Source organism: Dermochelys coriacea, chromosome 2 (genome assembly GCF_009764565.3).
Source record: "Dermochelys coriacea isolate rDerCor1 chromosome 2, rDerCor1.pri.v4, whole genome shotgun sequence".
In the NCBI taxonomy this organism is placed as follows: Eukaryota; Metazoa; Chordata; order Testudines; family Dermochelyidae; genus Dermochelys; species Dermochelys coriacea.
Window position 1 is genome coordinate 62844939 of NC_050069.1, and position 72089 is coordinate 62917027.

Sequence of the window (72089 nt, forward strand, 5' to 3'; positions counted from 1 at the left end):
GGAAATTCATGTCAAAGGTTAGAAATGTATTGATTGAAACTCACAAAAGGAGAGGAATCAAAATGAGGCAAAGAGCACTGAAGCTGAAATTGAGTGATTATACAAAACGATCAATCAATCCCTAACAAAGTCTCTTTTTGGAGATGGTGAATATTCGTTATAGTCTCTTATTCAGTCAAACAGTCCTTGGTGAGGAAAAAAGGGTGAGTTCTGTTGTTCAATTCTGAGTCATTTTCCTGACTGGAACAAATTGATAAATTAAACAGTAATAAGTCATCAGGACCAGATGGTATTCACCCAAGAGTTCTGAAGAAACTCAGATGTGAAATTGCAAAACTACTAACTGTAGTCTGTAACCTATCATTCAAATCAGCTTCGGTACCAGATGACTGGAGAATAGCTAATGTGACGCCAATTTTTTTAAAAGGCTCCAGAGATAATCCTGGCAATTACAGGCCGGTAAGCCTGCCTTCAGTATCAGGCAAATTGGTTGAAACTATAGTAAAGAACAGAATTATTAGACACCTGGATGAACATGATTTGTTGGGGAAAAGTCAACAGGTTTTTTGTAATGGAAAATCATGCCTCACCAATCTACTAGAATTCTTTGAGAGGGTCAACAAGCATGTGGATATAATATACTTAGATTTTCAGAAAGCCTGTGACAAGGTCCCTCACCAAAGGCTCTTAAGTATAAGGGATAAGAGGTAAGGTCTTCTCATGGCTCAGTAACTGGTTAAAAGATAGGAAACAAAGGGTAGGAATAAATGGTCAGTTTTCAAAATGGAGAGAGAGAGGTAAACAGTGGTGTCCCACAGGGGTCAGCACTAGGACCAGTACTATTTAAGATAGAATCATAGAAATGGAAGGGACCTTGAGAGGTCATCTAGTCCAGTCCCCTGCACTCATGGCAGGACTATGTATAATCTAGACCATTCCTGACAGGTGTTTGTCTAACCTGCTCTTAAAAATCTCCAATAATGGAGATTTCACAACTTCCTTAGGCAATTTATTGCAGTGCTTAACTACCCTGACAGGAAATTTTTCCTAATGTCCAACTGAAACCTCCCTTGCTGAAATTTAAGCCCATGCTTTGCATATTCATAAATGATCTGGAAAATGGGGTAAATAGTGAGGTGGCAAAATATGCAGATGATACAAAATTACTCAAGATAGTTAACTCCAAAGCAGACTGCAATGAGTTACAAAGGGATTTCACAAAACTGGGTGACTCGGCAACAAAATGGCAGATGAAATTCAATGTTGATAAATGCAAAGTAATGCAAATTGAAAACATAATCCCAACTATACATATACAATAATGGGGTTTAAATTAGCTGTTACCCCTCAAGAAAGAGAACTTGGAGTCATGTGGATAGTTCTCTGAAAACATTCACTCAATGTGCAGTGACAGACAAAAAAGTGAACAGAATGTTGGAAATCATTAGGAAAGGGATAGATAATAAGACAAAAAATATGATATTGCCTCTATATAAATCCATGGTACACCCACATCTTGAACACTGCATGCAGATCTGGTCACCCCATCTGAAAAAAGATATATTGGAATTGAAAAAGGTACAGAAAAGGGCAACAAAACTGATTAGGAGTATGGAACAGCTTCCATATGAGGAGAGATTAAAAAGACAGACTTTTCAGCTTGGAAAAGAGACAACTAAGTGGGGATATGATAGAGTTCTATAAAATCATGACTGGCATGGAGAAAATAAATAATGAAATGTTATTTACTCCTCATAACACAAGAATGAGGAGTTACCAAATAAAATTAATAGCAGGTTTAAAACAAACAAAAGGAAGTATTTCTTCACATAACACACAGTCAACCTGTGGAACTCCTTGCCAGAGGATGTTGTGAAGGCCAAGACTGTGACAGGGTTCAAAAAGGAACTAGATAAGTTCATGGAGGATAGGTTCATTGATGACTATTAGCTAGGATGGGCAGGGATGGTGTCCCTAGTCTCTGTTTGCCAGAAGCTGGGAATGGGTGACAGGGGATGGATCACTTGATGATTACCTGTTCTGTTCATTCCCTCTGAAGCACTGGGCATTGGCCACTGTTGGAAGACAGGATACTTGGCTAGATGGACCTCTGGTCTGATGCAGTATGGCCGTTCTTATGTTCTGATGTTCCTGCTTTAGATAAAACAGACAGAGAGATGGGAGATAAGAGATATGATAGTAAAGATGGAGGAAATCCAGCTTTTGCTGGGGTGGCTGGTCAGTCACAGACAGATGTTTTAGGCTGGGAGAAGAGCCATGAGAGCCATGTTTCTCTGGTTGGTTTGGTCAGGTCCTTCTTCTTCACTAGTCCTTCTCAGGCTGAGCAGAGCGGGATGGGCAGTCTCATCTCATCATGCTGGTGCTGTGCAGCACAAAAGCCAAGAGAGAGAGAGATTGGACAGGAGGAATTTAGTGGGGGAATGGAAAAGAGCATACCAGGGAGGGGAAGACAGAGCAGGATCCCTTATGTATCTGGCTGGCATTCTTGCTGGTGCAGTAATGATGTCCAAGCATCCCCATTAGAGTAGCAAGGTCTGGTGTCACTATAACAATCCTTCCTGCAGTGATGGTAAAAAGGTTTTTTGGTCTTTCCCAAAGTCTCTTCCATCAGGGTCCCCAAAAAGGGCAGTGTGTGGAATGGTCCATCATCTCATTATTTTGCTCATCAATTAGGCCTAATTTCTGAAGCACCAATTTTGTTCCATTAATTTCTGGTCCTCTACTCCTCTGGTTTACCAGTCATAGTCTCAATACGATCCTTGAGTGGTATTAATAAACCCTTTAAATGAGGTCAGTCTTCTTACATCTTTTCTTTACACAATTTTATAACGCAGTTCACTGCGACCATTCATAAACCTTTACCTACCTTTCATGGGTTAGGCTAATAATTAAAGTTGCCCTCCTAGGCTCCATTTATTGCAACAGACTACCTCAGAGGGAGAGTGACCCTGTTTCCATTGAAGTCAATGGCATAATTCCATTGGTTTTAATGGTGTAGAAGGAAGAAAGTTCAGTCTCTGTACCCATTTATTCCTTGATCTCTCTCCTAGACTACCCATAAGGGCACCAAATGTGGAGACCGCGTTTATTATACAGAGACCTGTCTGCTGGGAACTGGACTAAGATCACCAACCCACTGCACATAGGCTACTCAGAAGCCATGGTGGTCGTTGGAGACCTAGATAGGATCTGTGCTAGTGACCATGGGGTGAAAAGCAGCTTTGTTTGTCATTCCTCGTGGCATCCAGTCCCAGGGTAGGATTTCTAATCTAAACAACCATTAATCTTTATGGTGAAAAAGATCAGAAAAGCAAAATTTGCTATATGTTGTAATTTTGTTTTTATGGAAGAAAAACCAGCTTTTTGCCCAATATCTATTTAAAACATGCATCCATATTTTCAGTGATGATTTATTCTTTGTCCAACTGTCATCTGAGAAGAGATAATAAAGTCTACACAAAGAGTAAACCCCCTACAGCTGTGTCCACAGCAACATTAACAATGCCACACAATGGCATCTTTTAATTGCATAGAAGCAAGTGACACCACCACATAATGGTGCAGCAATGTATTGGGGCCTTTGACAATCAATCTTTTAAATGTGTTATCCATTTGATTGCAGATGTAAATCAGCATCTCACTGTTAAATAGCTGCAGTAATTTAAAGCTTTATGGTCAAACATTTACATAAAGCATCCTACTAAAAGCACAAAACTACAACTGATACATCATGGAGGTGGCTAAATTAAAATTACCAAAGATCAGAGTGTAAAAGTTAAGGTTTCAATCTGTACTGCATATTCTGTTTATATTCCGATATATATTTTATGACTCAAAAACATTGTATTAAGCTAAACCTTTAACCAGAAAACAGGAACAGAACTATGACATAGGCCTGATACTCTGGTGTAACTCTATTGATTTCAATGGAAATTAATACAAGGTGTTAATACATTTGCACCAGTGTAACTGAGAGCAGAATCAGGCGCTATGTCTTTACAATGTACCCACATTAACCCTGCTCTTGGAACTTTAACTTTTACACTTTCTGATTTTTTTTCAATTTATTTTTAACTTTGCAAGCTTAATGTTGCATAAACAGTTTTTGCCTTTAATTTCCACATTTAGAAAAAAAAGGGGAAAAAACCTGCAGCTATATAATATTACATTTAGAGCTGGTCAGCAGATAAATATATTTTGAGATTCTTAAATAAAAAATTCCAATTTTTTGAGAAAACAAAACCAATTTTTTCAGCTTCCATTTTTTGAAAACAATCTTTTTTTCATTTTTACCGTCCAAAAAGATAGAAAATTTTGACACTGCCCCTCAGATTTCTATGAAAATTGAAAAAGGTAATTTTTCCTCAAAAAATTTTGAACAATATTTTTTGACTTTCTCTCCTATTAGCCTGAAAATGATTCCATTTAGACTTTGAAATTAACACTACATTGAGATGAATGGGATTATGGACGATTGGGTCTTAGCTTTTTTATTGTTATAATTTGGCTGTAAAAGTTTTTTTTTACCAGTTTATATTGTGATGGCCATTATAACAGGATTTTTTTTTTAAATGGAAGTTTAGAACATACAGAATACAGAAAATTGTCAGGAAATGTTCGTTTCTAGCCAACTGCAGTTTTTCTCCTGTTATTGCAGTTTTAAAAAAACTGTCTTGTGTTTCATTGGGACATTTAGGATAAAGTTTTCAAAAAGGGGCTTCTGCTTGGTCACATGCACAACTGTGTGAGAGGATCCACTGCATACCCTGGCACATAAGTGATAAAATAGGCACACGCAAACTTTTCTGTGAGCAATGTGAGTCTAAATGAATCACTGTACAACATATGCATTCTTAGGAAATAGTCTGCAAAAATTGCATGTGCAATTTGAGGCCAGATTGACTGAATATTTGGCTCCAGACAATCTCATTCTCACTAAGCGTCCCTGCTGCAGCAGACTCTGTTCCTGCCAGAAAGGAGTTAGTTTCTTTCAAGAGCATGTGCAGTGACATGGCAAAGGGGCAGAGTGTCATCTGGCTATCCTAAAAATCACAAAAGCTCATAAGGGAATTTTCAGTTCATAATTTTTTTCATTTTATTTTTAAAACCTTTTTACCAAAATCGAGTGACTGGACTAGCCCTGAGCAAGGCCTATGTCGTTGCTTAATTTAATCTTTCAGAAGTTTTTGCTATAGCTCTATTTTTAAAATAGTGTGGTTAATATTACCTAATAATATGTCTCTTATGGGACAACTGCATTTGTTCTCTGCCCCATGATTCAAAAATTGTAGAATGGATTTTGCTCAAACTTAATTTAAAAAAAAGCATCTCTGCCAGCAACTTCACTTTGAAAGCGTCCAGCCTCAGTCAGGGTGATTTTGGAAAATGAAGAGCGGGGGATGAGGAAAGGGGAGGTGTGATAATGGAAACTATTGAGTTCTCCCCGATTCAGGTTTGATAGTTTTAGTTTAATAGAATCTTCTTAAAAATGTACAGTCCTGAGTCAGGAAAGCCTCTGGGCATTTTCTTAAGTACATCCCTATTCAGGACAGCATTTCTTTGCTTAACTGTAAGCACATGCTTAAGTGCAGCCCTAAACAGGTCCTGACTTGGGGCCTACTATTGGACAGTGTTACCTCAGGCACAATTCATTTGCAAGTCCAACGTTAGGATTTTTAACTAGTATTGCTTTGTACTGAATGGGGCTTAGATGATTAGAGAGCGGCACCATACAAATAGGTTAACTAAATACATCATAAAAACAGAAGATGGCTTAGCAAATGTCAGCTTCAATAAAAGCTCTGTTTCACAGACAGGATAGTCACCTGCAGACCAGAGCCAACATTAGTTATAATCACATTTTACAAAGTTAAAAAGAGTGATCAGATTGCAAAATCAAGCATTCGAGCAGGTATATAGTGCTATGAAGTATACAATATCTATTTGCACCAACCGTATTTTATGGGTTGTATTAAGGGATGCTTCAAATGCATCTGTCCTGTACAAGAATCTGGGCATGCAGCAGAAAGGGTAGGACATATACTGCTCACTCTGCACGCGGTCAGCGCACGTCATGGCAGAAAGGGACCCATCTCCTCTTGAATCGCTGCCAGAGCCTGTCAGTGTTTGAGGAGATAAGGAGTACTTGTGGCACCTTAGAGACTAAAATTTATTTGAGCATAAACTTTCGTGAGCTACAGCTCACTTCATCGGTAGCTCACGAAAGCTTATGCTCAAATAAATTTGTTAGTCTCTAAGGTGCCACAAGTACTCCTTTTCTTTTTGCGAATACAGACTAACACGGTTGCTACTCTGAAACCTGAGGAGATAAGGAGTTCGATTTGATTTTCTTTTATTCATTTAATGTTTTTGCCATTTGTTTTCTGCCTTTGTTTGATAGCTGACCTAAGCTCTAGGAGCCAGGAATGGGCTGAGCCCATTAGGAAGCCATACCTTTTGGTTCTTCAGTATCCTGCAGCAAGTTGTTCCTGCCTCCTGCCCCATCTAACATAGCAAGGCCCCAGGGGTTTTATTGCTCATTGGGCAGGAGAAACGAGGGGGATGGGGGTGATATACATGAGTGCTGGAGCACCATGGGGATGTACATAGATTTAATTGGGGGAGTGGTTACTTAGCCTTGCTATGTCTTTTAATTAACATCTCTCCCTTCCTTTGTTTTTCAGATCTGCAGAATGTGAGAAATGTTGCTGACTCAGCACCAGGCCAGATGCTCACTGATGGCAGCCCTCATTAAAGTAAATATGCTGTGGTGACTACGTGCAGGTCTACACTACTGCTTACGTCAATTTAACTTACCTCACTCAGAGGTGTGAAAAAGCCCCCTCCCCCAAGTGATGCAAGTTTTGCACTGACTACACCAGCATTATGTCAGTGGGAGACGCCCTCCCATCAACATAGCTTATGCTTCTCACCCAGGATGAGTAATTATGTCGACAGGCAAGTACTCCCTTGTCATCGGCATAGCATGTCTTCACCAGACACACCATAGCTGTACAGCTGCGCCAATGAAGCACTGTAGTGTAGACTTGCCCTCAGTGCATTTGCTAACTGACCTTAGATTTTGCCCTGTGTTTTCCAGAGCTACCCACATAAGACAAAAAAGTTGCTAAAGATTAATCTGTGTTAAGTATTTTAAATAAAATATTTTTCAATCTATTTTAGACTCCTTTGCTGCTTTGGGTATTGGACTTGTTTTTAAACTAAAGATCCTCAACATACTCTGATTTAAATGTAAACTATCCATAAGAAAGTCATTGAATCCATGTAAACATCAATCAAGCTCTACTGCTAACACTATGACATTCAAAATATGCTGATTTTGTAACCATTTATAATAGGACTTAAGCTCTATATATTGAATATTCAATGAGATTTTTTTAAATATTCAGACAGACAGTGCAGTAGATAGGATGCTCTTTATTTCTGTAAATTTGACATTCTTTTCAATTATTCACAATGCAATGGTTTGTCAACATACTGTCAGCTCACTGACTAAGCATCTAATCAGGAATAACCATACTGCCCAGTGAAGCGAATGAACGCTTATTTCTTTTGAATGGTTTGGATTTACAGTTACATTTCAAGATTCAAGTTAACATGACAGTTAAAACACAGTTCTTAAACATTTTCACAAGCTTATATTTGTAGGAAATACATCATTACTTGTTTGTATTGCAATAGCTCCCAAAGGCACTATCCAAACTATATAAGATACATTATGGAAGGCTTTAGCGTTTGAGGCGTTAACATTTTTATAAATCAGAAGAACAAGTGGCTCAGATTTTCTACACATGCCCAACCAATGGGTGTTCACGAGTTGTAACCATACAGGCACAAGTCCCATATTCAGGAGTACAAACTGGACCTGCACAAAGATACGTGCACATGTTTGAAAATGTAGACCTTCAGGTATGGAATAGTGTATTTTATTACATTAAAAACCTCTATCTCAGTGGCAGATAAAACTGCCAATAAACTATACTTGTACCCCAGATCCCATTCTGGATTTAAACACCATTATTTAAACACAAACTATTACTATTTGAATGGGATGGATTCATCTCTCTTGATTCTTCACATAGTTTTCAGCAATGGCTAATAATTAGTAGTAGAAGGATGGTCTTATAGATAATGTGTAAGACTAGGTGTCGGGAGACTTGGGTTCTATTTCTGATTCTGCCACAAGCTTCCTGTGTGACCTTAGACAAGTCACTTAATTGCTCTGTTCCTCAGTCTCCTCACCTATACAATAGGGGTAATAATAATAGCTCACCTCACGGGGTGTTGTGAGGCTTAATTCATGAATGTTAGTAAATTGCTTTGAGTTCCTTTAATGCAAGGGGTTATATGCAAGTGTAAAGTACTATTAGTAGTGAAGCCATTCTACTATTTACTTGTGTACCAATATAAATGGTAAATAAGAACCATGCTAGAGTGAAAGACCCACTTTCCTTTTTACCCATCAAAGCACTCATGAGAAACAACATACCTAATAAACTCATCCGCTGTTCAATTGGAAGAAGCTACATCCCCTCCAAACGCAAAATGTCTGGCTAGAAAATAGATTCCCACAAAAATTGTCTCCTCAGTACACCACACCATTGCTATTGCACAAAGATGAAACTTCACTGAGAGGGAGAACAGAAAAAGATATAAAAGATGCAACACAAGATTAAGGGCAGGGTGAGTCTTTGTTGAGATAACTTAGTGTAATATAGAAAATAAAACCCACAAATTGTGAAACCAGCTTTCAATATTGAGGCTCTTGTTGGCATTTGCACTAGAATGAAGGAGGTAATGGATATGGAATGACAGGGAAAATGAATTAGCTTCTCAGAACAGGCTGAGGGCTATTGGCAGATCTGTCTGTATAACCACTGCCCATGCTGTATCTATTCAGTGGAAATACAGAGGACCTTCAGTCTCCCATCGCTATCCATCAGAGCGCAAAAGGGACCTAAAAACCTCACAGCCAATATACTTCCATCATAAGGTCCTAACATGTGGTTGGAAGGCACCAGTCTTATTGAGCCAAGATTAATAGTCATAAATGTACAAGACATCCTTCCTCTATTTCAGTGGAAGAGTTGCATGTGGAGTGGCTGCAGAACGGAATCATAATGAGGCAAAGAGTAAAAGTAACTGAGTAAAGGAACTAACTAGCATGTTATGCTTTTCCTACACTGAACTTGTGCTATGGCAACTGCATGAAATTGGTGCCGGAACAGAATTTAAAAGACATCAGAATTTGTTTTTAAATGAATACAATATGAGTATTGTGTATACTGCTGCTGGTGTTGCAGTACAATGCCAATGAAATCTGTGCCTAATAGAATAATTTTCAATTAAAAAACTTCCTGCTCTCTCTCTTGTTCTGTGATACAGACATGCCATCTTCCAGAATTTGCTGCAACAAACTCTGAATATGATATTAAAGCCCTGTCTAGTACAGAGAAACATTTTAGACTGGTTGATATTTTTTGTTTAAGAAATTTTTGAAAATTAACCTTTTTTGGAAAACTTTCTGCGAAATGTCACCAGTACCAAAATTTTCTATTTTGTGAGAAAAATTTTTTGGCAACATTTTTAATTACTATTTTTATCAAAATTGTTTTCAAAATTATTGATATTTTTCTGTTTTCTGTAAGAAAACATGGCTTTCAATAAAAATTTGATAAAATATTGATTAAAATAGCAATACTAAAGTCAGAGTTTTTGTGAAAACCAGTAAATGGATTCATTTAAAACGCCACAAAGCAGTAACAACTTAAAAATCTCAGCGAAAACAGGAACATTATTTTCAATATTCTCTGTATAAGACCGCTGTGTGAAGCGGCAAATGCTATGCTATGCTATGCAGGCAGCAAAACTCACTACCCCAAAGGGGCTCAAGAGAGGGTGAAAAATCCAGGAAAGATTTTAATACTGACATTTGAATTTTATCCCCCTTCTGCCTGTTCGCTTTCTCAGTTGACAGGTAACCAGTTAGCTACCCTGTTGGAACAAGCGAACTTATTCTCATGCATAACTTCTGAATGAAAAGACAAAAATGCCTGGCAAACCACTTTAAAACTAAATACTGTGAAACAAAAAAAAACTTTTGGGAAGGCTTTTCTAGACTTGTTAAAAAAGTTATATATTTTTTTACCCATGATCTTTACATCAGGCCCCAAATTAAATGAGAAGGTAAAAAAAATCGTAAGGTGAACCCTCTGAATTGAGCAGGTTCAAATTTTGGGTTTGAGAATATTGCCTGAGGAAGAGTGGCCTATTTTTCCTACACAGTTTATAGTTTTAGGGTTTTTTAGACAAAAATAGTCATAGAAAATTAAAATACAAGATAAATTCATCCCCTGAACATTTTCAAAACAACTTCCATGACAAATTATCTCCATTTTTGTCCAGCTCTCAAGAGAAAGTCCTCTGCAAAGCTTAAGATCTGAGCCAACAACCTTTACAAGAGTATCCCTTTGATTACACAATCAGCCCCATAATCACAAAAATAGTGTTGAACTGAACATGAATTATCTGACCTTTTGGCAGTGGATAGTAAAACACAAGCATAAGAGGTACATGTTCCTTCATAATCTGAACTGGTTTAGACCATGTCTGTGGGAAATTACCTTCATGTTAGTTTTTAATCATTAAAGAACATGCAAAATATTTAAACTAGTAAAGTTTCATGGATGCCTCAAACAGGGCAGATAGCTCTTCTTCCGTCTGGGGACGAGGTGATAGTTTAGTCACTCTTTCCTGAAAGATTAAAGTAAAATTGGATTACATAAGGCTTTTTGCAAAATAAACAGTGTTGAATATACAGTGGAATGTCACACATTACTCAGCATTAATGATTGAAACCCACACTATAGATTGCACAGAATTTGCAAAACAGTAAAGCAAGTATTTAATCAAAGAAACAAGGCTGATGAATCACCAACTGTACTTTAATCAGTTATTTTAACAAGTTATTTCAATTTACATTTATAAACGCACACTCAGAGGCCAGTGGGAAAAACAAAGTTTCTGTCATTACGATAGGTGGTTAAAAATCAATATTTCTACCCTCACACATTCAACAGCTTCATGAGATTTCCTCCCAGGTTATGCAGAGAACAGCTACAGTACAGAGAAAAAGATAGCCTGCCTCACGCAGTGTTTAAAAAAAGGCTTCACATTACTTAGGACAAAAACTCAGGTTTAACACTAACTACATAGGTTTAACACAAGTTTAACACTAAAAAAAAAAAAAGTTTTTTTAAGGTCCTCAACGGTGTCATCAGACCAATTTTCCTGCCAGTCAGTGGAGCGCACAGATGGGCTAAGAACACCATCCAAGCAAACGACCGGAGACATGACAACTGTGAAGGGCCACAATGTTCCCAGTGGCTTTGGATAGAGTGCAATGAATAGAAGTTTTTACTATACCTTTAAATAGATGCAGCTTGCATTCCCTTAACACAGCCTTGGTGATATTGCCAGTACACAGAAAATGGAACTGTGGGTCTGCCTCTCTGAGTTGGTAAATTTTGGTGCCAGGGATAGTCATCCACACCCCTTGTGCTCATCAATGGCTGCAGCCAAATTATGGCTGCCTCTTGTATGTTTACATTGAGGAGAGGTGGGGTTAGGGAATTAGGTCCTTTCTAATCCACCCTTCCTACCCCCCAAACCAGAACACCCATACAGGACCAGCCGTTATTTGGCCCATGGAACATAAACTTCTCCAGATTTCCTTGCTGTGTTGTAAGCAGGATCATTTTCAACAGATTTTCTCAAAAAATGAACTATTTCAAGCGTCAACATTTATGCTTTGGAGGTTTTAAACCTCCAAACTGGTTGACTAAAATCTGTTCATTTTATTTCTCTGCAGCATGCATTTTATGGTGGTAGTACACTTGGCAGTGTTTATTTGTGATCTCAATCTGCATCAGGGTGTTTTGCAAATATTAATAGGTGGTGTTGGTGTTCCACAGAAAACTGATGGCTGGATCAAAAGAAAAAATATCAAAAAGAGTTGACTGTTTGAAATCCGCTTGTGCGTAACGTATTACACCGGCAGCACCAAATGAATTTGGACTACATTATACTTTATATACTAAAGCAGGGTTTGAAAACACACTAGCTCGCCTCATTATACATGCAATCACTAATTACTGCTGAAGTAAAAGGACAGTGAATTAAGTTGGGCTTCTGAATTAATAAATCAGTTACAGACAAGAAAAAAAAAAAACCCAAGGCAGAGGTGAACCTCAGCAAAGCAACAACAACAAAAATACCTCTTTGGGATGTTGTGTTTATAATGATCTGTAAAAAGTAATAGTTTAAGAGGACCAACATATTTATCAATAAAAACTGTTAAAAAGTCCTGTCGCACACATTTGGTAAGGCATCAGATTGGGATCAAGAGACCTTGGTTTTATTGCAAATGTTGCCACTAATCAGTGTGACACCTTGATCAAATCACTTCCCTTCCTGTAAAATGGGAATGAGGGGATCTTCGTTTGTAACATGCTTTAAGGTTTATAGATGTTATAAAAAAAAAAAATGAAAATTTTTAATTTTTTTCAGCATGACAAATCTTCATAGTATTTTCTCATTTACTTGGGAATTAATGAATTTTCCTCTAATTTCAGATCATCTTTGAAATGTTTTTGTGTGAGTATAAAAACGTAAAGGGTATTACAAGTATAAGTTGTTTCATTGAAGGAGGATATTAGTTCAAATTCAGATGGAGGACAGTGGAACAAAGCCATCTAGAAGAGTATTGAAACTCCTTGGTAGGGAAAATCTAATGCAAAGCAAGTTTAATCATTCTTAGCACATAGCAGTCTTACAAAAGCATCAGATAGAACCTTACCTGCTTGTATAATTAGTACAGTTAGATGAAAAAAATGGGAACATTTTTCATAAAAACACTCCCTGCAAAAACATGTTCCTTTTCCCACCTGAAAAAATGTGCATGGGGGAAGATTTGACCAGCTCTAATAATTAGCCTTTCCTTTTGAAGGTGAATGGATGACAGATGAAGGCCAAACATACACTATCTCACTGCAAGGAAAAACCGAACTGTACTAGAAGAGAACTGACTTTATCTAGCATTCTCTCCATTGAAAACTGCTAAAAGGAACATTTATTTAAAAAAAAAAATTTAAAAGTTTGCTTTTTAAGAAAAATCGCCTGTGCTTTCTGTCTTACCTGAGGGAGAGTGCCTCTGACTAAAGCAGGGATATCTGCTTTAGAATAACCAATTGCAGCTAAGCCATCATCAACATTCAGATCAAATAAGAATTTCCGGAGCGTGTCTGCCAAAATAAGCCCAGCATCTTTAATTTTGGCAGTGCGGATGTCAGCTCCTAAAATAAGACAAAGCCTTGACTGTAGGGTGGAGAGAGAGGAGGAAGCTGTTCTGGATTTAATTTAATCATAATAGCAGCACCATATATCAGCCTACTTGCTAAAGGCAACCCCAAATAAAAAAGGGGAATCTCTATCTTCATTTTTCAGTTAGACTAGTTTGTAGAGATGAAATAAAACAAAATCAGGAGAGGTAAGTTCACTGCTGCTAGAAAGAAAAGGAGTACTGGTGGCACCTTAGAGACTAACAAATTTATTAGAGCATAAGCTTTCGTGAGCTACAGCTCACTTCATCGGATGCATCCGATGAAGTGAGCTGTAGCTCACGAAAGCTTATGCTCTAATAAATTTGTTAGTCTCTAAGGTGCCACCAGTACTCCTTTTCTTTTTGCGAATACAGACTAACACGGCTGCTACTCTGAAACCTGCTGCTAGAAAGACCAACTGCCATGTCAAGTTAACATCCTTCCCCACTGTGCTTGCCTGGAAAAGCACTTTTCAGTCAGACTAATTGCTGGAAGCAGTGGTGGAAAGGAAGTTAGAGCAGATCAATGTCTGTGGATAGCCATAATATTTATTTTTAGGGACAAAGTGCCATATACTAATTTTTTCAAAGCCTTGAGTTTGCTGACATCTGGAGGATGTGCAAACCAGTGACTAATGATTCCCTCCCCTTCTCAATTTTATGTTGACAAGCATTCAAACAGTGGACAAGTGTGTGTGTGGGGCCCTCTATGGGTGGAGCTCAGGTGCTTGGATAATATATTGGTTAGTATAATATAATAAATAGGTAGATTAGATAGAAGATGAGGAATTATAGTCCTAGGAACGCTATGGAAAGGAGGTGAAAGTCAGCTTTTACGGAAAAGCTACAGAAGTTTCTTATAAAAAAAGCTATTCCCCCTCCCTCCCTGGGTGTCCATAGCTCCATTAGAAATGGGAAAGATGTACATGCATAAAGGCAAGAAAAACACCCCAAGTTTTATTTTTAATCAATTGGGCCAAATTCATTCCACCAGAACTGAACTCGTCTCATGCAGTTTATTGAAAAATGAGTATATGTGAAACATAACTACGAGAAAACGCACTCTGGTTCTCTAAGAACTCAATTCAACTGTCAAAACAGTTTAAAGTTAATGGGAGGACAACAAACTCATTTCAGGGGGCTTAGATGTTTGGTAGCAAGTAGCAAGATGGCAGTGGCTAAAAGGGATTAGGTGACAAAGCATGAGGGAGTCTCGTATGAAGTTTCATGCTAATGGAATGACTGCCACGCAGTCAATGGCCATTCTCTGTGTTGCAGTATAAAGGGCAGTTAGAATATAAGGGCTTCAGAGAATGATCTGATAGTAGCAAAAGAGGAGGAAAAAGGAAAGGAAAGAAAAGAATGAGGAAAGGAAGGAGGTGGTCTGAAAAGCCAGACTAAAAAGTGATGAAAAAACACCCCAAATGTTATTGTTCCAGTGACTGGCCTTCTGCTAACCTAAAGAATGCATCACTCTTCGGACTGCACTTATATTTCCTTTACTGCAATAAATCTACGGCCACACATCCCTTTTTCCATTCGGAGAGGCCTTAAACTTTTATTTGGCAAATCTGCAGCTGTACATATACATAAACATGGCTGTTTGTTAATACTTTACCACTAGGCATGGTGCTTGACAACTTAAAGTATTTGAAGCAGCTACTGCAGTCACTTGGACACTGAATTATGGTCCCAAAGTAAATACCCAAGATGAGTTAATTTATACACACTTGATACATTTTATACAGAATCCTTTTATATAACAGCAAAGCGGACAGTAACCAATTGAATTTCCATTGAGGAAGTCAAATGCAACTAAGAACTGCACTGCTTTTTAGCAGCAACTTATACTGCAAAACTAGAGGAGATGCTGTTTGACTAGTTAGCCTTAAAATAAAGGAACCAAAGTTCTAATATACATACATATTTTTAGTATTTTCTCAGCCAATGTGTCATTCAGAGTATTACCATTTGAGTTAGAGGTTATTATTGAAGGGCTTCTTATAGGGATGTAGGAATTGTGATATGTAAATCAGACAATTTGTCCATCTAGTCCAGTATCCCATCTCTGAGTGTGGCCAACAACAATTGCTTTGGAGGAAGGTGCAAGAAACCCCATATCCAGCAATTACAGAATCATCTGCCGATAGTGGAAGTTTCTTTATAACTCCATGAGTGGCATATGTTCTGAAGCAGAAGGGTCTAAATCCCTTGTATATATCCTTTTTAAAGTAAGTATAGACATTCTCCTAATCCATCTAAAGGGCTATCTTTTCTTGAAACCTACCAAGCTCTTAGTCTCTGGATATTTTGCGGCAATGAGTTGTACAAGTTAATTATCCACTGTGTAAGAAAATATTTCCTCTTTCAACATGTTTCCTGCTTGCAAGTGTTTAATTTTATGTGTTTTATAAATAACCTCCTTTTAGCAAATGCAGATGCAAGTGTACTTAAATGTGTACATTCCTTTTCTTTTATATGATGAAATAAGATTTTCAGGAATCTTCATCATATTTGACTTAGGTACCTTGTTGGAGGCCTGAAGCTGGATCACTTTAAGGATACACTTTGTGTTGTTTGGATTTCTGAGTAACTAGTAAGGTAATAAAGAAGCTATTTTATGCTGGTTTGGTAAATCTACGTATTGGAATATCCACCAGCTTTTTGGGGTTTGGCTGCCCTATTCTTTGCAGTTCACCCTAATTGAGTGACCATAGCTGTCCCCATTGGGACCCTGGTAGCAGTAGGTTTTATGGCCCCCATTAGGACCATGGTAGCAGTAGGTTGTACCAGTAGGTTTTACGAAGAGAGATTCATACCCAGTATCTCTGCAGCCTCCAAGTGCCGTTCAGGACACATCTCTGCTGTGAAAGTAAATACTGCAGGGGAGGTGAGTACCACAGAAAGACCATGTGGCTGGAGAAAAACAAAACACAGTGCACATTAACTAGACTTCTCACTGCTGCTACAATAAGTTTGTTAGGCCAAGGTAATTTAAAGCTCGTTAATGTAAGGTAAGTACAAGAGCTAGGAATAACTGTAGGAAAACGAAAATAATCAGTTCTTACCACCAGAGGATGATCGACATTATAATCCTTTGCTTTGTAACTCTTCACCAAGCCAGAAATAGGGTAAGACATTCCATGGCTGGAGAAGAAAGGAAGTGGTCAGGGAACTCGCCTGGGACTTGGGAGGCCTCCGTTCAATTCCTTGCTCTGTAACACTTCCTGGGTGACCTTGAGCAAGTCACTGAGGGGCAGATTTTTAAATGTACTTAGGAGCCTAAGTCCCACTGAAGCCAATGGGAACACTTCAAAAAAGGGGATTTTAAGTGATCAAACCAAAGGAGTGCAGAGACTAGTTTGGAATAGATTAATTATAAGAAGATTATAAGAAGTTGCAATGATTTTTCATAAAATTTTGGGCATAGGCCTTGATTCAACACATTAAGCACATGATGAGCATGGGAGTAGTGCCACTGACTTCAATGGGAACATTAATATGTACTTCACTGAACTGAAGACGTGACAGTCATTAGCTTATTTCGATGGGCATCACAATCCACAAAAATGTTAATTATAGCTCATTTTAGCCTGAAAAACAATTAACCCAGTAACAAGTTTTATTGCATGTGGCCTTGATTCAGGAAAGGCAGAAGATTTTTCCTCTGGGTATGTTCACTAGCTTGTTATTATAGGTGTTATTGGTGCTGAGTACAGGGCTCCACAATAGAGAGAGTTAAACATGTTATTTATTTTTAGAAGAGTGAACACTGACATTTGATTTTTTTCTTTATTTTATTTTTATTTATTTATTTTAAAAGAAAAACATTATGCAACCTGTGCCTACAAGCAAGGTAAAGTAGGCCAAATTTTGGTCCTAGAAACTTTCATAAGACCGGACTGTGTTATCCTTATGAATAGCAAGGAGTACCTTACTCCAAAAAGGGTCCTATCAACTTCAGTAGGATTACTCATGACATAAGGGACTCTTTCACGTGAAGAAGGGTACAACAATCTGGATCAAAGCATCTTATCACATCACTAGTTCAGGGACTACTTGTCTGAAAGATTCCTTGGCAATTTGAAACAAACACTAAAGAAACAGGGTTTTAGAAAGGGGCTGACACATCTTCTACTCACCAAAGATGAACACCAGCATTTCCAAAGCCAATGCCAGCAAAAGCACTTGCCAGGTGCATGTTAGCCCTTGCTTCATGATCACTTGGCATTCTGACAGCTCTGTGCACAAACATTGAGCACTAAGAAATCCACACCTGCATTGACACACTCAGGAGAGAGGTGAAAACGCTCATTTGGAGGTGGGTAATACAATCGGAACTAAAATAAAAATGGAAAAAGAGCTGGGCAAAGAATCAGATAGAACAGGGGTGGGCAAACCACGGCCCACGGGCCAGGTTCGGCCCCTCAGGGCTTTGGATCCGGCCCGCGGGACTGCCCTCGGTGGTGGTGTGGGTCCAGTGCCATTCTCAGAAGTGGCCGGCACCATGTCCCTGGGCGGGGCGCAGAGGGACTCAAGGGCAAATTCCACCCTAAAAGTATAATAAATAGGATGTCAGGATAACTATGTGCTATAAAAGCCTTTTATGAAACACCGAACAACTGAAAGTTACTCACAGGCTAGATCTTCATCTCCCACTGAAGATAACAAAAGCCTCTCCATTTGGGCTGTACCCTAAATGAGCTACTTTCAGACAAACATATAATTTTAACACCTCACAGGTGAACATTTACTTACATAGTATTTTTTATAAATGTCCTTTCACTATATTGAAAGCCATATAGACAGATGATAGCAGTAGATGTTTTATCTTATATTGTGTTCTACCTAAGGTTGTTATGGAAAGGTGAATATTAAGAGGTACATTGCTCTAGGATTTAGCTGTGCAGCTCATGACTATACATTGGGGATTCTCAACTAAATCCTCATGCATTGCTTTAAAAAATCACCCCTGAAGATCAGCTTTGCTCAATCTAACCTAGTTCCAATTTTACTGGACATTTTCTTCTTTGCTGAGGACAAAGTCAGGGTCTAGGATAGAAAATGATGTCCTAATATAGTGATTCACCTCATCTCTCGGTATGTCTACACAGCAAAGAAAAACCCATGGCTGGCCCATGCCAGCTGACTTGGATTTGTGGGGCTTAGGTTGCAGGGATGTTTCATTGCTGTGTAGACTTCCAGGCTTGGGCTGCAACCCAAGCTCTAGGACCTACAAGGTCCTAGAGCTCGGGCTCCAGCTGAGCCCAAATGTCCACACAGTAGTGAAACAACCCTGAAATCCTGAGTCAGCTGGCACAGGCCAGCCATGAGTTTTAAATTTGCTGTGTAGACGTACCCTCAGAGTCTAGCACTCAGGTCCTCACCAGCATCCTTCCTGCCAGGTCTTCATGATCAAACCTATCATCAAGGTGAAAGGTTGCTAGACATACATTACCTTTTCAAATACTTTGCCACAATGCGCAGTGCATGGATAGCCCAGACATCACTGATAGGGTTGCTGCCTTGGTAAGTAGGCCGGTTGATTGGATTTGAAGGGCAGGGACTTCGCATCTTGTAAGGAAGTGCAGTGTATGCTTCTAGTGCATGACTAAAAAAAAGAAATACTTGAAAACAGAAGGGTTCCATTTTTCTCCTATACACAGTCTGTCCTGCAAGAGATTTGGCATTTTACAAGCTCAGTTCCATTGAACAACATGGAGCTCATGCAAAAGGGGCATTCCCTTCTAACAGGGCAGGAGAGATTTAAAGACTCCAGGACTATAAACATAAAAATCTACCTTCTTTTAAAGGTTTTGACCTTAAAAAACTGTAAGTATGATATTCAAGAATACTGGATAGACAAGTGTCCTAGGTATGGCAGTCGTGAAACGTAAGAATTATTTACATTTTTAACCAATAGAAAAGCGTAGCCAAACCATTTAGAACTTAAAAATAACAAAACTCCATTCAAAATAATGAATTTTTCCATACACTATAGTCAGCTAATAGTTTGAGAAATAAAACAAATACAACTTCCAATACATTTGTCATCCTATTTTAACATCTGCTATTGCCTGAAGGCGTCTCTGCATAAACAAGCAGCCTTATCAATTAATCCAATCTTCTGCACATCTTATGCAGTTAAAATCCTTAATCTATGATTGTTCCAATGTGTCTTTCAAAACTTTGAAGGATTTTTGTGCTAAGCAATGTACTAAAAGCACTGTTTTGGAGCAGCTATAATGCAAACTGGGCCAGTTTTCAGAGTAGCAGCCATGTTAGTCTGTATTCGCAAAAAGAAAAGGAGTACTTGTGGCACCTTAGAGACTAACAAATTTATTTGAGCATAAGCTTTCATGAGCTACAGCCAGTTTTGTGAGTTGAGGAAGACCGAGATCTTGTCTGCAGTGCTCTGCACCTCACAGACTTCCACAAAAAGCTTTGTCAATGCGCTTCAGTCCTGACCTCTAAAGTCCCTGCTATTCTAGTCTCTGCTCATGAGAAGCAGATGACTGTCAGACAGCCTAAATTAGGTTTGCCATGTGTTGTGTCCACTCCAGCAAAGCATTTAAACTTTCAAAGCTGGCCTCAAGGATTCATGCTTCTGATAGTTGGTATTTTGGCCCATGCATCCAATGTACATTTAATCTTATACAACTGAGTGAGGCACTTTGAAGTTTCAAAAGGGTCAGAAGGACTGAAGGGAATGGTGCATTGAAGAAATAGGAAGGTGGGATTGAGACAGACTGAAAATGGACACGTTAGGGAAAATGGTGTTTTTCTGCTGCTAAAATATTTTTTTTTCTTTAAGTTAAAATGACCTGCCCCGAATCCAGCCCCCCACATAGGCTACTTACCAAAGCACATCAAAGCCACTGTTGGCTACTACTCGCTCTGGCATATGGAGCGTATGCGAAGGATCAATCATACCCAATGTGGGCTTAATGGCTCTAGAAGCAATGCCTAGAACATGTGAATTATAAGTGTGTGTTAATAAAAAGGATTGTTGTCAATAAACAACACAGAAAAGAGAAAGTCTTAATCCTCAATGGTTAAAAAAAGTTATAGTCTCAAAACACGTGATTGCCATCAAAGATAAGAGAGAAGGAAAGGGAGAGCCTGAAATGCATATTCATCCACATTCTATTGGGAAAACTGACCAAGATTCTGCGAAAATATTCACTTTTTCAGTCTTAAAGACAATTTTTCTGGGGGACTGAATCATGCAGGTAATGGGATACGTTTTTCACCTCTAAATCAACTATTCAAATCCATCCTAGGAAGGTTGGTTGCTGAAGGGTGTTACTAAATGCTGGCTGATCAGGGCCCTAAATGAAATGAGCTTATGCTCTTCATCTTGTCCCAGGTTTCTACATCCCAAAAATGGGACCCCTCACTGGCAGACTCAGCAGAAAGGGTGAAAATACAAAGACTGAATGGACACAGAAATTGAATTATCTGCTCAGCCCTACAGTGATCCATTTTTCCATCCCAGCATAGGAAAAAGGAGGAGATTGTCAACCAGTAGAAACAGAAATTGACTTTAGTTTGGAAGGAATCAAACTTAGTGGAAAATAATTCAGATGCTGATTTACCAATAGTTTCTGCACACCTGTACAGGGATTGCAGTTCTCGAACCTGGGTCCACAGCCAACACCCAGCAGCTCACTGGTACCAGCGGGGAATGTGGGCTGGTGGACTCTAGCTCATCAGAGACACTAACCACAAAGCTCCTGAGTGGAGGAGACATCTGTCCTCTATGACTGGCTCAAACTCACTATTTAATCCAGAAGGAGGTCCAAGATGTTGTCTGAGCAACTAAGTGAATCCCTGGCTGGCTGCTACATTAGACCCTGCCCTCCTGCCTTTTTCTCTGCTTCTGTGCCCCACCCACAACTAATGACTCCGACCCTTGGCCAGACTCCTGACTGTCTTTCAGCTCCAACCCCTGGCTCCCAATTCAGGCTCTGACCACCTACATCCCAATCTTTGACAATCTGATTATTAGAACCCCTTTACCTTCCCCAGATAATGTGTCTCATTTATTGGCTTTGGTCACAGTTACAAACCCCCTCCCACCACCCCCAATCCAGCTGACTTTGCACGCACAAATAAAAATCCAAGGGCATAGGATGGTTATCAACTGGAAACTCAGTTTTTCTATGAGCTTAAGGGATCTGCTATACAGGAGACTAGAATGTTTCCTGCAGCATGGAGCGTGCATGAGAGGTGACTCTTGCCTGGACTGAATTCCCCGGGGCAACCCTTTGCCTCTCAGCTGGAAACCCTCCATAATGCCCCAGCAGCTGCCTTGTCAAAGTGATTGTGGAATCACACGATCTTTAACTTAACTGCTCACAAGTAAGCAGCCATCAGACAAGCAGAAGGAATATTTGGTTCATTTTCTAGAATGAATTGATGTTTTGCTGCATTTGGTATCTGTGTCTTGATACTTTGGTGATGGCTCTTTAGACATGCTAATAATAATACTTGCATGCTTTAAACTGACTGAAATCACAACTAATCTGAGTTAAAACTCCTTAATCTGCCCTGTTGGGCCCCATATATTGCAGCATACATGGAACATAAAAGCCACCCAATGTTAAAAGACCACTGCAAAAACCTCAGAATAGCTATAAAGTTTAAAGATGACATTTTAGCCTTAATCCTATTTTCCAGGGATGAAAAGGTCAAAGGAAGAGACAGCATTCCTTTCTTTTGCAGCATTGCAGGCATTAGGTCCAGAGAAGTCAGGAAAACAAACATTTGGACCCAATTATACAAAGAACTAGGGGTCTTAAAAACAGAAAGACCAAAAAAAAAAAAAAAAGGGAAATAAGGAACAGTTGGCTGAACCCAAATATAAGCAGAAATGTCCCGTGCACTTAACGTATTCCAAAGACTTTAAAGATTTTACTTTCCCATTCTGCCTTCAAATCATGATCTGCTATATTATAACGTGTATTTCATTGCCAACATGCTTTAAAATTTCATTCAAGAGAGAAAGCTTTAATCTGCTGAGATTTGTCTGTAGCTGTTGAATACAGTGACATGAGACTGCTGAAATTGCAGAAGGTGTTTATCTTACAGCAGAGGAAAATGATGCAAGTTTGGAAAAGAATCTAGGTAAGTAATAGACAAAAAGTCTTACCAGTTTTTACTTTTAGTTCTTTGTAGTCAAAAATGGCAATGCCAGTGGTTTCACTTCCAGTTCCAGCTGTTGTGGAAACTTAAAAAGAAGAACAGACAATTGTAATAATGCAACCCAAAAATAAACGTTGCTCACCTGTCAGCAGAGTTCTTGGAGATGGACTCTACACAGTCACACTCTTTGGATTTGCTGACAGTGCAGCTGATAGCACAATGGGCGCATCCCAGGAGTAGGAACATGCACTCAAAGAAAGTAGTATTTTAAGTTTAAATTTAGCATAAAACAAAGCACAATGTTATACAAGGAATAGCACAGCATTCTTTTATCAACTTTAGAAATGTCTTTTCTAGCAAAGGCACAGTCCAGGATTATTACATATTTGTAATGTGGTAACACCCAAAGCCGTAAAGACTATCGTGGCCCCATAGTGCTATGTGCTGTACAAAGGCATAGCAAGACAAGGGATGCTGCCTTTAACCATTAACATCTGCTGCTGCACATCCAACCTTAAACCAGGCTGTATTCATCACTGGTGGAAGCAAATGCACATTTTGTTAATAAAAGCAGCTCTCTTTGCATTTGAAAGCTGGAACAATGATGATTTGGGCTTAATCTGCCTTGGGTTCTATATCAAAGCAGCTTTTAAATTTTACTAATCACCATTCTTTGTTAACCATCCACCTCGTGGGATCAATTGTACATGGTTTTATAAGTGTGAAAGAAAGGGAGGGCTGTTTTAAATGGAAGATAATAAAGGTGGTATGAACAAAGAAATGTGTAAATTACTAAGAGCTGATTCAAAGCCCATTAAAATCAACGAGAGTTTTTCCATCACTTGAATGGGCTTTGGATCAAGCCCTAAAACCTGGATATAAAAGATAATTAACTGGTTAGATAAATGTATCACCAGTTATCGTATTTGGGACTAGGTAGGTCAATGCTAATAAAATGCTGATATATTGTACCCTTAAAAAAAAAACCAGTGATCAAAAAAGGAAAGAAAACACTGTCCAATTACATAAGCAATAAAATGCATTCCTTGTAGCGTAAGGATTATATAGTTAATAGTGGGGTATACAGATCAGAGTATTTTATACTTGTATAGCTTCCATCATGATGTACTTTGGTATTGTATATCAGAACCAGTTAATAGGTCTAGGTCCAATGGATCAGACGGAACTAGTCATTTTATCCTGTGACCCCCCAAAGTAAAATAACTAGCTCAAAGAAGAGCAGCTGGTGACGAAGAACAAAATCCCATTCCCACTTAAATCAAACTTCAATTGAATTCAACTCGAGCAGAAGCAGGCCCAAGGGGAGGGTTAAATGGTCAAAGGTAAATTTATTTCAAGAGGAAAAAAAAACAAACAAACCCAACTTACACAGAGCCTTGAAGGAAGAACAAAAACACACACCACACTTCTGCTTCTTTACCTGCAATGAATGGCTTGAGAGGCACACGAACGGACTTTCCTTTTCCAATGGGAGCATTGACATAATCTAAGAAATCTGATTCAGGACTGGATGCATACAGGTTGGCAGCTTTACAAGTGTCTATTACAGAACCACCGCCCACGGCAACATAGGCATCAAACTCCCCCTTTTTAGCAAATGTGATGGCATCCATGAAACTTAGAAGGAAGAGAAGATTTTGTCATTAATCACGCAATTTGCAAACTTTACTGTTAAAATCTGTGTTAAGATTCCCTGTGATTGGGCAACAAAATGGCAAATGAAATTTTATGTAGATAAATGTAAAGTAATGCACGTTGGAAAAAATAACCCTAACTATATATACAATATGATGGGAGCTAATTTAGCTACAACTAATCAGGAGAAAGATCTTGGAGTCATCGTGGATAGTTCTCGGAAGACGTCCACGCAGTGTGCAGCGGCAGTTGAAAAAGCAAACGGGATTTTAGGAATCATTAAAAAAAGGGATAGAGAATAAGACTGAGAATATCTTATTGCCTTTATATAAATCCATGGTACACCCACATCTTGAATACTACACACAGATGTAATCCCCTCAACTCAAAAAAGATATACTGGCATTAGAAAAGGTTCAGAAAAGGACAACTAAAATGATTAGGGGTTTGGAACGGATCCCATACGAGGAGAGATTAAAGAGGCTAGGACTTTTCAGCTTGGAAAAGAGGAGACTAAGGGGGGATATGATAGAGGTATATAAAATCATGAGTGGTGTGGAGAAAGTGAATAAGGAAAAGTTATTTACTTGTTCCCATAATATAAGAACTAGGGGCCACCAAATGAAATTAATGGGTAGCAGGTTTAAAACAAATAAAAGGAAATTCTTCACACAGCGCACAGTCAACCTGTGGAACTCCTTGTCTGAGGAGGTTGTGAAGGCTAGGACTATAACAGGATATAAAAGAGAACTGGATAAATTCATGGAGGTTAAGTCCATTAATGGCTATTAGCTGGAATGGTTAAGGAATGGTGTCCCTAGCCTCTGTTTGTCAGAGGGTGGAGATGGACGGCAGGAGAGAGATCACTTGATCATTACCTGTTAGGTTCATTCCCTCTGGGTCATCTGGCATTGGCCAATGTCGGTAGACAGGATACTGGGCAGGATGGATCTTTGATCTGACCCAGTATGGCCGTTCTTACGTTCTTAAGATCAATGTACATGTCACTGATAAATCAGGGGCACTATGGGTATGTCTACACTGAAGGAAAAAAAAATGCTGCAGTAGCAAGTCTCAGAGCCCAGATTCATTCGGGTTCAGGCTGGAGCCCAGGCTCCGAGACCCTCCCTTCTCCACAGGTTTCAGAGCCCGGGCTCCAGCCTGAATGTCTACACTGCTATTTTTAGCCCTGCAGCGTGAGCCCCATGAGCTTCTGTTAGTTCACCTTGGCTCTGAGACTCACTGCTGCGGGTTCTTTTTTGCAATACTGATGCACCAAAAGATACTATAGTGATGGGTATAAGAGCCTAAATAGATACTCTGAGAATAAAAGTTTTCGGAAGCATATAAGAGAAACAGTACCTCTGATCCGTTGGCTCTACTCGGACATCATCATACATTTGAAAAGTGATTCCATTTTTTGTCAAGGAATTCAATACTGCTTTTACTGGAGGGAGCTGGCAGAGGTTCTTATCTGTCATCACACAAACTTTTCTAGCACCCAGATTCTGCAGGTCCTACAATATCAATTAAAAAAACAAAGTCTGAAATCTTGAACTACAATATTTAAACCCCAATCCAATTAAACTGATTATTTGATATAAAATACTAAATTTGCAATAAGGTCTTTCATCACAAATGTATGTAACCTCTATACAGTAAAATAAAATGTTTCACATATGCATATAGGGTTATAGAAAAAAGTGTAGTTTAAAACATAACTCAAGCATGTAGAATTGAGGACACATGCAAGATACTGGAAGTACACTAGTAGCTGCCCCCATGAGCGAATAGACAGCAAGGCAAAGCCACATAGGTGGTAGTCAAGTTTATAGAAAAAAAAATGCATCTTAGATTTCAATCAGTATTTTACAATTACATTTATGTACACAGCCCAGGAAATCTAAGAGGGCAATACTAGAGAATTTATCTAGCCTAGATTTTCAAAGAATGCTATAAACCAAGTACCTAAAGCCCAGAATAAGAAGAGTACGTACCTAACTGTAAAAGCTAATTTTTCTGACAATGTGAATGAAGTGGACCAGATCATCTGGGTCTATGAATTGAAGCTAGGTCTCCTATATGGCAGTAACTTTGCATTGCAGCATTAGTGAAGAAGTATGTCACATTGCTCAGCATTGTGCAATCATATATTTGAAGATCCTATTACAACATATACTTGCAAGGGGGCCAAGTTAAGGTTGCTATGCTATGCTTGACTTTCCTTAATTCTGCAAAATTAAAATCCGAAAAATTTAACACTGCATTGATAAAATATAGCTCACTGTACGCATTTTTAAAAATATTTTTTCTAAAAAAAAAAAGTGATTGGAAAGAATGTGAAGATAGAATATCAGATCAACTTTCAGTACAATAATTATTGCTATAGAATTCTATCTACATAAATTCTGAAGTTTTTACTGATCCTGGTATTCAGTCCTCAATACTATCGTCCAATGACAGCAGCTATATTTAACTGTTATTCTTGCTATGTACAAAACAATTTCATTTACAATGTTTAAATTGAAATTAAAACTGGCAATGCATAAGTGCCAAGAAGGGGGTAATAACTGCAGAACCCGATAACAAAGATGGTGCAAAACACAAAAAGTTAATCATGAGAATTGATTCATCCTACATCATTGATAGCAAGGCCGCGGGGGGGGGGGGGGGAGGAGAGGGGAAGCCCCGACTTCAATGGCACAGCATCAGAGCTCAAGGTGAGCAAAAATTAAGGGCCTCAACCAATGTCCAATAAAGCGAATGGAAAGTCTCCCATTCACTTCCATGAGCATTGGCTTAGGTCTTAAGTGACTGAGGTCTTGAAGTTAAGGCTGAGATGGGATTCAGGAGATCCGAGTTAATTCTCAATCTCTTGTCGACACTTCCTGTGTGACACTGGGCAAGTCAATTCAATTGCCTGATAACCAGTGCAAAGTTGATGTAAAATGCAACTATTCTGATTTGATGGTATTTTATAACCATTTTGCACTAGTGCAAATGACTGTATGTGGTGCAAGGCAACAAAGAATCAGGCCCATTATACCTAAGCCTTGGTTTTTCATTTATAAAACACTTCCTTCTTCCTCCACTGTATCTGTCTTCTCTATTAGACTCTAAACTTTTTGGAGCAGGGAATGTCTCTCACTACAAGTATATACTACATCTAGCATAAGAGAGTCTTAATTCTAATTCTTATTTTTAAGGAATCTAATCTAGGGGCAAATGGAAATGTTGCTCTGTATCTAAAAGGAAAGGCAGGGTTACATACTGTGCTAACAGGTGAATCTGGCTTTTTCTGTCACTGGCAGTACTCTAGTTGTCCTGTTTCCAGCATCTATCCCCTGCTCCGGCAAGTGCAGCTGATACCAATTCCCATCATTTATCCCATCCACAATGTGTTTATACATCTCTTATTATTTGAGTTCGACACACCATTAACTTTAAGATTATGTAAAATCTTCTGCAGGTGACAAACTGAAAAGTTCAAGAGAATTGTCGTAGGGAAAGTGTATTCAGCAGGATTACCCTGAGCAGGGACTCTATACACTATAGAGGATATACACACTTAGTATGCAATGTTTAGTATGGTCTCAAGGTCTTTCCCATTAGGTTCCTTTTTCACATGCGCATTGTATATTCAAATAGCTTCATAACTACCTAATCGGAGAAATGAATGTGCTACATTTTTTATATTAAAAATATATTTTTCTCTAGGTCTGAAAAGCTCAGAATTTTCAGAATGAAAAGCTCATATTTTAAAATCTCCTATTTATTGATTTTAAAAGGTTTCCAACATTCAGCCTGAGTGAAATTAAGACTGGGAATTTTCAGCCCAAAAATGTTTTTTTCTTTTTAATTATTAAGAACAGAGTATAATGATTTAGAATGAAAGTTTCAATACTATTATCTAGACACTACAGCAAGACAAATAATAATTAATGATACCACCACACTTGTATTTACTACTACATATTAGCATATGTGTAACTCACATTATAACTATTTGTGTTACAAAAAAAAGTATATTTTCATTCCATATACAGGATATTTAGCTTTAAGTCTTTTAAACTTGATGTATAATACAAACATTTCTGTAATGCAGCTAAAATTAATGTCAGTTGCTGGTAAGTATCATTATTTCGTTGGAAAGTAACATTTCGTAGATGAAAGATGTAACAGATAAGAGCTTACCATGCCCACTTCTTTAGTAACGCCTTCTCCGTATCTGATATTTGACACGGCCATCTACAAAAAAAAAAAAATTAAAGAATAGTTCTGTTAGAAAAATAACTACACAGAACAATTTCTTCAATTGTGAATATACTTTTTTAATAATTAAAATATCTTTTTAAAAGGCCATACTTAAAGTTATATAACAAACTCAGTCTTCTCTCTAAATGGAAATATACTTATTTATTAATCTACCTCAAAAGCATAATCTGTTCTCCTCAAAGCAGCATGTTCAGGAGCTGGAATGGAAGTTAAATAATAGAGTTAGCAGGAAATTTGATATGTAAAATAAATCTTTATTACAATTTTCAACAGTTTCAGCTAAGCAACTCCCCTGGCTTTAAAATGTGATTTTTTTTAAAAAAATGTGTTTACATATTGCTCCTTGTTTGACTTTTATATCTCCATTTTTGGTTGGGATTTGCTTGTTTTGAGCCTGATTTTGCAACCCTTACTCATGCTGAACACTGGCTTAGACCACTATTGATCCTGCAAACCTGTCCATGTAAGTAGTCCCATTGACGTGCTAGTTTAGGTTATGAACTGTGCTAGTTTGATAGACGTTGACACAATTGAATAAGAGTGGATTTAAAAAAAAAAAAAAAAGAGAGAGTTAGTTCTTTGTTCTTATATACTCTGAATAAATTTAATTTTGCATGTATTTATAGCTAAAATATTTGCTAAGAATTTAAAAAGATGAAAGATTTATTTTAATGATAATACAGACTTGAGTATTTGCACAGCACTTAGATTCCATGACAATATGGGTTATATCCAGATCTAGGATATAGGCATACATTGAACTCCAGGGCAATATTCATTACATATAACACAACACATATATGGGTAAAAGGCTCTCTTTGTACACAAGAGACTGAAGAAAGATGGGTGTCAGGATTTACAATGGCCCCTTGCTCTGAACTAGTACAGAAATCCTACACTTTTACTCATCTCCCCATTGCCAAATCTTTCTCATACAAGCTATGGAAAGCTTTCCATACTCACAAGTTTGCCACAAAATTGAATAAAGAGAATATCAGAGAGACAAAAAACAAAACAAGATAAAATAGTCTGCCCTCCCAGCAAAAGATCAAGTCACTCCATATGTATGGTATAAAGTGGAAACTTACTATTTGGATTCAGATCCAATGAATGAAGCCATCATAATGAGCCTACAAGTGCTTTGCGTTGCATTGCTGATCCGCAAGAACACCACAAACATTAGCATCCCTTTATGAGCGCTCTATTCAAGCTCAGGCCTGCTACAATCAGTTTGTTCAGCCTGGCGAGGGGCAGTAATGTACAAGTTTGACCTTTCCTAGTGCTGGAGTCTGTTGCAGTTTCAGTAATTAATTTGTCAGTCTGAGGACAAGTCCAAGCCCCTTATATCCATTTCCTTTTGATGGTAAAATAGAAGTTCTGCCGTTGTATTCTTTGGTACAGCTTAACTTTCATTAAGGACTTTATTGTGCCATAAAAAAAACTGTATTGCTTCTGCAGAACACTGACATAAAACACAGACATTTTCCAGACAGAAGTTGCTATTAAGTCATTCCCAACTTTTTAGAGATCTATAGAATGGATAATAGCCTTGCTACTCTGTATCATCAATTTTTGCTGTGTAGTATACAGGTGGAATTCCTATATCATGTAGATTTCACCTTCAATAAGACCTGACTTGAATTAACTCAATACGGCACCAAACAGGTATTCAGGAGAAGTCTGATCTTCTTCCAGCTCTCTTTTCTTGCTGTGTGATGTTGGGCAAATAAATTTACCCTCTTGGTTCAGTTTCCTCATCTGCAAAATGGTGATGGTAAAGCCTATGCATCTTTGTAAAGCTCTTTGAGATCTCTGACTGAAGTGAATTGTGTAAGTATTAAATATAATCAGATTCCACCATTTTCAGTTAGCGTACGACCCATAAGTTTGTTTAGTTTCCGGAGCCCCCAGTCCTGCAACTAGGCGCATCTGGAAAAGCACTTTCCATGTGCAACTCCATGGCACAAGGTCCGCTCTACTGAATCTGATTGCAAGATCAACAAGGCCGAACACTAGAGATGAAAAGCTAAAGACTTGCAGGTTCAACTTTTCATAAGTGACTAATCATTTTGAATGGCTCAGTTTTTGAGAACCCAGCTTGAGTTTCCTAACCCTTGACCCTAGCTCTAAATTGAGCCATTCAAAAATCACTAATCACTTTATGAAAATTTAGGCTACAGTTTTAACTTCTATTTATAAGCCAAGTCTATTCCAGTCTCTTGGCATATTTCTAGCATTTTAAAAACAAATTTACAGGATGTATTCCATGATAATGAAAGGACATTTCATACATAAAAATGATGAAAGCAGATTTAACATATATCTGTAATAATAATAAATAATAATAATGTTCCTTTATACAGGATTGGGGAAAAATATCACATTTCATATTAAAATTAGGACTGTAAGACAAAATAACTAAATTAAAAAGGTCATGATTAATTGCAGTTTTAATCGCACTGTTAAATAATAATAGAATGCCAATTTAAATTTATTATAAATGTTTTTGGATGTTTTTAATTAACACAGAATACAAATATTTTTCAATTCACCTCATACAAGTCCACTCAGTCCTACTTGTTCAGCCAATCACTCAAACAAGTTTGTTTACATTTACAAGAGATAATGCTACCTTCCTTCTTATTTACAAGGTCATCTGAAAGTGAGAACAGGTACTCTTGTAGCCAGTGTTCCCTCTAATTTTTTACGTCCACGTGCAGAACGAATTTGGTTATGTGCACCAATATGGGGATACTCTACTTGTCCCCAGAACAAGATGATGTTTGGCGAGAGCGGGACCGAGGGGTTTGGAGAGTGGGAGGGGGCTCAGGGCTGGGGCAAAGGGTTGAGGTGCGGGGGGAGGGGGCACACGTGGGAGCTCTGGCTGGGAGTGCAGGCTCTGGGGTGGGGCCAGGGATAAGGGGTTTGAGGTGCAGGAAGGGGCTCAGGGTTAGGGCAGAGAGTTAGAGTGTGGGGCTGACAGGCTCTGGCTGGGGTGCGGGCTCTGGGATGGGACCAGGAGTTTGGGGTGCAGGCTGCCCCGGGGCTGTGGCAGGGAAAGGGGACTCCCCCCAGCCCTCTCTTGTTGCAGCAGCTCGGGGCCGGGGTGCCCCTCCCCAGCCGTGACAGCTCCGGCGGGGCTGGGTTGAGCAAGGGGCTCCTCATCCAGCCTGCGTGGCCCTTGATAGCCTGCTGCGTGGCTGTGCAGCTTAGAGGGAATTTGGGTTGTAGCCAACGCTGCAAGGTATTTAAATGCCAGATATGCTAAGTATTCATATGCCCCTTCATGCTTCGACTTGTAGGCTCTAAAGTTGTATATTATTTTGTTTTTGAGTGGAGTTATGTAAAAAATAAAATAAAATTCAAACATTTGTAAATTCTACTTTCACAATAAAGATTGCACTACCGTGCTTGTATGAGGTGAATTAAAAATATACTATTTTGTTTACCTTTTTACGGTGCAAACATTTGTAATAAAAAATATAAAGTGAGCACTGTACACTTCGTATTCTGTATTGTAACAGAAATCAATATCTTTGAAAATGTAGAAAAACATCCAAAATATTTACAATAAATTTAAATTGGCACTCATTGTTTAACAATGAGATTAATTACAACTATTTTTAATCTCATGATTGTGATTTTTAAAAATTGTTTGACATCTCTAATTAAAATGGTTTTTACTGCTCTTTGGTATCGATTACACACACTTTCTAAGTATACTATATTTATTATCACTTTGCCCTACCTTTGTTGTAACTTTTATTGAATGCAAGCCTGAATTTGAAAAAAAGAGAAAATGCAGAATCATTTGGGACGCACACATCAAGGATAATCTTACCTTGAGAGTAAGTGTGGGAATGAGCTGGACACTGGCATCTAATTAAATGAAAAAAATGTTTATTTAAAAAAGAAATAGGAAAGCAAAGACTAACAAGTCTATGTCTGAGAGCAGTTGTCATGTCTTATAAGTAATTTATCTTGCCACCATATCTCAAGATTTGTCACCAACAGGAACTGCCATCTAGTGTTCCACATAGGTAACGTTGTTTCTTTATTACTCAAATGCTGAATTGTTAGATCCTAATTTAAATGTGTCTGAGTGCTGCTTAGGTCTGATTTTGGTGCAGTTTAAATTAAGTTCCTCAAACCATCTATTGCTTAAATTGCACTAAGAGAATAGGTGCCTATGGAAACACCAGAGAACATCCCTAAAGTAGAGATAACACTTCCCTACCTGAATTAATATAGTCAAGGCGTTCAGAGTACACAGTGATGGAGGCCACAGAAGAGGCTAAATAGGCAGATTACTAGAGGGGCGGGGATCCCAGGGAAGAAGAATTGTTCCACTGGAGGGTGAGGAAGATGTGATGGTAATAGCATGAAAGTTGCATTAAGCAAAAAGCTTCCTGTGTTGTGCTGATGGAGCCCTAAGGAGATGGGTGTGGAGCAAGCCCAACACTTCTGTCAGGCTGCTGTGCACCAGCCACAAGGCATAGTTAGGTCAGAGTACTGTGATGAGCAAGTTACTGCTGCTAGTTCTGGGGACAAGTAGAGTATCCCCTATCTGAAGATTTAAAATGATGAAAAGATACCTTTCCATAGCTCTAGGTGCTCTAATGATAGACTGATTAACAATATACTGATGTCCCCTCAGCATTAAAATAATCACTCCCACAGTTGCCAATAATATACTGAGAGTATCAATGCCAGTGTCAATTAGAGATGATGGTTTTTGTGATGCAGACAACTGGGAAATATCTGGTTTCAGCTATCACTTACCATTTCACTGCTACTGCATTTAAAAAAAGAAGAAAAAAATCACAGGATGTCCAATATTGGGTTGCTTGCCCTTCTCCAGATCAAATACATGGTCTTAAGAAAAATGCAACCCTTGGTACACAGAGATTGGATAATCTGCACTGAGAAGGCTGGCTATTAGCCAGGATGGGTAGGGATGCTGTCCCTACCCTATGCTTGCCAGAAGTTGGGAACGGGGGACAAGAGATGGATCGCTGGACGATTACCTGTTCTGTTCATTCCCTCTGAAGCAGCCGTTCGCCACTGTCAGAAGACAGGATACTGGGCTAGATGGACCTTTGGTCTGACTCAGTATGGCCGTTCTTATGTACTTTGGCCCAAATCCACGCTTAGACTGCTGAGAGGCAGTCAAAACGGACAGAAGCATGATTCGATTCGGTTGCCCTGGCTTTTTTGAGAAAGTATTTCTTCAGGTGATTTTGACCCCCCTACATTTTGCTGCTTTGACACATGCAGCGCACGGGCTAATGTCAGCAGCAAGGCCTGAGCACAAGACAAGGTTTCGAGGCGGACGAGAGATCCGATGCAGATTTGGATTAAACAGCAAAACTAGCTCGGTCCACCGAGCGCACCATTACACACAGTGAAAGGGACTCGCTTCCTTTCACGGCAGCAGGCGTTCCTGCTCCTGGCCCTTTACAGCAATAGGTGTAAACAGGGCCGGCTCTACAGTTTTTGCTGCCCCAAGCGGTGGAAACAAAAACAAACACACACACACACACACACACACACTGCCACCGCGGACGGCAAAAGGGGGGAGCGGCCGCCCCAAGCACCTGCTCGGAACGCTGGTGCCCGGAGCCGGCCCCGCTGCAAAGGGAAAAGGCAGCCGCGGGGTTAGTCACGTCTCAATGCTGGGCAGGGACGGCAGGCACGGTTTGCTGGACGTGGGGGTGGGAGGGGGATCGGGATCATCTGCTCCCCTGGAGTCACGCTGCTCCCAGAAAATACACTACAACAGGTACACGTCTCCCAGCGGCACGTATAGTCCGGCCTCTGCGGAGCTTGCAGATTCTCAAATGTGTTGCTTGCAGGGAGGTTCTCGGGCCCTTACTAAAGAGGCTGCCAAAGTTGACTGAGCGGCCGTCTCTCATGTCACGTACCCTCCCACCCTTAACCGAGCCCGGCAGGCCCCGGGAAGGGGACGGTGGCACGCTAGAAGCTGGTGCACGGAGGCAAAGACTCACGCTGCGCGCTGCAGCTGCCTCAGCAAGTGAGCGACTCTCTCCCGTCCTCCTGCCATCGCGGCGGCTGCCGGGGGATGGGCGGGCACCAGCAGGGCCTGCGGGGAAAGCGAGCGGCAGCAGCTCAGCCGTCCACAGCACGCTTGGGAGGGAGCGAGGGGGCGGACGGCAGCTGTTTGCTAAACTCTCTCCCCTCCGCTTGCCGCGGGCCTCTCCTGCTGGATCCGGCCGCCACATGACAAAAGTCTGCTGCAGGGACATAGGGGCTAGCCGATCGCTTTGAACGCCCGCCTGTGGCTACTTGGTTCCTCTGAGCTAAGGCAGAGATCTGAATCCTGTTCTAGGTATTAGGCTGAAAACCACTGGCATACCCATTCTTCATTTGTGGCCCCTAAACAAAATTTCAAATAGAGGTGCAGAGCCCTTTGGAAATCTTAAGGCTGCAGCCCCTCATGTGTCCACAGCCCAGAGGTTGAAAACCACTGGTGTTTACTACTGGCTCGTTCACACCTAGCAGAATCGGGTACTTGCATAATTTCAACAAGGTTACGGTGTTAAAGGACTATAAGTCACTTTCAGTAGTGGACAGGTCCTTAAATTTTGTTTGTTTCAATGTTACAAAAAGATGGGAGGGGTCCTGCAGCTACCAAAAATGTATTAAGTAATTTATGGACCACCCCATCTGAGAAAAATCTCTCCCCCAAAACAGTCTCTCCCCCCTAGTTTTTCCTGCATACCTCTGCCTCACTTATTGTTCATTTCATAATGAAGCAACACCTGGTGATGCTGTAATTAAAGTTTTGATTTTTCCCCTCTAAAACTTGCCTATACAAACTCAAATTACCAAAAATTGGCCACAATCCTGCAGAAGCTGAAAATTTGTGGCACCTTAGAGTAACAAATACTCCTTTTCTTGAAGCACATCCATAATGCTACCTGCATTAGTTCTATTGACTTCCATTTAGCACATGCACATACATATGCAGGCTTGAGGCCTTATACTGCTATGAAACAGAAAGCCGTTTTTAAAAAAATAGGCACCTCTTCCTTCCATAAGAGATTAGTCAGAGTCAAAATTTAAAAGCCAATGTAAGAGACAAATAGCAATCTCCTAGCTTGGGAGACTGACCTGAACACTAAAAGACTGCCAATTCCTTCGTTCAAAATATGGACTAATTTTTAAAAACATGGGTAGTATTTCAATGGGGACAGTAAGTGAAGAGCCATCCTTAGACAAAACGTGAGATGTACCTCAGAAATAAAGGCATCACAAATGCAATATGTTCATATTAAGATCAGCACACATCAGTTTGATTAGTCCAGGTGACAGGGCCTACAATTAATTTTTTTTAAAATAGATGTATTGTATCTTTCAGAATCCAACTGGTACTCTGCATTCTAGAAAGCAAAGGGGTGTCATACTGAGAGATACTTATAAAAGTGGAATGGGGAGAGGGCAAATGGAGACATTACATTAGACCCAATTAGGGTTTGGATATCCCTTCCATTCCCTTGCGGGAGCAAAACATGATATCCCAAAATAATATACATATGGTTGCACTGTTGGTTACAGAAATATAATGACTTTTTTTTAAAAAAAGTTCTCTGTTAAAGACTGATATCAGAAAAAAAGTCTGTGTAAATTCAGGTGTTGTACCTCTTATAACAGCATTTGCTCAAAAAGGTACCTCCACTTTAACATCACGATCTCTTAATTATGAGTATTAAAGGCTTTCAGCCAAAAAAGTCTACTGTAGGGAAAAAAGATCTTAATACTTCATTTATTTCTGAAATCTTTTAAACACTCCGGTTTTCACAACTAGCAGCAGCCCTGGAGGGTCCCACTCCTTATCTTTTCCCAGTATAGCCTCTCGGAGATCTAGATCCTGAACATTTAAGCTCTACAATGCTAATAATTAATGGCTATATCATCCCTCCAAAATTCTTGTGACTCTCAAAGATGATCTATAGCATTCTGGCTGTTGTGCAACCCTGGTAGCATATCCTGTCAAATTCAAAGAGACTAGAGCAGTGGTTCTCAACCTTTCCAGACTACTGTACCCACTTCAGGAGTCTGACTTGCCTTGCGTACCCCCCAAGTTTCACCTCATTTAAGAGCTATTTGGTTACAAAATCAGACACAAAAACAAAAAAAGTGTCACAGCACACTATGACCGAAAAATTGCTCTCTCATTTTTATCATATTATAAAATAAATCAATTGGAATATACACATTGTACTTACATTTCAGTGTATAGTATATAGAGCAGTTTGAACAAGTCATTGTCTGTATGAAATTTTACTTTTTACTGACTTCACTAGTGCTTTTTATGTAGCTTGTTGTAGAACTAGGCAAATATTTAGATGAGTTGTACCCCTTGGAAGACCTCTGCACATATCCCTGGTTAAGAACCACTGGACTAGAGTTTAAACCTGGGTTTGAAACTGTTGAGCCTTTTACATGGCTGCAAGTGCTGACTCACCTGTTGTCCTGCATAGCTTCAATGACTATGTCCAAATGAACTCTGTAACAGGTGGCAAGTTGACAAGTAGTGATACTCTCAGTTCCAACCACTTGACAGCAAAATGATGGTACTTAAAGCAAAACCAATGAGTATATGTGATGTTTACATGAGTTACATGCAGTAGATACTCCATTACTCAAGCCTTCAAGTCTCAGTGTCATCCAACCCCCATCCCAATCCTTCAGCTCCCTCCAACCCCACTCTCTCTTTTCCTAACGCACATTACTTTTACATAGACCCAGCTTTTCTTTGCAACTTCTGACTGGCTTGTGTCCAAAGCATGTGAACTGAGAATCTGTAATCTTAGGAGCAACAACTTTTTCAGATAGTGTTAATATTTTGAAGTATGTAAACCCTTCCAATATGAGCTTTCACTTGATTTTTCAATTAAAGAGCAAATTCATAAAAAAAGCAAGTAACATTCCATTTGGAAACAAGGGAGTTGTGGGAACTAGAATTTCTATTATCTCATTTAAACACTAAAACATATCACTTAATTCTAGTCTCTCCCCACACATCAGAAAATAGTTCCCTACAAGTAGCTGCACCTGTTAATAAGGCCATAACTTTGTGTTCAGTTTTCGTAGCAAACCAGGGCTACAGAGTTCACACAGCAAACACTGACCTGAAGATTTTGGTTCAGGCCCAGCTCTACTTTCAAAAGGAAAAGACAGTGGGCTTGTAAGTTTTTATCTCTGTGATAAAGGAGACAACATGCTGTTTTCAAAGGATTTCTTTCTGTCTTAAACAAAACCAAAAACCCTCTCTAAAATGCCTCTACCATCAGAATTTAAAGACTAATGGTAACAAGTCAAGAGTGAAAGTTGAGGGGAAGTATTTGTAGTCAGTTTGGTAAAAAGCTATGGAGCTTAAAAGGCTAGTGAACATTCAGGATAAAGAGTTGCTTTTGTTCAGATTCACCCTTTCAACTTATAAAGGTGTTAAATGTCACAACTATCCAAGATCTTCTACAGCCCTTCCACAGAAATCAGATGAATATTTCTGCTGTTTCTAAAAAGGCTAAAACAGTAAAAACCCCATACACATTAATATGAGTGCCAGAGATTGTTTTATGCAGTTAATTTTTTTTGGCAGATCACCTTTGAAATATTGCCCACATTTCTCCAGAGAAAAAAAGAGAGAGCACACGCGCGAGAGTGCTCTACAGCTAGGTGAAGATGTACAACTTCTACAGAGTCCAAATCAGAGAGAGGGGAAGCACTATCTTTCAGTCAAGACCACAGTATGGCAGTACACCTTTATTTTAACTATACATTAGATCCTTTCTTATCCAAATCCTACCAATTGAGGAAGTGGAGAAAAACTTTTATCTTGTCTTATTGGAATTCCACTTCCATCTAGCTGGGTGAGATACAGGTTTACTCCGATGAAGTGAGCTGTAGCTCACGAAAGCTTATGCTCTAATAAATTTGTTAGTCTCTGAGGTGCCACAAGTACTCCTTTTCTTTTTGCGAATACAGACTAACACGGCTGCTACTCTGAAATCTCTGGAGAGAGGAGCCCAATCCTCTTGGTATAGGCACACAATAAAGCTAAATGTTTTATACTTGTAAAGGACCTCAGCTGAACTGCTGCAGGTCATTAGGGTCTCCTGTCCCAGTCCCATCTCTCCCTCATGCCATTAAGGTACAGCCCCCCTCACTGACGAGCAGACAGCTAGACAAAGGCAGGTTTTATTGATAAATAGGTGGGCGGGAAGGGGCGCCCCCAGCCTGGAACATCCCTAGGCCAGGGGAACAAGCCCCGGGGATCCTTAGCAGCTACAGACTGCACAGCTCAGTCCCATGCAGCCCCTTGGAACGGATGGAGGAGGCGGCTGCAGCTCAGCGTCCCGCGAGCTCCCCGGAGACCTCCCGCCAAGCTCAGCGTCCTCACGGGCCGGGCAGCCCCCGTGTCCCTTCGGGCTCAGTGTCCGGCAGGAGGAGTCCTGCGCCGGGCTCAGCTCCTCTTCCTGCCCGCCGGGCGCTGCTGCTGCCGCCGCCGGGCCCCGCCTTTCTTGCCTTTGCCGCCTCCCGGGCGCTGCTGGCCCCGCTTGCCCCGCTGCCCGCGCTTCTTGCCCTTGCCCGCGGCCGCCTGGGCGTCCTCCTCGCGCAGCTGCTTGTTGACGGCGCGGGTCAGGTCGAGCGGCGGCTTCTTGCTGCCCAGGCCCCGCAGCAGCTCCAGCTGCCGGCTCCTCTCGGCCGCCAGGTCACCGAGCAGCGGCTGGAAGCGCCGCTTCTTGCCGCCCCTGGGCGGGGGCGCGGCCGGCTCGCGGGGGAGCCGGGGCTGGAAGCGGCCCAGGGAGGCGGTGGAAACGCGGGCCACTTGCGTGGCGCGGCCCAGCTCGGCGCGGCTCTGGTGGCCGGTGGGGTGGAGGCCGCGGCCGGGCAGGGCGCCCCGGGCGATGTTGCGGAGGCGGTTGAACTCGTTGCGCGCCACCTTCTCGCGCTTGTCGCGGAGCCGCTTGGCGAACTGGTCCTCGTTGGGGTCGGCGCCGGCCGGCACCTCGATGAGCCAGTCCCGGGCGGGGTCCCCGCCGGCCCGCTCGTAGCCCCAGCGCCGCCGCCACTGCTTGGCCGCCTCGTCCCACACCAGCGACGTGCGCTTCCGCCGCCGGATGCCCTTCAGCCGGGCGAACTGCTCCCAGCGGGTGGGCAACCGGGGCCGCGGCAAGGGCTTCTCCCGGGGCAGGCGGAAGGAGGGCTCGGGCAGCTGCGCCACCAGCGGGCCCGTCGCCCCCTCGGCGCGCCCCGCCGGCAGCCCCCACAGCTGGGCCACCAGCAGCTGCGTGTTGTCCCGGGCCAGCGAGCGCAGCCGGCTCTCGCGCTGGGCCCGCGGCACCGAGGGCGGCGGGTTCCGGTCCAGCGCCAGCAGGTTCCCCAGGTCGAACTCCAGCTCCAGCTCCTTCTGCACCGCCACACTCCGGTGCGGCTCCGGCTCGCGCTGCTCCGCGCGAGCCAGCAACTCCTCCAGGCACAGCGCCGCCATGGCCGCGGGACCCCCCGGCCAACCGCTCCCCACGTGCGGCAGGCTTCACCGGGCTGGAAGAAAGGTTAAAGGGTTCGGTTCCGGCTGGCGTGGGCGCACCGGAAGTGCGTATGGGCGCGCCCGTAACGGCGAAAGACTCTCTACCCAGAACAACAACTCCCAGAACGCACCGTCTCCTGCTTTGCCTAACCGCGGGCGTAACGGTGCCGCGCTGCCCCCTGGGAGCTGTAGTGCTCTACGGCCAGCTACTGAGGCCAATAGTGTATATTGCGTGCTGGGATTTGTAGTCCGACTTCCTATTCTGGATGCCAATTGGGCCCTATAGTCCCCCAGGGTTCGGCCTAGTAAAGCGGCGCGTCAAGGGTTGCACAATCTGCGCAGCCGCAGCCTGGGGAGCTGATAGAGCTTTGCATGCTGGGTCCTGTAGTCTCCCTGGGCCATACTGGCTGCTGCTGGGTGAAAGGGAGGCCAAGCCCCAACCCCGCTTTGTGGTGGCTGCTAAGAGTGCTGAGAAACGTGGGGTGGCCGTAGGCTGCCTGGAGGGCTGCTGGAAATGTCATTTTGTAGGCCTAGGTTTCAGAGTAGCAGCCGTGTTAGTCTGTATTCGCAAAAAGAAAAGGAGTACTTGTGGCACCTTAGAGACTAACAAATTTATTAGAGCATAAGCTTTCGTGCCGATGAAGTGAGCTGTAGCTCACGAAAGCTTATGCTCTAATAAATTTGTTAGTCTCTAAGGTGCCACAAGTACTCCTTTTCTTTTTGTAGGCCTAGAGATTGGGGAGCCACAGCCCCCCCGTTCTGCCTTGGTTTGCCCCGTACACTCGGTAAGGTTTATTCCTGGAGGTTTCATCAGCAACGGCAGCAAGTTTGTATAATTTTTGGTGGTTGCCAGAAGAGGTCCAAGTCACGCCCCCCCCCCCCCCCCGTCTTGTAAGCTGATATATATTTTTTTAAATAATGTAAAAATGGACTGGAAACAGTAAGCGTTTAACAGTTTCCCGATATTGCACCATATCACTATCATAAGAAAAATATTTAACTAAGAATATCAACTATATTAATATTCTTGAATATGGAAACAACTAAGCACTCTTGGATCAATAACCCTCAAAAGCAAAAAGCTCTGTCTAATTCGCTGTTGTACTCCAACCACGTAAATCTTGATAGCCAAGATTCATGAAAACTCCTTTTCCTATCTTTTAGATTTGCCACATCTTTCTTTAGTATAACTTCAGTTTGCAAGCCGGGTTTCGAACTCTGGCCATCACTTGATGAATTATCCTTTTGTTTTTTTTCGCTGGGTAACTTTATTAAGAATTTATCCATTGCTGATTATTATTACACAAAGTTAATGGAGCGGGGTTGAGGGGTTTGGGTGTGGGAGGAGGCTCAGGATACGGCAGAGGGTTGGAGTGTGGGGGAGGATGAGGGCTCTGGCTGGAGGTGAGGGGTTTGGGAGGGGCTCGGGCAGAGGGTTGGAGCGTGGTGATGAGGGCTGTGGGGTGGGGATGGAGATGGGGGGTTTACGGTGCAGGAGGGGGCTCAGGGCTGGGGCACAGGGTTGGGGTATGTGAGGGTGAGGGCTCTGGGGTGGGGCTGGAGATGGGTAAGACATTCCTTTCGTCACCCAGGCTGGAGGGCAGGCAGAACTGAATTATTGACATGGCTGTGCAGAGTATTACTACTGGGAATGTACACTGATTTAACTGGATTTGTTGTTTTAACTATTATACAAATATTTCAGCCTAGTAACCAAGATGAAAGGAATCTAAAAGGGTGAATCTTCATAATTGTACACAGGGCGGTAAATGCGAAACTCTATTATTGGGAATGTGGCCAGTCTGAAAGCCATATATTGTAAACAAGTATTTCTTTACCTATTTATGATTCTCTCACAGTCTGTGCATCTCTTATCTTGGACAATGAAAATCAATTAAGGTGCTTTCAAGTTCTCAGTGCTGTAACGTTTGGGTTGCGAACACTTGATGGAAATTTGTCCTGGCTGTAAAACCAGTGTTTTCAATGGAATTTAAAAGAATAACAGGGAGAACATTTTTCTGTGGGTCTTAAGGGTTTGTTTTTATAAAACTTATTTTTTAGATAAAGAGGAGTTGTCACCTTACTAAGGGCTTGTCCACACTGGGGTTTTACACTGAGATAAACTGTGCCAACATAAATCATGGTTAACTGGGTATGGATTGTCTACACTAGGGGCTTGCACAGATGCAGCTGTATTGATGTAAAATAACCCAGTGCAGACAAGGCCTACAAGTCAGACAGTCTAGCACTCACAGCAATGCACCCCTAAGAACCACTTATAAAGGAAAGAAATGCCAACTCCTAAGCAAAGAATGGGCCTGGGGATGAGGGATTCACAGTGCAGGAGGGGGCTCAGGGCTGGGGCAGAGGGTTGGGGTGTGTGTGGGGGTGAGGGCTCTGGCGTGGGTCTGGGATGAGGGGTCTGGGATGTGGGAGGGGCTCAGGGGTAGGGCAGAGGGTGGGGTGTGGGGGTGAGGGTTGCGGGGTGGGGCCAGGGATGAGGGGTTCACAGTGCAGGAGGGGGCTCAGGGCTGGGGCAGAGGGTTGGGGTTGCGAGAGGCGAGGGCTCTGGCTGGGGCTGGGCTGGGGATGAGGAGTTCAAACTTTGGGGGTGCAGCAGGCAGATTGCCCTGGGACTGGGGCCAGAGAGGAGGACTCCTCACAGCCCTCTCCCTACTGGAAGCAGCGAGCTCTGGGGGAGGGGCCCCTCTCCTCCCTCCTGGCATGACAGTCACCCAAGCCCCAGGCTTCTGCTCAGAAGGTCCAGACTGGATAAGCCCCCTCAGAGTCGCCTGCAAGGGGCTGCCATGCTGCTGCGCCTCCTCCTCTCTTTTGCAGGCGCTGCTCCCTGAGCAGGCAGTGGCTGGCGAGGGAGTGCAGCATGGAGCTGCAGGGGGCAGCCACCCACTGCCCAGGGCGCAGGTGAGGCACGGATGCTCGGGGGAGGTGTACAGCAAGCGGGGCCAGGGGACGCTCTGGTGAGGCACGCAAGGGGGCCGGGGGAGAGACCTGGCCCCAAACATTGGTGAGCTGGGCCACCAGGGTCCTGAATTTGGTGGAGCACAGGCAGCCTGAGCCCATACAACTTGCCGCCCTTCTTCATCACATGACATAATCTTTAATTAAAGATTAATCTTTAATTCCTGGACACTCGGCAACCCTACAATAGTACACATGCAGGTGTGCTGTTATAGCTGCAACTGTGGCTGCCACATGCTTCCCTGAGGACAGTATCTGCTCTGCTAGTACTGACCTGGCGTCACATACACATCAAAATATTTCTGTCTAAAGATACCTAAAATTTCCAAGTCTTCACTTATTTAATTTTTAACATGTTAATTCCATGTATCACAGCAAAAACATTATCTATTTATCCAGGCGGGTGGGCCCATATTTACTCAGGGCCAAATTCTTCTGAGTTATATAAGTAAGATTCCATTGCAATTGTGTGACTGAGAGCAGACTTTGGACCTAAAATCTATGACAGGATCCAAAATGAGGATGGGGAAGGAACATGGAAAATAAATCAGGTTACACATGAACTACAAACACATGAAACACCACACGCACTTCTTTTTGTAGATTAGAGGAAACTGCTCTGCTCATATTAAAAGGCAGTGCCTGGTCAGTCTCCTTAATCTTTTAAAATAACCGCTACTGGCATGCAGTTGTTCAGACTGGTGACAGCTAGTTCATATTTGTCTTTCTTGTCCACCTTTCTGTCTTGCTGCTGTGAAAGTGAGTAGAGGATAATGAAAGTGCCTACATGCTGCTACTGAAGAACAGAGTTTTTATCCTATGTTCTCAGAAAATATATAGAAGAAACAGAAGATAAGCAATGAAAATTCAGGCTTGACAAAGCCCTGGCTGGGATGATTTAACTGGGACTTGGTCCTGCTTTGAGCAGGGGGTTGGACTAGATGACCTTCTGGGGTCCCTTCCAACCCTGATATTCTATGATTCTATGAAAATTATTAGAGTCATGGTGTAATTATGATAGAGTTTTCTTTCTTTTTAAATCAACCCGTGTACCAGCTGACTGCAGCTCACATATCAAGTATGAGTAAGGCTACGATTTAGTCATGGAGGTCATGGCAGTCATAGATTCCATGACTTTACCAGACCTCCATGACTTCTTTGGCTTCAGCTGTCAGGGGCTGAAGCTGGGGCTCGAGGCAGGACTGTGCACCCCTGCCCTGAAACTGGAACCAGAAACCTGCAGTCCCTACCCCGCAGCGTGCGGCAAGGGCTGCAGCTGGAGCTGAGCGTCCCTGCCCCATGGCTGGGCTGCAGCAGGAGTCATGCGCCCCCCTTGCAGCTTCCCAGGGCCATGAACCCCCCCTTCCAACTGCGGTAGGGGCTTGGTAGGGGCAGCCCCATATCACAGTTGCCAACTTTCACGTGGAAAATAAGCACCCCAACTTTCACAATAAGCCAAAAATCAAGCTAATCCCATTTCAAAACAAGACAAGCCAGTCCCTAAGAACCCCAACACTCTGTGACTATATCCCCCAGGCGTGCGGTCGGGGACTGTGGTGGGCCTGCTGGGCATCCCTGACTCTTTCCTGCTGTTGCCTCTGCTTACCCCTTGCCCCGCTTTCCACCCCTTGCCCCTGCTTGCCGGGAGCCAATCAAAAAAAAGAAGCAACAAGCTACAAGCCAAACCAGCAACAAGCTACGAGCCAAAAACTAGCCTACAAGTAACTCATAAGCCAATTAAGCCGAAACTAAGCCCAATTCCTGCATTTTTTCTGCAGGTTTGGCATGTCTGCTGCACACCGCTGTCCCGCAGCTGCGGCCAGCTCTGGAGTGGGGAGCTGTGCCCTCCGCTGCAGTTGCTGGAGCCAGGACTTGGCCTATTAGTCCCCCGCCCTCCCCCATGGGACTCCATTCACCCCTCTCTCCCTCACCTAGCCCTGCCCCCCCCACGGTTATTTTTAGTATAGTCATGGACAGGTCACAGTCTCCTTGAATTTTTGTTTATTGCCTGTGATCTGTCCGTGACTCTTACTAAAAATAACCGTGACAAAATCTTATCCTTAAGTAGGAAAACCACGGACATAGGAAATGCCCTGGGTGTTTAAAAAACAGATCAACGCCTCTCTGGACAATTTTCTTTAGTTACCACAAGAAGGCAGTATATTGCATATTACATTTTGTTCACTTCCCTGGACAACTGATGTTTTCAGCCAAAATTACAGATTCAAATGACTTTAAAGAGAGTTGTTCTTATCTTTTTGAAGGCTTGTGGGCACTATTTCAGAAATGGAAATATTTACACCTGTGTCCTGCATAAGAAAGTTCCATTGCCATGTTTTATTTTCATCTGTTTTACTAATGCTGTAAAGTATTAAACATCGGAGCAGATTCAGTGGCACACTTTGTTTTGTTCTGCTCCAATGACACAAAGCAGCCATAGACCTAATCAAGTTTATGATTTTGTATTGCTGGAACAGCAGAGATCACTGAAAGCATGCCAATGCATTTGGCTTATTTTTTGGAATGGTAGCAAGAATCAGTTTGGAAAAAAAATTAAAATGAAATCCTGAAGGCAAAAACTGCAGTTTTGGTAATTCCTATTTAGGGTTTAATTCCAGCACACCTATCTACTCTGAGCACTATCTAGTGAAGTCGATAGGCTTGCTTATCCACTTCATTACACCAGTTTAACTCTGGTATGATTCCATTGCAGGAGAAACAAGGCTATTGCTCGAGCTTCCCTATGTCTCACACACCTCTGACAGGTTTCAGAGTAGCAGCCGTGTTAGTCTGTATTCGCAAAAAGAAAAGGAGTACTTGTGGCACCTTAGAGACTAACAAATTTATTTAGAGCATAAGCTTTCGTGAGCTACAGCTCACTTCATCGGATGCATTTGGTGGAAAAAACAGAGGGGAGATTTATATATATATCTCTTGTGTGGACTGGTCCAGGCTGAGGTTGATGGTGGGATGGAAATTGTTGAAATCATGGTGGAATTCCTCAAGGGCTTCTTTTCCATGGGTCCAGATGATGAAGATGTCATCAATGAAGCGCAAGTAGAGTAGGGGCATTAGGGGATGAGAGCTGAGGAAGCGTTGTTCTAAGTCAGAAGGCCTTGAGGAATTCCACCATGATTTCAACAATTTCCATCCCACCATCAACCTCAGCCTGGACCAGTCCACACAAGAGATCCACTTCCTGGACACTACGGTGCTAATAAGCGATGGTCACATAAACACCACCCTATATCGGAAACCTACTGACCACTGTTCCTACCTACATGCCTCTAGCTTTCATCCAGATCGTACCACTCGATCCATTGTCTACAGCCAAGCTCTACGATATAACCGCATTTGCTCCAACCCCTCAGACAGAGACAAACACCTACAAGATCTCTATCATGCATTCCTACAACTACAATACCCACCTGCTGAAGTGAAGAAACAGATTGACAGAGCCAGAAGAGTACCCAGAAGTCACCTACTACAGGACAGGCCCAACAAAGAAAATAACAGAACGCCACTAGCCATCACCTTCAGCCCCCAACTAAAACCTCTCCAACGCATCATCAAGGATCTACAACCTATCCTGAAGGACGACCCATCACTCTCACAGATCTTGGGAGACAGGCCAGTCCTTGCTTACAGACAGCCCCCCAATCTGAAGCAAATACTCACCAGCAACCACACACCACACAACAGAACCACTAACCCAGGAACCTATCCTTGCAACAAAGCCCATTGCCAACTCTGTCCACATATCTATTCAGGGGATACCATCATAGGGCCTAATCACATCAGCCACACTATCAGAGGCTCGTTCACCTGCGCATCTACCAATGTGATATATGCCATCATGTGCCAGCAATGCCCCTCTGCCATGTACATTGGCCAAATTGGACAGTCTCTACGTAAAAGAATGAATGGACACAAATCAGACATCAAGAATTATAACATTCAAAAACCAGTTGGAGAACACTTCAATCTCTCTGGTCACTCGATTACAGACCTAAGAATGGCTATCCTTCAACAAAAAAGCTTCAAAAACAGACTCCAACGAGAGACTGCTGAATTGGAATTAATTTGCAAACTGGATACAATTAATTTAGGCTTGAATAGAGACTGGGAATGGATGAGTCATTACACAAAGTAAAACTATTTCCCCATGTTATTTCTCCCCCCCACCCCACCCCTCACTGTTCCTCAGATATTCTTGTTAACTGCTGGAATTAGCCTACTTTGCTTGTCACCATGAAAGGTTTTCCTCCCCCTGCTGCTGGTGATGGCTTATCTTAAGTGATCACTCGCCTTACAGTGTGTATGATAAACCCATTGTTTCATGTTCTCTGTGTGTGTATATAAATCTCCCCTCTGTTTTTTCCACCAAATGCATCCGATGAAGTGAGCTGTAGCTCACGAAAGCTTATGCTCTAATAAATTTGTTAGTCTCTAAGGTGCCACAAGTACTCCTTTTCTTTTTGCGAATAGTCACCAGGAGATTGATGCAGATTCCAGGAGACTCCAGGCCAACCCTGGAGGGTTGGCAACCCAATGTAAGCCCCCTGTGATTGTTGGCAGTCAATGTAACTTATGCTGGGGAGCAGACCTGGCACACAGCTCAGGAGTTCAAAGGTGACCTTTACACCTTCTTTTTCATCCTCCCTCTGGTTTGTACTGTGTTTCTTTGACAAAGCCAAAGAACTGGTTTAGTTTGTAAGTCTCTGAATACATGATTATACAGAAACGATCATAAGCACTTGTGGTAACTTGTAGACCCTTTAATAAGGCCTTTTTCTATTTAAAAAGAAATTACATGCCCAGCACATTATATGGAGCTTTGAAGTTGTGGCACAAATAGGTCTAAAAGTGTTGTAACTGTCTTTTGTGGAAATAATACACTCCATGGTTTGGTAATAATACAATTTTTACAATGATCTAAATATGTATTTACACAAAGGCTCTGAAGGAACTGTTTGAATCTTTTATATAATCAACATTTGTTAAATCATAGCAAAACTTCCTCTGACTTCAGTGAAGCCATAGACTTCAACGGTGTCAGATTTCACCCCCTGTATACATTTTTATATAGTGATTCCTTAGTACTGCACATACCTGCTCTCTCTGTGTGGGATATATATTTGCTTAATTTACTGACAAAAACAAACTTTTAATGCTGCGAGCACTGAAGAATCTGTATAATGTAACTGAAGAGCAAGCTGTATTCAAGTATCATCAACTAAATTGCTAGCTATTAAATCTCTGACTCCAGAATCTTTATTGGTTTTGACAGTGATGATGCAGACAGGAAAAAAGTTAATTCTTGTGATAGCAGGATGTGAGTATAATGATGGCTGTTGGAAAGACTGGACTGCTTGACTGGATTTGTAAACCAAAAAAAATTGGAGAGTGGAAGTCATTGATGATGGCCTGGGAAAATATAAAACAGTGAAATGTGATTTTTAGAGATGGTCATTTTTTAACCACAACCACACTTTAATGTTAAGATCATAACATAAAAATGAACACAAAACTCCCCTTAAAGTGTGTAGGAGCCCATCCATATCCAAGGGAAGAATCTGGCTTCTAATAAAAGAGGGACAGATAATCTTGTGGTTGAAGCATAGAAATGGCAGTTCGAAGATGTGGATTCTAATCTCACGTTGCCCCAGATTTCATGACAACTATATAGGCTTCTTGGGCAAGTTATTTAGGCAGAAATTTTCAAAGGTGCCTATTATTTTTAAGTGTCTCAGTTTTTGGGGGCCCAGCTTTAGAAACCTAGATCTAATTTTCAGAGGCGCCGAGCACCCATAGCTCCTACTGACTACAAGTGGAGTTGTAAGTACTCAGCACTTATGAAAATCGGGCCTTGGTATCTCAAACAGGGTACCCCAAAATTGGAGGCCCTCAAAATTAATGGACACTTTACAAAATTTGGCCTCTCTCTGCTTGAGTTTCCCCATCTATACCATGTGGATAATAATTGTTACTTCACAGCGTGTTGTGAAGCTTACTTCATTATTGTTTGCTAAGTGTTTTGGGATCTTCAGGCAGTATTTGGATGCTATGATGATTCTGGTTTATAGGTTTTTACTCACTCATCACCATGATATATCTGGACATCCATACAAAACCCAAAGATAGACACAGACATATAAAATTAGACAGATGAGATAGGTGGAAAATGCTATAGATATGAAAAGCGTAATCGTAGTTTTTAAAATACACGATGTTATACGGATGTATTACAATGGTTTCCTAGTCAGTGAGGCTGGGATTTTCAACAGACCTAATGGGGTTAGGCACCCAATTCTCATTGAAAGTCATTTGGAGTTGGGCAACTGACTCCTTTAGGTCCCTTTGAAAATTCCAGCCTGATTTCACATATCAAGTCCAGTTTTTAGATTTGGGAACCCATTTGGCAATTAGGCATCTACACTAGATTGAGAATCTAGATGTTGAAATGAAAATGCACATGCAAAATTGGCTACCCTGCCTTAGACATCCATATTTGAAAGTTTGGTCCACCATGGCCCCGATCTTGGGAAGTACTGAATGCCCCCAGCTCCCATGGTTTTTATTGGGAATTGAGGAGGCTCTGCATCTTGTAGGAAGCATGCAGCATTGCACTGGACTGAATTCTAGATGAGCTATAACATCTAGGTTGTAGCCAGGGATTAATCTAGGGAGCAAAGTGCACCAGTCACAGGTAACAAGTTCTTTACTCTGCCAGCTATGTAAGATATTAATTATGAGACTAGTGAAAACACACTAGAGACAAGAAGTTTTTATTTAATACTTAGATACAAGTACAAGGTGGAGATGACAGTCCAGACTTCTGCCTTCTTATCTCCCAGTGGCCTACCATTGGTGTATGCCAGGCATGGATGGCATGCCTCAGTGCCGGCTGTGCCTGTGGGACGATACCATCCACTCCCCAAACAAAACGGCGTAGTGCGAGATCATGCCGCATAGGCTATACCACTGCCTGACTAAAAATGCCACAGCATGCCACTGTTATCACCCAATGTTCCAACTGGGGATGGGCTGGACAACCTTTTATACACCTTTTTCCATTCCATCCATATGCATCCAGGACCATATCTGATCAAGTGTGAGTCCCTATTTATACCTGGAATTCCAGGAGACCAATTTTAGGGTTCTGGTTGTCCATATGTGTTATTCCCATTGACTATAATTCCATTTCCAATTGCCAATCCAATCATTTGCATTGGGCCCTTTTCCAGTAGTTTCGATATGTCAGTGTGGTTAACTCTTATTGCAAAAACCTTCTAATATGCTCCCATCTGTTCATGGCTTACCTATTTATCACAAAGTGCATTGCTAAACTATCACAAGATACATATTACTAACTTCTAGGCTCACTGTAAATGCCTCCGTGGGTCCCGTGTTTCCTGGCAGATTTCGCTAGCCTCAGAGGCTCACTGTGACCCTCCACGTAACCCTTCTTTCTCTAGAGACAAGGGTCACAGTCTACTGAGCCATTTCCATCATAAGCCAGTGAGGGAGATGAGGAGAAGTTATCCTTCCTTGCACAGTCTCTGTTGTCTCCCAGTCTCAGTGATTAATCAGGGGGCAAAGCGGGGGGGGGGGGGCTCCCAGGCCCACCCTCTACTCCGGGCTCCAGCCCAGGGACCCTAATAGTATCAGCTATGGTAGCTGACCTTTTAGAAACATGACATGTACAATTCCCTGGGCTACTTCCCCCACAGCAGCCCTCACTTCCTCAAGCTCCACTTCACCCTTACCTCAGGGCCTCCTTCCTTGTGCGTGATATGGTGTGTACTACTCAGCCTCTCCAACCGCACAACTTCTTCCCACAGCTCCTGACATGCACACCCACCTGACTGACTGGGAGGCTTTTAACTAGTTTCAGCCAGCCCCTGATTGGCTTCAGGTGTCCCAATCAACATAGCCTTCTCCCTGCCTTCTGGAAAGTTCTTAATTGGCCCCAGGTGTCTTAATCGACCTGGAGCAGCTTCCATTTCACTTAACCTGGTACCAGGGATTTGTTTAGCCTGGAGCTAATATATCTATCTCCCGCTACTTTTCTATAGGTTTCAGAGTAGCAGCCGTGTTAGTCTGTATTCGCAAAAAGAAAAGGAGTACTTGTGGCACCTTAGAAACTAACAAATTTATTTGAGCATAAGCTTTCGTGAGCTACAGATCTGATGAAGTGAGCTGTAGCTCACGAAAGCTTATGCTCAAATAAATTTGTTAGTCTCTAAGGTGCCACAAGTACTCCTTTTCTTTTTTACTTTTCTATAGCCATCTGGCCTTGCCCCGTCACAAGACCTATACCCGAGACATATTTTTTAATAATTTTTTTAACATTCTACTTGCTGTTACGGATCAATGACTTCCATCATTATTTTACCCAAACTATAGACCCTCCAAGATCAGGTCAAGGGTCGATGGTCGAGAAGGGATAATGATAAGATGTCAGCATCTGTTTTCCTGTGTTTTAAAATGTTTATCCTCAAAGAGGAAGAGAAGGAAGGGATTATTTAGCTTAATTGTGAATTTCTTTCCTTCTGTTGAATTGTGTTGCAACTTGAAGGTTGCTATACAATAGGGCTTTCCTTGGTATAAATAATAATATTCATGTTCATTCTTTTTCCCCCTCTGATTACACTCCATTAACTTAGATTTACTCTCCAAACTTTTGGCAGTTACCTCTGGATGGCAGTAGATATAGTTACAAGATGATTCAACCAATTGTTAAGCCTGCTCTGAGAATAGTACTAAGTATTTTTTTCAGGAAAGCTCAGTGTACCAGTAATTTGGTAAAATAGCAGAAAAGTGGCCCTTGAAATATTTCTACAAATCATTCCTCTTTACTGATTTATGATTTTAATTCAATATTGCTTGAAGTAAAAGTTTACTTTTAAGGATTCGTTTATATGACAGACTTTATAAAAATTATTTGCTCATCTGGATCTAGATTAAGTGCTGAAGTCTGTTGGCCAAATTCTGTCCTGCGTAGCAAAAATATCCTAATTTACTACATTGTACAGCTCCTAAAACCTGTAAATGCTTCTGTAATCCAAGTAAATAATAATAATGAATTTGGCTTTAGATGATACCTTTCCTGTTCACCATGACCTCTAAGTACAAATACATTGATAGGCAAAAAAATGTGGATGATTGCTATTTGGATGATGATTTTGCCTAAAAAAGGACTGTAGGACTAGGTCCTAAATCAGCACAAACAACAACATACATTTGGGGTGAAATTCTGCAGTGATTTAGTTGCAGAGGATATAAGTAAGTAATTTGGTCCTCAGTATGGGCTGTAAAAAATGAGGATAATAATACTTCCCTACTTCAGAGGGAGTGTTGTGAGGATAAATACATTAAAAGACTGTGAAGCATTTTGCGATCTATTGATGAAAAGCTATCTAAGAGCTAGGTTATTGTTATTATTTTATATTTAAACTATCCCTGCAAACAGAATTACTGAATACACTTTCAAGGCAGTGTGATCATGTAGGGAAATACATGCACAAGTCCTGCTCACAAATAGCAAAATGTTTGTATGTGTGAGTGTACCTCCCACACGCTACTTTGATAATGTACCCTGTAGGTGTCCATGTAAAAGATACTAAGTGCTACGTTACCAATGTGATGTTTCAATTACATCAGTTACCGTCACTTCAAGGGTCTCGTTAACCTGTTTTCTGTTGACATTTATCAATGAAAGGAAAAAAACCTCTTGGCTTAAACCTTTTTACACACAGTATTGCAGCACTTTATATGTTTAATCCAGGATATTAGGCAGCAGACAAGCAGAGTTTCCATTCACACACAACTGCAAGTGACTCATGGAAGATGAGAGTCATTTATGAACAGTTGTACACTCTGGTACCAAGTATATATGTTGTTCTCCACATTAACACAAGAAGAGTTTGTGTTAACACACAAGTTATTTGATTTTAAATTGCACAACCACCTAACAGCACTCAAAGTGGCAGGGAACTCTCTGTTCTGATCAGCATTCAGTGCTCTGCTTTCCTGTTTAAAGGGTGACTCTTTGACCTCAACAACCAGCTCCCCCACTCTGCCATAACAACATCAGCTATTCTACACAGTATTACTTATTCCATGTTTCCCCTGTAGCATGCCTTTGCGTCTTGCGTTGTACTCATCTGCTGCTCCGTTCTGAGTGTGCTGGCAGTACAGTAAAATGGACTAAAACCTCAGTCTCTGAAGTGCTCTATATTGGTGCTTCAGAAATTGGGGTTCTAGCCATTTCACTCAGTTACCGACTCATTCAGTCCGGGGCAGGAAGCACAAGCGGTGACTAGTGGTGAAAGGAGCAATACAAGTAGCGGACTGTGGGAGACCGAAGGTACGTCCACAGTGCATGGTTCTTCCGGCGGCATGTAGAGTACATACTCAGATAGTCCCCCACAATACATGTATAAATAGCAACGTAGATGGTGAGGTACAGCTTAGGCAAGTAAGACCCACCTGAAGCCTGTGAATATGTTTCCAAGTACATATCCTATAGGGCTCTCCACTTACCCAAGCCCTACCTCCCTGTTGAGATGGCCACTTTTATCAATGTGGTGTTCCACTACCACCCTATTGCTGAAGCCTTTTTCCAACAGTTGGAAAAGGCTCCAGCACAGTAAAAAGCTCTAGGAGCTCTAGCTCTGTCATGTACTTCTGTACCAGATATGGACTGGCTACAAAGCTTGCTTATACACACCAGATGTATTTATTATAAAATTCTTTAATGCTCTGCCCTGACTAAGGTTAGCTTTAAATAATGTATTTTTATACACAGTGCGACCTAGTGACTGAACCATATAATGCAGTTTAGCATTTCATGCCAGAGCCTTTCACTGACACAGGCAGGTTTGCACCACCCTGTGGATGCAACAGGCTTTTCACCATGGCATGTAGCTACACATACCCTACATGCTGCTGCCTTTTTGTTCTGTGTTTGTACAGCAGCTAGCACATTAGCACCAGGGGCCCATGACTAAAGTTCCTGGTTGCTATAGCAATACAAATAATACATAAATAAATATGTAATATACAATCTCTTTGTAGCTTTCAACAGCATTGAATACAAATACAACAGCTCCGGAGGATACAGTTGGAGTTGATTGCTCAGCATTACAATGACTTCATTCATTCTTCACAGACAGGACATAGCAATTGGTGATGAGTCCTCCCTGCCCCCCACCCCGCCCCCCGGGGCCCTCATCTATAATTCATGCAGAGACCTATTATTTTCAATTTCCATCTGAGCCCACTGGGAGAGGTTGCGAGATGCCATGGGCTGTCCTATCAGCAGTATTTCAGTAACACCCAGCTGTATATTTTCTTCTTAACAAACGCAACCAACTTCATCTTCAACGTGCCACAAAGCCACAGCGCCTCCATTCTGTCTATAATACCATCTTCCAGTCACTCAGGTTTATAACCTGAATGTCAACACTCTACACCTCTACCCTCTATCAGACCTTGAATCTCTAATCCATATCCATTCAGCAAAGCACTTCCTCGTGTGCTTAATGTTAAGCACATATTTAACTTCTTTGCTGAAGAGAAAAGGATTTAGAACATGCCTAAATACTCTGCTCAAGCTGTGCCTCTGAACTTCCTCAGCTAGGCTATGTCCAAACCCCCTGCTCCTACCTCCATAACTTTTGCAAAATCTGGCCTTTTCTCTCTATCCATATAGCTAAACTTCTCTTCCTTGCCATCTCCTCTTAACTACTGCAACATTCTTCTCTCGGGCCCTCTCAACAGCCAACTTGTCCCCATCAGGTCCATCCAAAATACTGCTTCTAAGATACCCTTCTTAGCTAGTCATTCTGATCCTGTAACTCCTTCCTGCCTTTTAATCCCTCCCTCACTGTATTCAGTTCAATTTTCATGTCCTCACGTGAAACCCTTCTGCCAGTCAGAGTTAGCAGCAACAAGGGCCGGGTTCAGTATCTAGGGATTCCTTTTCAAAAATATAACACAAACCTGGCTCGAGCCCCCACCCAGTGACCTGGACAATTACACACCATCCCCTGGGCACCTCTAAGAGGCAATACTTTCCCTCTCGCAAGCACAGAGTCTGAGTGTAGCAAAAGCTTTTAATAAAAGGAGGGGAGTAACTTAGCATTAATTTGGGAAAACACTGCAACTAGGGTTCATAAATATAAACTATGAGCAAAAGACCCACCCCCAAGTAAGTTGGGCAATGTCCTTTTCCCGGGGTGAAAGTAGGCCAGTATGGGCTGGTACAGTGTACCAGTAAGAAGCTGGTACTGGCCTGTATGCAGTCGACATTAAAGCACTGCCCCTTTTGGCTCTCACCCCCCCCCCCGACACCCCCTCACCCCCATCGGTAGCCCTGACCTGCCTCAAGGCTCTCGGTGCTGCCGGTATGGTCAGCTGTGTATCAGCTCTTACCAGTGCTCCAGACTGGACTGTACCAGCTTACTTTCACCTCTGTCCAACACCAGTCACAAGTGATCATTTGGGAAAGTAATTCCATAATGCTGAGCACCTAGGCAGGGTGGGTGTGCCCATGCGTACAAGATCAGCTCCTGAATTCCCTTTCCACAGCTCACCACTAGATGTCAGGGGAGAGCTCATTCAGACTCTGCTTACACATGTATAAGGCCCTTCACAACTCAGCCCCTCCCTACTTATCCACTCCTGTATCTTATGCCCTTCCATCTCCCTCCATCCCCCAGTGAGCACTTGGCTGTGCATGTCACCTAATTAACTCAAATAGGGCATTGACCAGGTGTTTGGGAACCTGGGTTCTATTATCATATGGGGGGAGGGATAGATCAGTGGTTTGAGCATTGGCCTGCTGAACCCAGGGTTGTGAGTTCAATCCTTGAGGGGGCCATTTAGGGATCTGGGGCAAAAATTGGGGATTGGTCCTGCTTTGAGCAGGGGGTTGGACTAGATGATCTCCTGAGGTCCCTTCCAACCCTGATATTCTATGATTCTATGATTCTATGATCATCACTTGCACTGACTTGCTGGGAAATCTTGGGCAAGTTGCTTAGCCTCTCCATGCATTGGTTTACCAAGCTATAGAATAGCTATAATACAGATACATACTGTACAGAAACTTAATGAACTAGTTTATGTTTGTAAAACACTTCAAGATTCTTGGATAAAAGGCAGAACAGGAATAAAAAGTGTCATTACCAAATGCACTGGAAGGGCTGGTTCTCCTGCCTCCCAGCTCTCTGTGCGGAAGAGCATCCAAGAGTATGTTGCCCAACATAGAGGAGGCCCTGCATTTCTGCAGGGATTTCTCTGCTAAGGCACTATACAATAGTTGCCCAGATTTTTCTAGAAAGCACTGATACGAACATGGTTAGTCATGTGGTAAGTGTGGATACACCAATACATCTGAAATATGATTGAGTTGTGAATTAAGCTTATGACTCAATCACTTTTGTTGCTGTGATGGGGCATGGCCTTCTGCTCCTATCTTCTCATATAAATTGCTCTCACCCCCCCCCCCAGTACCTCTGTGTTCTTTATTTGGTCTGGTCTACACAACGAGTTTAGGTCAAATTTAGCAGCGTTAGATCGATTTAACCCTGCACCCATCCACATGACGAAGCCATTTTTTTAGGCTTAAAGGGCTCTTAAAATCAAATTTCTGTACTTCTCCCCCAACAAGGGGATTAGTGCTGAAATCGACCTTGCTGGGTCGAATTTGGGGTAGTGTGGTTGCAATTTGACAGTATTGGCCTCCGGGAGTTATTCCAGAGTGCTCCATTGTGACCGCTCTGGACAGCCCTCTCAAGTCAGATGCACTGGCCAGATAGACATGAAAAGGCCCACAAACTTTTGAATCTCATTTCCCATTTGGCCAGCGTGGCAAGCTGCAGGTGAGTGCAGATCTCATCAGCAGAGGTGACCATGATGGAGTCCTAGAATCGCAAAAGAATTCCAGCATGGACTGAAAGAGAGGTACAGGATCTGATCGCTGTATGGGGAGATGAATCCGTGCTATCAGAACTCCATTCCAAAAGACAAAATGCCCAAACATTTGAAAAAATCTCCAAGGGCATGAAGGACAGAGGCTATAACAGGGATCCGCAGCAGTGCCGCGTGAAAATTAAGGAGCTCAGGCAAGCCTACCAAAAAACCAGAGGGGCAATTGGCCACTCGGGGTCAGAGCTCCAGACATGCTGCTTCTATGATGAGCTGCATGCCATTCTAGGGGGGTGCCCCTACCACTACTCCACCCCTGTGCTTTGACTCCGTCAATGGATTATCACGCAACAGGGATGCACATTTTGGGGATGAGGAAGATGATGATGAGGAGGAGGAGGTTGAAGATAGCGCACAGCAAGCAAGTGGAGAAACCGTTTTCCCCGAGAGTCAGGAACTGTTTATCACCCTGGACCTGAAGCCAGTACCCCCCGAACCCACCCAAGGTGGGCTCCCAGACCTGCCAAGTTGAGAAGGGACCTCTGGTGAGTGTACCTTTGTAAATATAATACATGGTTTAAAAGCAAAAGTGTTTAATGATTAATTTGCCCTGAAGACTTGGGATGCATTCGTGGCCAGTATAGCTACTGGAAAAGTCTGTTAACGTGTCTGGGGATGGAGCAGAAATCATCCGGGGACATCTCCATAAAGCTCTCCTGGATGGTCACTCCTCATGGTCACCTGGTTGAAATAGGGTAATTTTATTAAGGGGACGTTCAGAGGTGGCTATTCCTGCTGGGCTGTGTGCCTGTGGCTGAAAAGAAATATTCCCCGCTGTTATCCACGCAGTGGGGGGAGGGGTGAAGCGATCATCCCAGAGAATTGGGTGTGGGGGGGGGTGGCCGTTACTGCCGGGCTGTGTGCCTGTGGCTGAACAGAAATCTTCCCCACTGTTAGCCACACAGTGGGGGGAGGGGTGAAGCAATCATCCCAGAGAATTGTGTGTATGGGGGGGGGTTTAGTTGGGTTTGTGCTGCATGTTAACCCGAAAACCGCAGCCCCTCCTTTTAAATTGCCAACCCATTTTAAATGGCCAACCCAATGGCTGCTTGGTATGGGAAATGAGGGTGCTGCTGTTTGAAACCATTCCCACATGTTATGAAGGTTAAAGAAGCCAAAAGACTGTGGCTTACCATGGCTGCCTGCAAGCCGAATTCTGTTGCCCAGCCCTGTGTGTTTGATCTCTCATACCAAACCGGCAGACCCTAATATAAGAGGCAAAATGCGACCTTGTACCAAAAGCACATGTGCTAAGTAATGTAAACAGCAAGGTTCACCCATTCTTTTCTAAAATGTGTCTTTTTAACTACTACTCTCCCTTTTTTTTCCTCCCGCAGCTGCAAATGTTTTAATGCTCAGACTATCATCTCCTTCCCAGAGGCTAGCGAAGATTAGAAGGCAAAAAAACACACTCATGATGAAATGTTCTCTGAGCTCATGCAGTCCTCCCACACTGAAATATCCCAGCAGAATGCGTGGAGGCAAGCAAAGTCAGAGTCCAGGAAAGCACAATATGAATGCGAGGACAGGTGGCAGGTTGAAGATGATAGGTGGCAGGTTGAACATGACAGGTGGCGTCAGCTTGCTGACAGAAGGCAGGAGGCAATGTTGAGGCTACTGGAGGATCAAACTGATATGTTCCGGCGTATGGTTCAGGTGCAGGAAAGGCAGGAGCACAGATCACCGTTACAGCCCCTGTGTAACCAACCGCCCTCCTCCCCAGGTTCCATAGCCTCCTCACCCAGACGCCTAAGAACACGGTGGGGGGGGCCTCCAGGCACCCAAGAACTCCACCCCAGAGGATTGCCCAACCAACAGAAAGCTGGTATTCAATAAGTTTTAAAGTGCAGTGTGACCTTGTCCTTCCCTCCTCCCCCACCCCTCCCGAGCTACCTTGGCAGTTATCCCGCTATTTGTGTGATGAATTAATAAAGAATGCACGAATGTGAAGCAACAATGACTTTATTGCCTCTGCAAGCGGTGATCAAGGGGGGAGGGAAGGGTTCTTAGCTTACAGAAAAGTAGAGTGAACCCGGGGGTGGGGGCGGGGTTTCCATCAAGGAGAAACAAATAGAACTTTCACACCATAGCCTGGCCAGTTATGAAACTGGTTTTCAAAGCCTTTCTGATGCGCACCGTGCCCTCCTGTACTTTCTAACCACCCTGGTGTCTGGCTGCATGTAATCACGGCCAGGCAATTTGCCTCAACCTCCCACCCCGCCATAAATGTCTCCCCCTGAATCTCACAGATTCATTGCACAGGAAGCAGTAATAACAATGGGAATATTGGTTTCGCTGAGGTCTAACCGAGTCAGTAAACTGCACCAGGGCACTTTTAAACATCCAAATGCACATTCTACCACCACTCTGCACTTGCTCAGCCTGTAGTTGAACAGTTCCTGACTACTGTCCAGGGTGTCCGTGTATGGCTACATGAGCCATGGCATTAAGGGGAAGGCTGGGTCCCCAAGGATAACTATAGGCATTTCAACATCCCCAATGGTTATTTTCTGGTCTGGGAAGAAAGTCCATTGCTGCAGCTGTTGAAACAGTCCATAGTTCCTGAAGATGCGAGCGTCATGTACCTCTTCCGTCCATCCCATGTTGATGAAGATGAAACGTCCCTTGTGATCCACCAGTGCTTGCAGCACCATTGAAAAGTAGCCCTTTTGGTTTATGTACTCACTGCCAAGGTAATCCAGTCCCAAGATAGGGATATGTGTTCCGTCTATCGCCCCACCACAGTTAGGGAATCCCATTACAGTAAAACCATCCACTATGACCTGCACATTTTCCAGAGTCACTACCCTTGTTAGCAGCAGTTCAGTGATTGCATGGTCTACTTGGATCACAGCAGCCCCCACAGTAGATTTGCCCACTGCAAATTGATTTCAGACTGACTTGTAGCTGTCTGGTGTTGCAAGCTTCCATAGGGCTATTGCCACTCGCTTGTGAACTGTGAGGGCTGGTCTCATCTTGGTATTCTTGCACTCCAGGGTAGGGGAAAGCAAGTCACAAAGTTCCATGAAAGTGCCCTTACACATGCAAAAGTTTTGCAGCCACTGGGAATCATCCCAGACCTGCAATACGATGAGGTCCCACCAGTCTGTGCTTGTTTCTCAGGCCCAGAATTGGCGTTCCATGGCATGAACCTGCCCCATTACCACCATGATCTCCAAATTGCCGGGGCTCATACTTTGAGAGAAGGCTGTGTCCATGTTCTCATCACTCTCCTCACTGCGCTGCCATCTTGCCTGCTTTTGCAGGTTCTGGTTCTGCATATACTGCGGATAACATGCATGGTGTTTACAATGCTCAGAACTGCCGCCGTGATCTGAGTGGGCTCCATGCTTGCCGTGATATGGCATCTGCAGGACAGCAGGAGAGCAGAGTGGCAGTGGAAGCGGCGGGTGGATGATGATGCTGACAGCAATATGGCGCCAGCATGGAAAAAGGTGCAAAACTATTGTCGGCCATTACTTTCATGGAGGGAGGGTGCAGGGAGCAAGGGGTAGGCTGGCAGCAGATGGTGCAGTATGACTGCTAGCCGTCGTCATCTCCTGGGTGTTCGCCAGCAGACGGTGCCGTACAACTGTAGCAGTCATCGTTTCCAGGCAGACTGAATCTCCATGAGACTAACTTAAGAAGAGAATGACCTGGAGTCACTCCCATTTATGTCCAGGCGACCCTGAAAGACTTCACCAAGGTCTGCCAGGAACACCCATGTCTGCCCAGGCACCCCTGACTGACCTCACCAAGGTTGGCCAAGAGCACCTAGGAGACAACAACGACAATGACGGCTACCAGTCATACTGCACCGTCTGCTGCCAAAAGGCAATGAGCTGCTGCTGTGGAACAATGCAGTACCATGTCTACCAGCACCCAGGACACGTATGGGTGACGGTGAGCTGAGCGGGCTCCATGCTTGCCGTGGTATGGTGTCTGCACGGGTAACCCAGGAAAAAAGGTGTAAAATGATTATCTGCCGTTGCTTTCATGGAGAGAGGGAGGAGGGGGCGCCTGATGACATGCACCCAGAACCACCTGCGACAATGTTTTTGCCCCATCAGGCATTGGGATCTCAACCCAGAATTCTAATGGGTGGTGGAGACTGCGGGAACTGTGGGATAGCTACCCACAGTGCAACGCTCCGGAAGTCGACACTAGCCTCAGTACTGTGGACGCACTCCGCCGACTTAATGGTCTTAATGGTTTTAAGTGGGGACACACACAATCGACTGTATAAAATCGATTTCTAAAAAATTGACTTCTATAAATTCGACTTAATTTCGTAGTGTAGACATACCCATAGTATTTTATCAACCACCACCCTCTTACAGTCCTGTGCAGAAATTCTTATTTCCAGCATTATGCAATCATAAGAGAGGAAAGATCTCTCCCTTTACTGTGGTCCTGCTGGCCTTTATCTCTCTTCTTCTTCCCTCCTTCCCATGCTCCTTTTTTACTAGTGCAGTTAATGGCCTAATTAGCTCCTTAGCTGTCCCCAACCCAGGCTGATCTAATAATTAGCCACTCTTTCCCTCAGTCAGGCCTTGTCTGGGGGAATAATTGGATTTACAGTGACCAGGGTGCTGGTTCAAAGGTTCAGTCTCAGCACTCTGACACAATTGCAATCAGATCAGATGAGAGGGTCACAAACTAGTTACAAAGCCAGTGGTTCTCAAACTTTTGTACTGATGACCCCTTTCATACAGCATGCCTCTGAGTGCGACCCCCCTTATAAATTGAAAACACTTTTTAATATATTTAACACCATTATAAATGCTGGCTGCAAAGCAGGGTTTGGGATAGAGGCTTCATTCCAATTTACTCAAGCTGTGCAAAACAGCCCTAACTAGAGAACATTCTCATTATGTTTTCACTGATTAGTGCAGTGGGGAAAAAAGCTGTAGTTGGTATTGGTATTGTAGCGGTTGTGGATATTCTGAAATCTTGAGATGCAGTTTTATTCACACTACAGGTTATTCTGATGGGAAAATTACCTGACACTAACCCAGTCTTCTAAATTAATTCTCTAAACTCAAGCAACTTAGGCCTGGTTTACACTACGAGTTTAGGTCGAATTTAGCAGCGTTATCTCGATTTAACCCTGCACTTGTCTACATGACAAAGCCCTTTTTTTCAACTTAAAGGGCTCTTAAAATCGATTTCTTTACTCCACCCCCAATGAGGGGATTAGCGCTGAAATCGGCCTTGCTGGGTTGAATTTGAGGTACTATGGACGCAATTCAACGGTATTGGCCTCTGGGAGCTGTCCCAGAGTGCTCAGTTGTGACTGCTCTGGACCGCGCTCTCAAGTCAGATGCACTGGCCAGGTAGACAGGAAAAGGCCCATGAACTTTTGAATCTCATTTCCTGTTTGACCAGCATAGCGAGCTCACCTGCACAGGTCACCATGCAGAGCTCATCATCACAGGAGACCATGCAGTCCCAGAATCTCCAAAGACCTCCAGCATGGACTGAACGGGAGGTATGGGATCTGATCGCTGTTTGGGGAGATGAATCCATGCTATCAGAACTCCGTTCCAAAAGACGAATTGTCAAAATATTTGAAAAAATCTCCAAGGGCATGAAGGACAGAGGCTATAACAGGGACCCGCAACAGTGCCACGTGAAAATTAAGGAGCTCAGGCAAGCCTACCAAAAAACCAGAGAGGCAAACTGCCGCTCCTGTTCAGAGCCCCAGACATGCTGCTTCTATGATGAGCTGCATGCCATTCTAGGGGGTGCAGCCACCACTACCCCGACCCTGTGCTTTGACTCCTTCCAAGGAGTGGGAGGCAACATGGAAGTGGGTTTTGGAGGCAAGGAAGATGATGATGATGATGAGGTTGTAGATAGCTCACAGCAAGGAAGTGGAGAAATCAGTTTCCCCAAAAGCCAGGATCTGTTTCTCACCCTGGAACTGGAGCCAGTACCCACTGAACCCACCCAAGGCGGGCTCCCAGACCCTGAAGGTGGAGAAGGGACCTCTGGTGAGTGTACCTTTGTAAATATTATACATGGTTTAAAAGCAAGCATGTTTAATGATTAATTTTCCCTGGCATTCGTGGTCAGTACAGCTACTGGAAAAGTCTGTTAACGTGTCTGGGGATGGAGCGGAAATCCTTCAGGGACATCTCTATAAAGCTTTCTTGGATGTACTCCCAAAGCTTTTGCAAAAGGTTTCTGGGGAGGGCAGCCTAATTCTGTCCTCCATGGTAGGACACTTTACCATGCCAGGCCAGTAGCACGAAGTCAGGAATCATTGCAGAACAAAGCATTGCAGCGTATGGTCCCAGTGTTTGCTGGTATTCAAACAACAACCATTCTTTATCTCTCTGTTTTACTCTCAGGAGAGTGATATCATTCATGGTCACCTGGTTGAAACACGGTTGTTTTAGTAAGTGGACATTCAGAGGTGGCCGTTCCTGCTGGGCTGTTTGCCTGTGGCTGAACAGAAATCTTCCCCGCTGTTAGCCACGCGGTGGGGGGAGGGGTGAAGCCATCATCCCAGAGAATTGTGTGTGTGTGTGTGTGGGGTGGGGTTAGTTGGGTTTGTGTTTCACGTGAACCCAGAAACCTCAAACCTTCCTTTTAAATTGCCAACCCATTTTAAATGGCCAACCCAACGGCTACTTTGTATGGGAAATGAGGGTGCTGCTGTTTGAAACCATTCCCACATGTTATGAAGGTTAAAGAAGCCAAAAGACTGCGGCTTACCATGGCTGCCTGAAAGCCAAATTCTGCTGCCCGTCCCTGCGTGAGTGATCTCTCACACCAAACTGGCATACCCTTAATAAGAGGCAAAATGTGACCTTGTAATGAAAGCAAGGTTTACCGTGAAAGAGTGTACCCATTGTTCTATAAAATATGTCTTTTTAACTATCATTCTCCCTTTTTTTTCCCTCCACCAGCTGCATATCTTTCTCCTTCCCAGAGGCTAGCGAAGATTAGAAGGTGAAAAAAACCACACTCATGATGAAATGTTCTCTGACCTCATGCTGTCCTCCCACACTGACAGAGCACAGCAAAATACGTGGAGGCAGACAATCTCAGAGTGCAGGAAAACACAATATGACCTGAGGAGAGGTGGTGGGCTGAAGATGATAGGTGGCGTCAGCTTGCTGAAAGAAGGCAGGAGTCAATGCTCAGGGTGCAGGAGGATCAAACTCATATGCTCCAGCATATGGTTGAGCTGCAGGAAAGGCAGCAGGAGCACAGACCGTCACTACAGCCCCTGTGTAACCAACCACCCTCCTCCCCAGGTTCCATAGCCTCCTCCCCTAGATGCCCAAGAACACGGTGGGGGGGGCCTCTGGCCACCCAGCCACTCCCCCCCAGAGGATTGCCCAAGCAACAGAAGGCTGGCATTCAATAAGTTTTAAACTTTTAAAGTGCAGTGTGGCCTTGTCCTTCCCTGCTCCCCCACCCCTCCAGAGCTACCTTGGCAGTTATCCCCCTATTCGTGTGATAAATAAATAAAGAATGCATGAATGTGAAGCAACAATGACTTTATTGCCTCTGCAAGCGGTGATCAAGGGGGGAGGGAAGGGTTCTTAGCTTACAGAAAAGTAGAGTGAACCCGGGGGTGGGGGCGGGGTTTCCATCAAGGAGAAACAAACAGAACTTTCACACTGTAGCCTGGCCATTTCTGAAACTGGTTTTCAAAGCATCTCTGATGTGCACCGTGCCCTCCTGTACTCTTCTAACCGCCCTGGTGTCTGGCTGCACGTAATCAGCGGCCAGGCAATTTGCCTCAACCTCCCATCCCACCATAAATGTCTCCCCCCTTAATCTCACAGATATTGTGGAGTGCACAGCAAGCAGTAATAACAATGGGAATATTGGTTTCTCTAAGGTCTAACCGAGTCAGTAAACTGCACCAGCGTGCTTTTAAACACCCAAATTCACATTCTACCACCGTTCTGCACTTGCTCAGCCTATAGTTGAACAGTTCCTGACTACTGTCCAGGCTGCCTGTGTATGGCTTCATGAGCCAGGGCATTAAGGGGAAGGCTAGGTCCCCAAGGATAACTATAGGCATTTCAACATCCCCAATGGTTACTTTCTGGTTTGGAAAGTAAGTCCCTTGCTGCAGCTGTTGAAACAGACCATAGTTCCTGAAGATGCGAGCGTCATGTACCTTTCCTGGCCATCCCTCGTTGATGTTGGTGAAACGTCCCTTGTGATCTACCAGTGCTTGCAGCACCGTTGAAAAGTACCCCTTGCGGTTTATGTATTTGCTGCCCTGGTGCTATGGTGCCAAGATATGGATATGTGTTCCGTCTATCGCCCCACCACAGTTAGGGAATCCCATTGCAGCAAAACCATCCACTATGACCTGCACATTTTCCAGAGTCACTACCCTTGAAATCAGCAGCTCAGTGATAGCGTTGGCTACTTGGCTACACAGCAGCCCCCACAGTAGATTAGCTCACTCCAAATTGATTTCAGACTGATTTGTAGCTGTCTGGTGTTGCAAGCTTCCATAGGGCTATCGCCACTCACTTGTGAACTGTGAGGGGTGCTCTCATCTTGGTATTCTTGCACTTCAGGGCAGGGGAAAGCAAGTCACAAAGTTCCATGAAAGTGCCCTTATGCATGCGAAAGTTTTGCAGCCAGAATGCATCCGATGAAGTGAGCTGTAGCTCACAAAAGCTTATGCTCAAATAAATTTGTTAGTCTCTAAGGTACCACAAGTACTCCTTTTCTTTTTTGCGAATACAGACTAACACGGCTGCTACTCTGAAACCTGTCCCAGACCTCCAACACTATGTGGTCCCACCACTTTGTGCTTGTTTCCAGGGCCCCAGAATTGGCGTTCCATGCCATGAACCTGCCCAACTGACACCATGATGTGCACATTGCAGGGGACCCTACTTTGTGAGAAGTCTATGTCCATGTCCTCATCACTCTCATCACCGTGCTGCAGTCACCTCCTCCTCACGTAGTTTCACTTTTCTTGCAGGTTATGGTTCTGCATATCCTGCTGGATAACGCATGTGGTGTTTATAGTGCTCATAATTGCTGTGGTGATCTCAGTGGGCTCCATGTTCCCAGTGCTATGGTATCTGCGCTGAAAAAAGGCACGAAACGATTGTCTGCCATTGGTCTGATGGAGGGAGTGGCGACTGACAACATGGCTTACAGGGTTGGCTTAAAGGGAATTAAAATCAACAAAGGGGGTGGCTTTGCATCAAGGATAAACAGAAGGCCCCCTCAAAGATAGAACTCAAAACCTTGGGTTTAGCAGGCGGTTGATTTCACAGAGGGAGGGAGGAAGGGAGGAGAAAATGAATACAAAACAAATCTGGTCTATTTCTTGTTTTGATCCACTTCATCTATCTTTATACATCTTGCTAGCAGCAGACAGTGCAGTACGACTACTGGCCATTGTCATCTCCTGGGTGCTCGCCAGAAGACGGTGCAGTATGACTGCTGGTCATCATCGTCTCCTGGCTGCTCATTAGAAGAAGGTGCAGTAGGACTGCCGGCAGGACTGAATTGCCATGAGACGAAACTTAAAAGGGAGATGACTTGGCTGAGTCACTCCCATGTTTGCCTAGGTGCCCCTGACTGACCTCACTAAGCTTGGCTAAAAGAGCACCCTGGAGTACGGCAACGATGGCTACCAGTCAAAGTGCACTGTCTGCTGCCAAAAGGCAATGAGCTGCTGCTGTGTGGCAATGCAGTACCGCATCTGTCAGCACCCAGGAGACATACGGTGACTGTGAGCTGAGTGGGCTGCATGCTTGCCGTGGTATGGCGTCTGCATGGGCAACCCAGGAAAAAAGGTGTGAAACGATTGTCTTCCATTGCTTTCACGGAGGAGGGAGGAGCTGACGATATGTACCCAGAACCACCCGCGACAATGTTTTTGCCCCATCAGGCACTGGGATTTCTACCCCGAATTCAAATGGGCGTTGGAGACTGCGGGAACTGTGGGATAGCTACCCACAGTGCAACGGTCTGGAAGCCGACGGTTGCCTTGGTACTGTGGATGCACTCTGCCAACTAAATGCCGATTAAATGCACTTAGAGCATTTGTGTGGGGGGACACAAAATCGACTGTATAAAAATGCTTTCTCCAAAACTGACTTCTATAAATTCGACCTAATATCATAGTGTAGACATAGCCCAAGTAAAAAGAAAAATAAATGGATACTATCAATTTCTTATTTGCTAAAAACCTTAGTTTCAGACTGGAAATTTACTGATCCATGTTTGTAATCTTAATGGATTCAACAGCTTTCCTCAGTTCTTCATAAGAAAGAACTGCTGTATGTATGCTTGCATAGACACAGGCATCAGATGAAATTTATATCTACACTACAAACTTGAACACTGCAATTTGAGGTTCTTTGGAAACAATTTATAGTATTGTTTTATACATTCACATTTGATGTTCACCTATCATATTAAACATAGTGCGGTAGATTGTAAATTTTTAAGGATATGTGTTTGAAAGCCTGTGCTTTCCCATTAAGGCCCACATTCAGCAAGGTACATATGCATGTGCTTAACTTTAAGCATGTGGGTAGTCCCTTTGATTTCAAAGAAATTATATACGTGTTTACAGTTAAGCACATGCTTACATACCTTAATGAATCAAGGCCTTGATCCCTCTCTTTTGGAAACCCTGATTATGTGTTTCATGACATAGAAATATGTAGATGTAATTGAGCAGACCATAGCCCAAGATCTTTATTTGATTTTCTTTATTATCATTTTGTAAAATTCAACTAAATTATTACAAACCTGTCCCTCCATGCAATGTCTGAGATGTTCAAGTCCCAGAATAAACTGACCTAAATCTTCCATTCTGCCCTCTTTCCATGGCCGTATTATAACACTCATTTTTAAGTAGAAGTTCCCATCAGCATAGGAGTTCTGCCTAAAAATGAATGGCATGATATAGCCTTTGCCCCATGGGATCCAGGAGTCAAATATTGCTTTCAGGTACACCAGTACCTAGGGTAGCCCCAGCAAAGTGAATGTAGTTATGCTGGGTTTCACTTCAGTGTAAGTAAGAGCTGTCAAGGTTTCTTCCCCACTCTGAACTCTCGGGTACAGATGTGGGGACCTGCATGAAAAACCCTCAAGCTTATTTTTACCAGCTTAGGTTAAAACTTCTCCAAGATACAAACTATTTTACCTTTTGTCCCTGGACTTTATTGCTGCCACCACCAAGCGCCTAACAAAATATAACCTGGAAAGAGCCCACTTGGAAATGTCTTTCCCCCCAAAATCCCTCCAAGCCCTACACCCCCTTTCCTGGGGAAGGCTTGCTAAAAATCCTCACCAATTTGCATAGGTGAACACAGACCCAAACCCTGGATCTTAAGAACAAGGAAAAAGCAATCAGGTTCTTAAAAGAAGAATTTTAATTGAAGAAAAAGTAAAAGAATCACCTCTGTAAAATCAGGATGGTAAATAGACTCAATCAGGGTAATCAGATTCAAAACACAGAGAATCCCTCTAGGCAAAACCTTAAGTTACAAAAAAGACACAAAAACCGGAATATACATTCCATCCAGCACAGCTTATTTTATCAGCCATTTAAACAAAACAGAATCTAACGCATATCTAACTAGATTGCTTATTAACCCTTTACAGGAGTTCTGACCTGCATTCCTACTCTGGTCACGGCAAAAGACACACACAGACACACAGAGAGAACCCTTTGTTCCCCCCCGCCTCCAACTTTGAAAGTATCTTGTCTCCTCATTGGTCATTTTGGTAAGGTGCCAGCAAGGTTATCTTTAACTTCTTAACCCTTTACAGGTGAAAGGGTTTTTTCTTCTGGCCAGGAGGGATTTAAAGGTGGTTAGCCTTCTCTTTATATTTATGACAAGAGCATTCTCATTTGGTGCCATTCTCCATATGGTCTGCCAGGAGGGAAACTGGGGCTTTTGATGCAAAGATAAAAGATGACTAAAGCTAGGCTGGTGCTAACTAAAGGAACCAGTAATAACTTGTCCTCAGCCCTGTTTTACCTCCAGCTCCGATTGAACTGACTGGAAAAATAACTGTTGTCTTCGGCCTTGATTGTAAGGATGCCAAGCACAGGCCTAACTTTAAGCCCATGAGCAATCTCAGTGACTTCAAAGCTTAAGGCTAGGTATGTGCTTAAGGACAGGTTGCCAGGTGTCCAGTTTTCAACCGGAACACCCGGTTGAAAAGGGACCCTCCCCAGCCTGGTGAAAATGAGTGAGTGAGTGAGGGTGCGGGAGAGCAAGTGATGGAGGGAGGGGGGATGGAGTGAGTGGGGCGGGGCCTCAGAGAGGGGGCAGGGAAAGGTTGTTCGGTTTTATGTGATTAGAAAGTGCCAACCCTAGATCAAGCCCCCCTTGCCTGATTTTCAAAGGTGCTGAGCACCTGCAGCTGTTAGGCCTTGATTCAGGCAAACTCACAGAAGTCAACGGATTTAAACACATGATTGTAATTAAGTGGATGCCTCTGTGCCCTCGTGAATTGGGGCCCTGTTGACTGTTGTGTGAACTGGGACAGAGGCGCCAGAACAGGGAGACGAGGAGGCCATGGTTCCATCTCCCACTTTTTACTGGCTGTAAGGGCGAGTGATGCGGGGCAGGGTCTTGGGGGATAGAGGCAGTGTGGGGGCAGGGCCTCGGGAGAAGGGTCAGGGTGAAGGTGAGGGGAGATGGGGCAGCGTGGGGGCGGGGTCTCAGGGGAAGGGGTGGTGTGGGGGCGAGGCTCAGTTCAGACACCGGTGGCCCCTGCCAAACTTTTAGGGAGCTTCCACCTCTCCTGAATTGGGGTTGCATTTTCTTTGAACACCTCTAGTGCCCTGATGTTTCGGACCAGGGACTTGAAAGGTAGAAGAGGATGTCAGGGATGTGCCTTTTTTTGGCCATCTCCATGAAAATCTGCCCAAATCCAGTCTCTGAAAAAAAAATCACCATTTGCACATGCTCAGTGGAGACTTCTTTGGCTTTTGCAGTTAAAATCTCCAAAGATTCTGTCCACACTGGGCATGCTGCAGGCTGGGTCTGAGCAGGACATTTCCTGCAGTTGCATCTGTGGGCTGTGCCAGGGTAAAGGCACCTGAACTGAAAGCTAGGAGCCTGTCTTTCCTGTGCTCTCAATGACTCCTCTGCTGGGCCCAGGCAGCATGGAGGAGGAAGTTGCCTCATTCAACAATGTGGGGACAAGAACAGAAACTCTGTGTATGGGGAGGAGTAGATTGGTGCAAGGACAAGAGGGAAGGAGATTGAGAGGAAGGCTGGTGGGAGAGAAGGAATAGGGGACAGGGAATTGGGGTGTGTGGAGGCTGGGACAGGCTGGGGAGACAGGGAGTACTGTAAAAGAGCACTTAGGGGGTGACACAGAGAGGATGAGGAGCCAAAGGGGCAACTGAGACAGAGAATCAATGGGCTGCAGGGCGTTGGTGAGAGGAGGCAGATTTGATGAGGAGTTAGGGTGCCAGGGGGAAACTGGGACTTGTTGGGCTAAGAGACTGGGACAAGTATCTGGAGGGGAGGAAGGAGGACTCTGAGATTGGATGAGGAACCAGGAGAGGGTGATTGGGACTGGAAGGGAGTAGGTATGGGGAACATGTGTGCGAGGAGGTAAATGAAGACCAGGGTGGGGAAGAGAGACTGATTGGAGGAGCCAGGAGAGGGTGGGGACTGGAAATGGCTGGACAAGGAGACTGGGTTTGGGAGGGGGAAGTCTGGAGAGGTCAGACGATACTTGCTGAGCAAGAAGACTGGGATTGGGCTGAGAAGCCTGAAAAGTGGAGACTGGAATTGGCTGGTTGAGGAGAATGGGAATGGGATGAAAGACGGAAGGGGAAAAGACAGGACTGGGAGAGAGAGATTGGAAAGAAAGGGGCACATTTAAGAGGGGGAAAAGGGCAGAAGAGTGTCTGCCCACTACAGCACAATTCCATGCAGAGACTAGAATGGACTCAAAATTCCTCTGAGGTCAGCTAATGTCCAAGAAACCCACTGGCAAAGTGGTAGAATTCATGTCCCTCTGTGCTTAACGAGTAACTGTGAGATGATTACTGGAGTGCTAACTATGGAATGAAAAGTTTGGATTTGTGACATCATAAGTAAGTCATCCTCCCCTATACATATTCTCTCCTTTTTCCCCATAAGGAATGTGACATCACACATCAGCCAGACAGCCAACAATCACTTCTGAACCATATATAACCTCATCAATATGAAGAACCTGATAGAATCTTCATCATTGAGACCTGGCTGGTAGACACTGCAAATCCTGTGCTAGCCCACATTGTCCCCACAAGGTGCATGCTACATCACAGACCCAGACAGGCCAAGAAGGCAGGTGGCATTGCATTCATCTTCTCTGCAAACATCAAATCCAAAAGAGGTTCAAGTTCATTCAAATTAATTCAGTTGACAAAAGAAATGAATGTCAGTGCTAACATAGATTTTACACTCACTCACAGACCACCACAGACTAAATTATTGTTAAAGGAGCTCACTCCCACCTTCTTGGCTTCTTGTCCTGGGAGATTTCAACATGCACGTAGGCAAGGCAACAGATGCAAAAACCCAAAAACTCATCTCTTCATTTGCCCCCTAGGATTTTCACATGTCATCTTTAGTCCAATCCCTATACCTTGGATCTGATCTTCAGCCTAGATGTCAAAGATGCAGTGTACCCCAGGTTACCAGTTTTACCTTAAACCACCAGTCCTGTAAACCCCACAGTACTTGTGAACACTTATAATGATAATAATAATAATAATAATAATAACAATAATAATAACAATAAAAGGTTTATTTAAGTAAGAATACAGGTTTAACTAGAAATCAGAGAGTTGTGGAAACAAGTGGTTACAATACAAAACAAAACATAAAATGCAAACCTGGGTCTACATGTATTAATAGTTACCTTTCCTATCTAATAAAGCAGATTTTCCCTTTGAAAAGCTCAGTCTTTTGCAGAGCATGCTGGCTGGCCACCCAAACCTGGATCCAGATGTTCATGAATGCCTCCCTGCTCCTCAAGGGGTTTCTTCAGTGAATGGATCCAGAGTGTCCTTCCCCTCTGTTATAC

General features: G+C 42.9%; 2 protein-coding genes across 8 annotated transcripts; both read right to left on the reverse strand.

Annotated features, from left to right (window-relative positions):
- Nucleotides 1-7443: 7443 nt before the first annotated feature.
- ADHFE1 (alcohol dehydrogenase iron containing 1) lies at nucleotides 7444-38571 on the reverse strand. Of its 7 annotated transcripts, XR_006278795.1 has the most exons (15): nucleotides 34507-34659; nucleotides 32340-32377; nucleotides 28652-28695; nucleotides 28418-28471; nucleotides 25586-25740; nucleotides 24009-24205; nucleotides 22575-22652; nucleotides 20281-20386; nucleotides 18879-19031; nucleotides 17563-17661; nucleotides 16489-16567; nucleotides 16240-16336; nucleotides 13237-13394; nucleotides 8531-10794; nucleotides 7444-7906 (listed from the first exon to the last, which is right to left on the reverse strand). XR_006278795.1 is itself a non-coding variant. In XM_043507783.1 (14 exons), exons 1-14 carry the CDS (start codon nucleotides 36998-37000, stop codon nucleotides 10711-10713), a joined length of 1356 nt encoding a protein of 451 aa, XP_043363718.1. In that variant the 5' UTR covers nucleotides 37001-38571; the 3' UTR covers nucleotides 7444-10710. The 7 variants fall into 7 exon arrangements, 4 of the variants coding, with proteins under 4 accessions (XP_043363718.1, XP_038247896.1, XP_043363719.1 ...); XM_043507783.1 differs by lacking the exon at nucleotides 34507-34659 and adding an exon at nucleotides 36987-38571 and having other exon boundaries at nucleotides 7444-10794; XM_038391968.2 differs by having other exon boundaries at nucleotides 7444-10794.
- Nucleotides 38572-38706: 135 nt separating this feature from the next.
- Nucleotides 38707-40112, reverse strand: RRS1 (ribosome biogenesis regulator 1 homolog). The gene has a single exon (XM_038390564.2). It carries the CDS (start codon nucleotides 40014-40016, stop codon nucleotides 38988-38990), a length of 1029 nt encoding a protein of 342 aa, XP_038246492.1. The 5' UTR covers nucleotides 40017-40112; the 3' UTR covers nucleotides 38707-38987.
- Nucleotides 40113-72089: the final 31977 nt, after the last annotated feature.

What these genes read in the sequence shown, in the direction of transcription:
- ADHFE1 (XM_038391968.2), bottom strand. Translation starts at nt 34,562, where the DNA reads ATGGCAGGAGGACGGGAGAGAGTCGCTCACTTGCTGAGGCAGCTGCAG. An exon ending in AGGCAGCTGCAGCGCGCAGC is followed by an intron (nt 32,378 to 34,506) that starts GTGAGTCTTTGC and finishes TCATTTAATTAG; the next exon opens with ATGCCAGTGTCCAGCTCATT. An exon ending in AGAACTAAAAGTAAAAACTG is followed by an intron (nt 20,387 to 22,574) that starts GTAAGACTTTTT and finishes CACATGTTCTAG; the next exon opens with GCATTGCTTCTAGAGCCATT.
- RRS1 (XM_038390564.2), bottom strand. Translation starts at nt 40,016, where the DNA reads ATGGCGGCGCTGTGCCTGGAGGAGTTGCTGGCTCGCGCGGAGCAGCGC.